We start from the raw sequence: 72089 nt of genomic DNA, 5'->3' as shown, positions 1-72089 counted from the left end.
AAAGCCTTATTATCATTGACCAACTATATAAAGAGTTTATGTGCTCATCACATCATGGCACAGATGCAAATCAACATTTCAAAGAGCCAGAGTCATTGTTCTCTGACGTTGCCCAGTTCAGACCATCATTCAAGCAAAAGAAATGAGACAGCTTAAGGGGTTCGACAATTTTCAACATCACAGTCGATTCCAAAGATGGTGTCTGCTCTAACAAAGATCTGGACGTCATTTTAGCCAGTGCATTGATTGTACTCAAAGAGCCACAGTGCTGCCCTCGGCTGTGGCTATGAGATAAGAATTCTGGTTAATAAGAACAGTTCTAGGACAGGCACAAATGAGATTACAAGACAGAGGCCCAAGTTGTGCCAAAACTCAAGCTGACGGTTTTGTCTTCAGCTGTCACAGATGGGATGGCTTAAAACATGCATACCACATCATCTTTAAAAAATTGTGAGAAAAAAAAAGGTTTTCAAGGACAAAATGTTTTAAAATGACAGAGAATTTGGACTTAGAGAAAAAGACCAGAGAACTAAACCTATTACAAAACTGGCACATTACAGTGCAGGATTTTGGCAGGACATATTTATAACAGATTTCATGCAGGGGATGGAATCCAAAAACTACTCCTCCCCTAATTATGAACTGAATTTGCCCCTCTTTAAAAAAAAAAACAGAAGAAGAAATAAAAAATAACTTTATTTTTGGATTACATGGAAATTTGAGAGAAATCAGCCCAGCAGGATAGATTACCAACTGGAAAATTTGGAAGGAATGTATGGTCTGGGATTTCGGGCTCCAAGCTGGTGGACTCTGAATTTGTCACAGAGGTTAGTTCTGTCTCCAAAGGGGAGCCAGGCATACTGTACAAGAGTACCCCCTGTTGGTTGATTGGCCAGAGAACATTGGCAGTGCCTGCTGTGGCAGCTGCTCATTTAAACTTCTACCCTGAAATTTGCTGAAAGAAAAGCAAGAAAGATTTGAAAGAAGGAGCAGGGAGGAAGGAAGCAGGAAGGATGCTGTAACAAGGGAAGGCAAGGATGCGGTTTTCCTTTCATTCTTTTGTTAAGGTCAAAAAATAACGGAGATTATGAAAGATAAGGGACAACACTGTGAATAAATCGCACCGAAAGGCATTAAATCATTGCGAATGCCAATGTGTTCAAATTGTGGCTTTTGTTACCATAATTGTAACTTTGAATTATTACAGTGCAAGTCAAATTATCGCCCTTCTCCAAAAACAGTTTTGCCAAGTGATTCAGAGGTCATGGAATATATTTTTATGCACAAAGACAATAATATTATTTTATATTTCTCAGCGATTCAGGGAGGGTCGGAAAAATTCCTCACCCTTTTCAACACTCAATGAATGTTAAAAAGCAAGCTGAAAATTAACAGAATTCTAAGAGAAGTACAGCTACCCATGAAAAACATGACTGTGACCACAAGATAATTCTATATTGGACCTTGCACTTTTGGTCAGTCTGAAGCTGAATCAGATATAAAAGGAGACCTCGAAAGAAACAAACAAAAACAAAATAACTCCATGGTGAGTGCTTACTGATACCCTCTGGAGTCTAGTCCTGCTGTTTTAATTTCAGCAGTAACGTGCAATTGTAATGAAAATAATTCTACCATAAGAAATCTAAACAGTTCTGTGCTGAGATGGAGCATTAGCAAATGCTGGTAGAGTCTGAGTCAGATTTGCTGTAATCTTTACAGAGAGGATACACTGGGGTTCTAAAAGGTTAATGAACCACTTGTGGTAGACCTTTCCTTCACATTTTAACTCTGTTTTATTCCTGATAGAACCATTAACTTCTACACTAACCTTTCTACTTGTTACTATTACACACATTCTAGCCACTAAAGCTTTCTATTGATTTGTGCCAGTGAGGTTTTGTAAAATGTAGCTTTAAATACATGGTTTCTGCAATTGTGTTAGCATCAGCCAGTGTGTGTGAAGACGAAGATTAATTCTCTGGTTTTAATTATTTTCTATATTGTCATTCAAGTACTTACTCTTTTTTCATCATTGTTTTGCATGAGGAATTTTCTGCAAAGCTTTCACATTGATGCTTTTTAAATTTTCTGGAAAACACAATTTTATTTCTTATTTTAAATAATATGTTTAACCTGAATATGTTAGAAGGTACATAACTTTATTTTCCTATTGTTCGATAGAAGTTTCCTAACATTTCAGTTACTGTGTGTGTGTGTGTGTGTGTGTGTGTGTGTGTGTGTGTGTTTTGGAGTGGGAGATTAGAAACAGATGAAAACAATGTATATAAGTAGACATACAAATAATTATGTCATGCTAATTTTTGTTTTGAAGCCCACATAATTTGCTAAAATAAATGCATCAGATTCTTAAATAAAAATATTCAAGGCTGAATTTGGATATGTGAAAATCATGTCAAAAGTACAAATTTAGTATACCTCAAATAAGAATACTGCCAAGAAGAGTTAGCTTTGTTATTTTAGTATATGTTTTCTCCTCTATTTTGATAATGTTTTCTTGGTTTTGTTATTTTTCTTATTTTAAATATCATCTTCCAAAAATAATATACTTCTTCTAAAATACTTTCCATCAATTATTTGTTCAGTAAAGATATTATCTTCTAATTTAAAGGAAGTAGCATATTAAAGTAGCAGGTAACAACAAAAAATTATTAATCCACATATAGTATTATCTTATCCCTGAATCAAAGAACAAGCATTGTTTCAAACATTTCACTAATTCAAACTAATTTAAAAAAAATTATCCTATAATAAAATATCCCATGGTTAAACTTCAGGGCAGAGAAGTACTCGATAAATAAATACTAGCATAATGGCTACTAAAAGAGATTAAGAGGTCTATGTAGACATAGAAAATTACTAATGTCAATTTTGAAATTAAGGTAAATCAAGTAAGAAAACTAAATTCTTAAATATATAGAAGGGGATGGCCTGGTAATTAGACATTTAGATTATTTGGAATAATCTCATTTTTTAAAGAAAATTTGTTTAGTTTTAACACTTGCTATTAAAAAACTTTCAAAATATTATCCGAAGACTTCGCTGATTCTGAACATAAAGGTTACAGTATCATTTAGCATAATTATTTTAAGATGACTGAGAATATTTTAGTTTCTCAAACTGATAATAATGTATATCAGTTGTCTTTTTTACAACTTATTATGAGTTTGAACATTTGAGAGTTTGAATTAACCAGAATATAGCATGTATATTTCTCTTACTAAATATATTAATATATTTTGTATTTTGTCTTTCCCTTAAAATTCTATTAATCATAATAGAATTATATCTAACATATATACTCAATATATAAATATGTATGTAATTTTACAAATATAAGAGTATTATGAACATTATAAATAAGTAGATATACAATATACACCAAGATCCCCAGACATAGTAAGAGGCTGATCACATTGATAGAACCCATTTCCTGTGATATTTTCTCAGTCTCTCCTTATATTCTGATATGTATGTGTTTGCATAACTATAAATAATTCTGTGTGAATCCTCTCAAAGCACCTCAAATACAATCTGTGTGTGTTTGACTGCAAAGTAGAGGCATCGGTTTTCCTCTCAAATATACCCCTTTCTTCTGTTTTCACCGTATCATACACCATTTCCTCACAAAAATTACCTTAAGTATAATTCTATATTCATTTATTTGATGACATAGTAAATGCATTGTTCCCATTTTATAGTATAAGCTCAAAAGACAGCTGGAATCATGCATGTGTAATTTATCATTATAGCTAATATAAATGAAACACTAATTATATAATTTTTAAAGGTTAGATTAATTTAGTTTAAAGCTAACACCACCAAAACTTGGGGGAGGTGCTCAATACTACGTAATTTGAGGTGATAATGTGTTCAATAAAATACACTATTTTATTATCTTGAGCTATTTTGTTAAGTCAAATCTTCAGTGCTTAGTGTTTTGTGTGTTTGTTTTTTGTTTATTTTTCCAAATCTTATTTTAGATTCTATATTTATTTAAATATGTAGGGCTGATTTAATATAATGTTTATCCTCAGACAGCTATTCCAACTTTTGGTATCTAAGTATAGATCCTGTAGTACTAAAAAAAATATAGAGGAGGAAACAAAATGTATCAACATAATGTTGCAAACTAAATTATTAAGAACATTTTAAGTAGAAAATTCATATATGTGCATATATACATGTGTAAATATGTTTATACAAAACAAACAGATATCCAGAGAGAGAGAGGAAAGGGAAGAGGGGGGAGGAAAGGAAGAAAGGAAGGAAAGAGAGAGAAAGAGCCTAAGAATATACATCCTAGTAAGACAGTAATTTGGAATCCGTAGACATCACAACTAACAACTTAATTCAAATAAGAATAACTGAAGACACCCAATAAGAGGAAAAATATTTATCATATTAATTCTTTTATTTTTATTTGCATATGTAACACTTAGAATCAGATTAGATCATTGAAGATCCTCCTGACAAGATTATAAATCTGAACACTTGGGTTTATCCTCACTCCTTTTAAAACATGATATCCTTGCTCAAAACTTTAATATTTTATCTTTTTATACAAAATATTAGAACTCTTGCCTGATGTCCAAAACTGTTAAATCAATCATGAAAATAGACATGACTAAAAAGGTGTTTTCATTTGTGAAAACAAATTTGTGGTCTAGATTTTTAATAGAGTTCTTAGTATGGTTAAATAATTAAATAACTGTGTGTGTGTGTGTGTGCGCGCATGTTTGTTTTGCAATAAATAATTATTAAAGACTAGCACTGCTCAGCCGGGTGTGGTGGCTCACGCCTGTAATCCTAGCACTTTGGGAGGCCAAGTTGGGTGGATCGATCACAAGATTGGGAGATGGAGACCATCCTGGCCAAAATAGTGAATCCCGTCTCTGCTAAAAACACAAAAATTATCTTTTCTGGCCAGGCCCTGTGGCTCACACCTGTAATCCCAGCAGTTTGGGAGACTGAGGTGGGCTGATCACCTGAGGTTGGGAGTTTGAGACCAGCCTGACCAACATAGAGAAACCCCGTCTCTACTAAAAATACAAAATTACCCGGGCATGGTGGCATGTGCCTGTAATCCCAGCTACTTGGGATGCTGAGGCAGGAGAATCACTTGAACCAGGGAGTCGGAGGTTGCAGTGGGCCAAGATCACACCACTGCACTCCAGCCTGGAGACAGAGTGAGACTCTGTCTAAATAAATAAATAAATAAAGACTAGCCCTGCTCATTTAGTTTTCAGTTAGCCATGATACATGGAAAGCCTATTTTTTAAAGAACGTTGAATGAATTTTATTACAGCACTTTACAGGCAATTCCAACCATAACACAGCATGACACTGTCAGGTGTGCCGTCAGTCCAGCATACACACAGCAGCAAAGATGACCAAGGTGTAGGACCGAAGCCTTCCTTGACTATTGGTTATTCTACTGAAAGACATGAGGCCAAAGTATAAGAAATTCATGTTAACCTTAGTGGAGACCTGCATAGAAATAGGGATATGCACTCTCAGTTAATCACTCTTGCCTCTCTGCCTTTCTTTTCTGTTCCATTCTTGTCACTCGAGTTGAGGCTCTAATCCCTAAATATGTGAACTACCACTGTTGCCTTTAATTTCTTATTAACTTTCAGAAAATAAAAAGCCAGTTTCTTAACCATAACCTGAAAGACCTCATATGATCTGGCCTGCTGTTATTGTCTGGCCTCATCTCCTCCTAGTCCATCTCACTCCCCACACTGCCCCCCGCCAGACACTCCTCAACATCCTGACTTCCTCACGCCTCTGGGATTTCCTCTGGATGTGCCTTTGCCTAGAATGCTTTTCCACCAGATATCTACATGGTGAACTCTCATTTCCTTTAGGTTTTTGCCAAAATATATCTTCTCAGTGAAACCTTTCCTGGCCAACCTATCTACAACTTCAACTTTCCCCTACCCTTGATATGTCCTATCTCCCTTTCTCTCTTTAGTATTTATTTCTATCAATTTGTTATATATTATATATATCTACCTTGGTAAAATCTAAATGTTTTAAGCAGGAGGTGATAATGGACCTATTGCCAACAAGGTATCTTGGATCATCTGAAGATGAAGTACATAAAAATATTTAGTTTGTTGGAAGTTGTTCTTAATATTCTAACCTACAAAGTAATAAAACCAGATACGTTTCCATTTTGAAATGCTGACACCATGCAGGTGCTAACACATTCTCTTTAAAGGAATAACTTTTCACCATAGGACTTTGGATTCTAAGTGAACAGCAATGGTTTCACTTCTAGGTTATTTAAAAAGATACGGCAGCTGGACATTGCTAATCATTAGATGCCATTTTCTTCAGAGAGCTAACTAGCAGTAAAATTTCAGTGTTTTGAAATTTAAAATGACAGCTATGATCAAGTCATTTATATCAGGCTTCTGATCATGATATCAGAATCATATGAGATAATGACAAAAGTCCTTAGGTGAAGAGAAAGATGGTTCCAGTAGACCAACTGCCTTTAAGTGGAGAATCCAGAAAGTGGGTAGGTACCAGCAAGCATGAGATCTAGTAAAAGGAGCATGAATATTGTTATGCATTGAGCGTCTATGTCCCTCCAAAATTTGTGTGTTGAAGCCCTAGTAAATGGGGTTTTGGGGAGTGATTAGGTCAAGAGGATAAAGCCCCCATGATGGGATTAGTGTCCTTACAAGAGAAAGAGACACCAGAGCTTCCTCTCTTTACCACATGAAGATACAGGGAGAAGCTGGCCATCTGCAAGCCAGGAACAGGACCCTCACGAAGAACTGAACCTGACCATACCTTGACCTTGGCTTTCCAGCCTCCAGAACTGTGAGAAATAATGTCTGTTGTTTAAACTACCCAGCCTATGGTATGTTATTATCATAGCCCAAGCTGACTAAGACAAATATCAAACCAGTTTTCTGTATATCTTTGTTTTAAAAAGAAGTACATTGAAAAATCATCTGGAAACTGCATTGTACTTGAGTCCATTAACCTTCTCATTCTAATATGTGAAAAAATGAATAACATCCCTATATAAGATCATAAAGAAATTATAGTTTTCAGAGGAAAGCTAATACTTAGGTAGGGCAAGGAGGAGGAGGAAAAATTGAGACAGGTACTTCTGAGGCCTATGACCACTTTTATCGCAGAATGCTCTATAGAACTATGTGGACAGAAGGGAACTGAAGGGGCCGGGCGCGGTGGCTCACGCCTGTAATCCCAGCACTTTGGGAGGCCAAGGTGGGCAGATCACGAGGTCAGGAGATCGAGAACATCCTGGCTAACAGAGTGAAACCCCGTCTGTACTAAAAAAAATTAGCCAGGCATGGTGGCGGGTGCCTGTAGTCCCAGCTACTCAGGAGGCTGAGGCAGGAGAATGACTTGAACCCGGGAGGCAGAGCTTGCAGTGAACTGAGATTGCACCACTGCACTCCAGCCTGGGGCGACAGAGTGAGACTCCGTCTCAAAAAAAAAAAAAAAAAAAAAAAGGAAGGGAACTGAAGGAAATAAGTAAAGCCAAAGATCAAAGATAAATTTCAGAACTTTGAGTGGCATTGTGTAAAATAAGACCTGTTTTCAGGCCCTTGAGTTGACCTAACATATTTCAGACGCTACCTGAAAGTTGGTCCAATTTTAAAGATATGTGGATATAATTTATTTTAAAAAAAAAGTCACAGATACTGTCAGCTGCAGAAGATGTTCCTATGGAGAAGGAGGTGGACCTTAACATGACTGAGGGAAAGGGATGGGCAGTCCTCCTAAGCACAGCATTTAATCTCCGTACATTGGTGCTTGCTTGCTTAGGGAGCCCTTGTTGTGACAGCTCTCATGACCTGATACAGTCAGGAGGCTGACATCCTTGGGTAGCTTATGTGTGATTTGTAATGGTGTTTGGGCAGGCAGCTGCAGTTTCACTTGCATTGCTGCTGAGCTTCCAAATCCTCTTGCTCAGTAACATATGTATCAGTTCTCTTTCAGCTGATAAAAGTGAATCTTTGAGATTTACTTTGAGCAGTCTATTTTTCACATGTGACCAGGTCATAGCGTGGATCAGTTGAACTAGGTCCTTCAAATGGTCATAGGGACCCTATGTGTGACTCATTCATTAGCTCCATATAATACTGATGACAACTAAATTTTATTAAAATTTTACCTGTAATTGATAGAAAAAGGTATACCTGTCTTTGGAAGTGAAAAAATATGTCTACACTGTCATTTCCATTATCCCAGGCTACGTGTCAAGAATTTGGTAAGAAGAAGTAAATAAAACATAACAAATGATAAAGTGTGTCCCTTCCAAGAATTTACTATCTAGTTGGGATGACAGAGAATTGTAATCCAAAATACATGTTCTATATGTAAAAGTACAGATAGAGCAATAGAGGGACTTATTTTGGACTTGAATAAGTCAAGAAGGCTTATTAATAAATTATTAATTCAAAATGTGAGGGGTGAGTAGACAGGAGTGCAGCAAAATGTGCTAATCCCTCAAGGTTAGAAAGCAGTGTTGGCAACATTCTCTCTAGAGATAACAGGAAACTTGACGTATTAACATAGAGACAATGGGGGCAAAGCACCCACTGAGTGAATGGGATTCAACAATATGACCTAATTTTTCATGACTTTGACTTCCATTATTACTATTACTACTACTAATAATGATTATTCTAGATGCAAGTCTCCAGTATTTAACTCAGAATAGATAGGTAGTTTTGAGCATAATATGGTCAAATGTAAATTGGTAACATCTACATCACTTAGTATTACATGCTCATGGGTGAGAAGATGCCTTTCTCAAAGCAGGAAAATTAGAAAGTGACTACTTCAGATGAGAAGATTATGAGCAGTTTCCATATGTGATCTATTATTGTTGGCTGGAATAGTTGTTTTAAAGGTATACATTGCAGCTTTTCTCAAGCAGAGATACATGACGATTAAAGAGCCTCCCACTCCTCATCATTATGACTCTGCCACTACACAAGCCCTCCCAGAACAGAGTTGAATTCCGGAAAAGGAGGAGGAAGTCCCAGCCCAAACCAGGCCAAACTGCCACAAAGTTGCCACCATGTTGGTAGAATGGGGTTTCACTATAACCACATTTAAACAAATAAAATTAAAGTTCCTCTAGCTGAGTTCATGAGGACATACACACACATATAATAAAATAATTGCTATTGTACAAATTTTTGTTATTATTGTATCCACTACACAAGTGGGCTCTCCTATGAGGATACGTGTTCTTTGAGAGCTGTTAGGTGAAGCTGCATCTTTATTTTAATGTTCCTTACCTTGAGTAAAGTGCTTTAGACACAGAAGGGGCTCAAGAAAGTTTGCACAAATAAATAAACAATTTTGTAATTATGTAATCTTCAAGAACCTGAAACTCTAAAAGACAGGTGGCAGATATTTTAGAGTCTAATTTATTCCAAAGATAAGATTAAATGTTTGACACTGTGTAGGTAGAGTGAGTAGTTGTATATTAGAACATGGTGCTTGCAACTACTATGCCCAGAGAGTTGAAATTAGAAATATGAGAGAATTGGGTCGCAGTATTTAAATCTGTGCCATACAGAAAAAAGTGCAGTTTGAATAATAGCTTTCAAAAACTCATTTACCACGACAACAGGCCATAAACTATGCATTTCTCTTTCTTTATTTTAACTGTGAAGCTATGAAAGCAAATATGTTTCTTAAACTCACCTTCTCCTGAAGATGATTTGTCAAGTCATTGCCCTTAGCTTTTGACAACTTAATGAATCCATGAAAATAGAACTGGTCCACATGCCCAAGTCATAAAAGAAATTAGTTATAGGTCCAATGGAAATCAGGCAGAGTGTGAAAAAGAAACATCAGTCCCTTTACTTGGTTTTCATGACAAGCTATGTCTATGACCAAAATCTGAGAATATTTGCTAAAGGTTGTTTTCCTTTCTTCAGTAAAATGAAACATAATAAAGATGGTGGGGGTTAAGAAGATGGTTAAGTTGATTCTAGTGATTGCATAACATTAGTTATTATGTTTACTATATGACATTTTTTATAGATGAAAAACTTAAAAATATTTAGCCAAGTGGCTTGGAAAATTGCCCAGGACCTATGCCACAATGCCTTCAAAGAAACACTATGTTATTTGTTGAGAAAGGAACAACAATGTCTAAGCTCTTAAACATTATCCAGGGAAAGAATCATCCATAACAGTGATGGAATAGCAATGCCCAAATATTCAACTCCTATAAAAATAAAATTTAAAGGGTGAGAAGTGGGAAATAAGGGTCAATACAAATCTCATTATGAGAATGTTACAGATAAAGACTATTCAAAATATAATCCAAAGCAATTATATCCACAAACATTTATTAAGAAGCACCAACTATGTGTCAGATACTTTGTTAGCTATTGATGATCTATATAATTTCTGCTTGGACAGATATTGACAGTCATAAGAAAAATATTCTATAAAGAAAGCACATAAAAGAACATAACTGTAAGTGAAATTATAAAAATATAACACAAGATATTATTGAATTTCCATTGTTATGGAGAAAGTGATTGCAATAGGAGGTAAGGAAAGAAACTTAATTCTATGATTGTATAGAATTGAGAAAATTTGATAGTTACAGAGTAAGAAGACACAGTTACAAAATATGTATGAAACCTTTGGAATAATTCATAATTACATCGTTGTCTCTATCAATAAAAAGAAAAAGAAGAGCAATAGAATATAAGCCAAACAGAATTTTCTGAATAAACTCTTCAAAGTTTTCTCATGAGGTGCTAGCAGTTTTAAAAGTAGTTATAGTATACTTAAAGTCTATTACCTTTTCATAAGGAATCATCTGTATGCTAGTAATTGTCAGTGAGAGTGCTGTACAATTCTTGTCATCTTGAATATATTTTAAGTAAAATACCTTGGAGAAATACTTTATTGTCATTTCCTGAAACTATTCTGCCTGAGTACATATGGGAAAGTGATCAAATTGAGCAAATGTTTAATGTAACTCTGACCTCAAAGTCTCATGACTGAGCATTATAGCCTTTTCAAGGGATAATTTTGCTTATTGGTGGTTCTCACTGACATAGTTGTTCAATTTTTTCCTCCTTATTTCACCAAGATGGATAGTCAAAAATATTGCAGTCATATTTTCTTTGATAAAAGTGTCTATCTGTAAGGTGCCACAATGAAACTACTGGGTTATTTTGTTGGGAATGCTGGTACTAGATAAATAAGTACTTGAAGAAATGTAAGGTAAAGCAACTTTTGCCACACCATTTTCCTTCATCCCTTGGCCATCTGAAAGCAGGAATCTGCAGAAATGGTTTTAACACCATACATCAAAGTCCATCAAAGTCCACATTGACTAGAATAGGACAGCATCATGCCACAAGAACCTCATGTTTACCTACTGAATGACATGGGAAACAATTGAGGATTTCTTCTCTAATCAACCTCAACTACTAAGAAATATCACTCATGTAAGTCTGAAACATGGATCCTGTCTTAGTCCATTCTCACACTGCTATAAAGAAGTACCCGAAACTGAGTAATTTATAAAGAAAAGAGGTTTAATTGGCCCACATTTCCACAGGCTATACAGGAAGCATGGCTGAGGAGGCCTCAGGAAGCTTACAATTGTTGCAGGATCCTTGGGGTGTTGCTTTTCTTGCCGGAAACCTGTGGTCAGTGGCACCTTTGCCTGAGTTTTGATCAGGCCCACTGGGCTCATTCTGCCAACTCAGCCTGGCAGGCTGTGCTCAGCTCATGCTACCGTTCCTGATCTCATGCCTCCAAGGAAGACTGGAGTCAGGTGTAGAGTGGCAAGGGGTGTGACAGTGAGTGTGGGGTCCAGCCACTGTGCAGTCAGACATGCCACCTGCTGCCATGGGGTTGACAGCTCCAGGTGGCAGCATGGATGCCAGCTCTCTGTGAGGCTGTGGCTGGACCAGGTAAACAGCATGCAGCTCCGGCAGCTGGCAACAGGGAATGCAGTGGCACCTGGAAGCTTGGAGACACCAGGAACTGCAGGACCCCAAAGAAGGAGCCTCAGCTCTGGCTTAGGGAACTACCAGGTCTGGGCTCCCCAAAGGGCCACAGTGCTTTCCTTCATCTGCAACGTGGCTAGCAAGGGGCATGTTTCAGCCCTGTTTGTATTACAGCTCCTTTAGCCCCACCATAAGAGGGGTCCCAAGTTGTCCTGTCACCAGGAAGAATGAGGTACACAGACAGGTGGAGGGTGAGAAAGATGAAGAGGAGCTTTATTGAGCAATAGAACAGCTCAATCTCCTGCAGGGGGCAGCTCTTTTCCACAACCAGGATGTCCCAGTGAGTGTTCAGCTCCTAGCAGAGAAGAGACCCTGGAGTGGGAAGCTCCTGTTAGCAAGTAGGTTATCTTGTCATCTTCCCAGCACTCAGCAGAGAGGAGGCCCTGGAGCAGGTAGCCCCTCTGTAGCTGGTCATCCCAATATCTACTCAGCTATGGCTGAGCCCAGGACTTTTATGGGCCTCAGAGAGGAGGAAGTACACACCAGTTGGTCCATGGGCAGGCCCAGAAAAGGCACCACAAGTTCCCACTCCTGTCCATGGGACTGGCAGCCCAGCCCCCAGACTTCAGGCCCTCCCTGGCCTGAAGGTTGAGCCTCACCAGAGACCTGCCCCCTTCCACCCAGGAGCCTCTCTGCCTTCTCTTCATGGTGCCTAGGCTGTTCTTGCCAAGGGGCATCCTCAGGCCGATGCCAAGCTGCTCTCAGCAACCCCTTGGCTTCTCTCTCATGCTTGTCAGAACCCAATATCCAGAGGGGACCAAAGCAGCAGGGGGCTTGCATGTCAGCACTGCCCTGAGCATGTTCACACCCAGTTGGGCTATGACAGTGCCTGGGTGCAGCCTCGACCTTGCCACAAGATTGGAGCACACACCAACAGCAAGGAGAAGCCAGGCAGTGGGAGCAGGCACTTCTGAGCCTGAGAGGTCAAGGGGCCTTCCTGGGCCCCCAAGAGGGCAGGGATGCCTGGGCCTGTAGCCACGGTTTGGATTGCTGCAGCTGCACAGAGCAAGGGGGATGGGGGGGGGGGTCACAGGGCTACCACCTGCTCCATGGAGCAGGAGGCTTGAGTATGCAGCCATGGTTTGGGCAGCAGCAACTGTGCCCGGGAGGGCAGGGCTCCCACCAGCTCCATGGAGCACGTGGTCCCAGCCACACCTCCCTGCTGCAGCCAGTGAGATGGCATCCTCTGCTGATCGTCCACCATTTCCATCACAGTCATGGCGGAAGGTGAAGGGGAAGCAGGCATATTTTATGTAGCAGGATCAAGAGAAAGAGAGAGAAGGTGGAGGTGCTACAAACATTTAAACAACCAGATCTTGTGAAAACTCACTCACAATCATGAAAACAGCAAGGGGGAAATCCATTCCCTTGATCCAATCACCTCCTACCACATCCATCCTCCAACAATGAGGATTATAGTTGCACATGAGATTTAGGCAGGGACACAAATTCAAAGCATATAAAATACAAACAAAATGTGTGAGTAAGAGTATAGATTAAATGTAAAAGGGAAATGACCATAGTACAAGAATGTTTAACAGAAGGCAGCTGAAAAGGATTGGTCATAGGTGACTGAATTCTGGTTCTAATTATCTCTTTTTAGACCAGTGATAATTGTAAAATTTTTACTTTAAAGAAAAAAACTACTGGATAAGCACATGATGTAGGAAGATATGGAGAAACAGAAAATTATGTATAGGAGTACTCGGTGGTTTAGTTTCCCCACACTCAATATAAACCCACAGTGTTATAGCTGCCTAAAAAGTTTCAGCCTGAATGGATAACTATGGAGGGGAATGAGATCAGAATTAGTGTACTTCCAGTTAGGAAAGGTCACACTCCGTGAGGAATTACATGTCATGGGTCTCATTTGCTCCGCCATATGCAGTGGGATGGGATCACTTCCATGAGCATAACCCCTACCTCCAGCTGAAACTATCCACTAGCAGTGCTCCTCCATATGAATTCAGTCTTGGATTAGGTATTTGCATCCAATATACTATGATTCGATCCTCAAAGCTACCAATTATGCTGTCTCTAATAACCTCAATCTGAGAGTAAGATCCAACCAATCACAGTCCCATTTAGTGAGTAAAAGAGTAGAAACCATTAGGTGTCCTTATTTCAGTGAATGTTTCATCCAATAAATGTAAGTAAGAGGCATCAATATAAATCCCAAAAGGTATAAGCTTCTCAGCATCCTCTATTTGGGGCTAGGTCATGAGCTCAGAAAAGCTTTTAGAAAGTCAGAAATTCCAGGGACACATATGTTTATTATGTAAGATACCTTTGAAGACTTCTTGAAGCAAAAATATAGACCTCAGTCATTCTATTGTTGTTCCTGTATGGGCCAAAAAACACTACCCTCTTTCATATCCTGAGTATAGTATGTGTATTCATCTCACATCGATAAGGGTCACAGAAAAGGTCTCAATGTGGATAGGATGAATGTTCCAATAATCAAGCAACAGCCTGGCCTACTTAAAGATGAGGCATTGTCCACTCAGGAAGTTGGCTCAAATTGGTTTCTTAGAAGTTTAATTTATTACATCGTAGTATATCATCACATAAGAGAGAAGGAAGATCATCAACATTGGTGAATTTTCCTAGGTCTAGCAGCTAGTGACTTGAGCATTCTCACCACTTTGAACCCTGCTCTAAATAAGTTCTCCTGTCTCTAAGGGGCACTTTTTGACACAGGAACTTTGCAGAAACCTGAAATTGAACCTTTTTTTTTTTTTAACATGGAATCTTGCTCTTTCGCCAAGCTGGAGTGCAGTGGCGCTATCTCCGCCCACTGCAACCTTCACCTCCGGGGTTCAAGTGATTCTCCTTCCTGCCTCAGCCTCCTAAGTAGCTGGGATTACAGGCACGTGCCACCATGTCCAGCTAATTTTTGTATTTTTAATAGAGATGGGGTTTCACCATGTTGGCCCAGATGGTCTCAATCTCCTGACCTCATGATCTTCCCACCTCAGCCTCCCAAAGTGCTGGGATTACAGGCATGAGCCACCGTACCTAGACAAAATTGAACCTTTTTAATGGGAAATCTTTTGTGAGAAGCCAGAGTGGGAGTCTAATGAGACTCTCAATGGGAAATCAGAAGAGATACACACACCAGCTAAGCAGGAAGCCCTCTCCACTTTTCTTGAATTTGCTAGACCTGTGGCATACCTAGGCCACTAACCTATTCAGGTCCAGAGACTGGGACAAAGTGAAGCGCCTGGGATATGGAACCCATGGACTAAATATGCATAAGTCTTTCTGAGAAAGCTAGAATGTTTGAGCTCTGACTTAAGTCAGATTCCTTGAACCAGGCTGGCATGTAATTGGGTGAGGGGGGCTGTCCTGCGACTATGGAAATGGGTGGAAGACTGCGGAAAGACAAACCCAAAACAGTGTGTAGAGATGAAGTTGAACCCAAGAAGGAAAGAAGTAGGACAAATAGAGATTCCAATCCAATGAAGTCCAAGCCCAAAAAAAAAAAAAAAACATGTCTAGGTCCAAATAACTTTAAGGGGTTAAGGAGGTAGGGGAGGAGAGCACAAGAAGAGCCAAAAAAGAAAAGCATAGGCGATATCTGGAAGCACTGATAGATTACATGGTGAAAAAAGATCAAATGGCAAGTTTTCAACTTACAGAAACTAATAGGGTATAAGCTCTGATAATTAATTCCTACCAGAATACAAGAGACAATGTAAAAATAGATTAAAATACGTGAGAGCTTTGGAAATATAGGAGAATAAATTAAACAAATGGATTCAAACACTGTAAAAGTGGACAAGGTATGGTAAAGTGGTTGTGATTGCTTTAGAAAATAAAATTCTACCCATTGCTTAGATCAAGAGAGGCTTCCCATCACACCTCCTCATAAATGGATCAGTTTCTCTCATGTTATAAGGAATTTTCCACTCTTAAAATTGTTCAGAGCCAAGAGAGCTACGTCTCATTGTTCTTACAGATTTTTTTCAAGCCACAAGCTATATGTTCTATAAAGCTCTAAAAAATCAGCAGCATAAAAAATTACCAAACCAATATGACAATTAATCACTTGATTTTTAAGTTCCTAGAGTTCAATAAATCTCTTTTTAAAGCACCAAGCACAGCGCAGTAATGAGTAAGCACTTTGCAATTGTTTTTTTCTGATTGAGATCATTATTGGACATCTTAAAAAATACTGTGGTTTATTCATTAGTCTGCTCTCATGAATGTTTTAAAAAAATCATGACATGAGAAAGTTTAGCACTCATTACAATATTCATTGTAAGTATAGATAGACGTTCCCATCAAAATTTTTCTCTAGTTAGTGCATTTAGAATATGTCCTAAGTGAACTAAGGCAAGAAGAGAAAGCCAAATATCACATGTTCTCACTTATAAGTGGGAGCTAAACATTGAGCACACATGCACATAAACATGGGAACAACAGACATGGCAGACTATTGGATGGAGGATGGTGGGCGGCATGGGTTGAAAAACTACCTGTTAGGTTATATGCCAGCTGCCTGGATGCTATAGACCTATGTAATAAACCTGCACATCTCCCCCCGTATCTGAAATAAAACTTGAAATAAAAAAGGCTATATCCAAAAATTAAATATTTTAAAAATTATAAAATGTAAGGAGCTTGAAAGTTTAATGAATAAAGTCATTCTACATTTATCATTCATTATTGTCAGTATACTTTCGTAGTGGTAGACAAAGACAAAATTATTTTAGAATGGCTTCAGTGGCTATAAACTTTGAACTCAGGAATAGACAGTTAAGTAAATTTGACTATGTCTTTTCAATACTTTTATTATCAAATATTGAGAATATTTTTCTACTCAGATTTCATAGTCACTATATTTGAATTTAAAAACTTTCAGCAATATCACCCATATTTTTCCTTTGTTCCTAATTATTTTCTTTAACTTTATTTATATGATTTTGAAATTTCCATTTCATTTTGTTTACCCACACATTGCATCAACATTCAAATTTGTAAAAAACAATTACTGGTATACAAACATCATTGCTATGTAAAGGGTAAGGAAAGGAGTTGTTAGCTATATTTTCTTAAGCATTGCAGGAAGTGATTTGCTGTTTTAGGGCAATACACACAAACACTTTCTTACAGAGTTCTTCTATTATGTTGAGAAGCTCACAGGGAGATTACAAAATAACCTTAAATTGGTAAATGAGTCAAGTGGGTGGCATTATCAGTTAGTGCACATTGTCAAATTGCAATGTGTTGGACTTTTACAATTGCGCTTTATTTCTACTTAAAGGAATTGTTATTTTCTTCCAATTTGTAAACCCATGATCTCCTTGAAAAATAAAACTCTGCTCTTGACATTTTCGGATTCCCCTTATCCCATTTCCATTAAAGACAAGTCTGACTTTGGGAGCACTAAGAATTTCAGAGAATTGAATTCCAGAGAGAAACTCCTATCAGAATAAGTCTGCCTATCCAGGAACACAGAGGACAGCTTTTTCTCACCCCTGCTGATGAAGAGCTAGACTAATGTCCCCTCTTGGGGTCTGCAGTAATACTCTCATGGAACATTCATTTGCCAAAGCTGCTGAGTTAACTCTGAAGTCCCCCTTTCCCAGAGCAAGTTGTCTATAAAGACAGTAAATTTAAGGGGTCAGGAAAATGGCGTCTCCCAAGACACTGAGTAAAATGTTGCAAGTTCTCACAGCCCATTTCAAACTCTCCTATGGATTGGTGATGACAAGATGTGCGTATCTTGACGAGGTCACCTCCAAGAAGTCTCTACACAGCAGTTACTACACAGACTAGATAACTGTGGAAATAAAGGCACTTTTGTAAGACTTTCCTTTCTGGTGCAATTAAAGTAGAGGTACTGTATACTGCAATACAATTAAGGGTGTAAGACCTTATGTTAAAGGTAAAGGCTAATAAATGAAACCATTAGTAAAAAGCTCTTTAAGGAAAAATATTTAGCTTTCTCTAATACATTCCACAGTTTGAGGGAAGGCCTTTCATAAAGAGAAAGAAAAAGAAAAAGGAAAGAAGGAAGGAAGGAAGGGAGGAAGGGAGGGAGGGAATAGAAAAGCTTATAGCCATTAGGGCAAATAAGTTATAAAAAATGTTTTGTGGCCATGGATGCTAGAATTTATTTCCAGTTATTCGATAATGTTCCTGAATTTTATTCTAATAAATGTATTATGGAGTTAAAACATGAATTCAGATCCTGTATAACAGAAGAAATTGAACTGAAGCAATCTCTATTGTTGGCTATGAAGGGTTTCTTTGTTGTTTTTTTGTTGTTGTTGTTGTTGTTGGTTTTTTTTTTCACCTGACTGAGTACTCTGTCATGAGCAGGAGGTCAATTTATGGTCCTTTAAGGTGGATAAATCCGATAGTTTTTCTTTCTTTTCTGTTGTATTTTTTAAACCTACCTTAGAATACTGAGAATTCACTTAATATACGGACTTCAAGAATGATTTTCTCTAAAGAGGAAGCTTTATGCCTAAGAAGTGGATCTCTCACTGATACTCATTTTCTGGGGACTGGTTTGTGACTCCATATAACACTAGCTCTTTTAATAGCCACAGGAAGAATTAGTTAAAAATTGACTTTGAATGTAATTCATTTGCTACAAAGTGGGTTTTCACCCCCTGCTCTTCTCTTTCACTCACATCCACATTTTCGTTTCTAGTCCTTTGTTAAAAAATGAACTGCACAGCAAAAGCATGTGAGGATAAGGATGTCTGAATACCATCACGCACCATGGTGTTCCCAGCATTTAGCCATTAATGCCTGGCTGCTGTCCTGTGCTAGAGGAGGGATGAGAGGGAGTTAAGAGGAGCAGCTGTCTAAGGAAAGCCCCAGGGATGAGCTCCCAGAGACACTTACCTGGAAAGAAGAAAACAGTAACTTTCATGGTGTCTAGTCTCCTCTTGGCTCTCTGCACCCAACTCCCAGGGATATGGCTAGTTACCAGCCATGCCACTAACTTTTGTGTCACTGCATGCAAACTCAGCACAGAAAAAACTGACAGAAAAATGCTGCTTTATTGATCTACCTGAACTTAAATTAGTAAGAGTTTGGTATAGATACCTTACAGAGCTAATTATGGGCAAACATTTGAATTGAGTATAGTTTGCTTCAGCCCAGTTTTTTTCCTCACTCCCTTTTGTAAACAGTCAATGTTCACTTATTGACTTTGTTCTCTAAAATTCCACCGTAAATACCAATCAAGGGGATTGTGGTATGTTTTAATGTACATTTAAGTCAGTGATAAGACCCTTTAAACTTCTGCTTAACTTGGAAATTAAAAAGGTCTTTGCTACTGGTAAAAGGAACTGCAGGTACCACTGAAGAATGGGGGAGTAATCTTTTGGATCACTATAATATTGACTCATAAATGAGCTAAGAAAGAGTTTTACTCTACATCTACTATAACCAAACCATTTGGATCAAGAAGAAACTTGGATTGGTCAAACAAAATATACTTTTAACTCATATCAAAATGTTTCCCAGGGCTTATAGAAATAAAAATGATGTGGGTAATCATCCTCTACTTTAGACAACTAGATAATTTCCACTGGTAGAGATGGTCGTTCATAATCTTTAATAAGGGGTCGCCATTGCCTATTTCATCTATATAGGATTCTTGGTCCTGATGACTAATCTATAATGTAAGGTGAAAATAATGCCACTATTTAACTGTTTTTGTAAGACAAATGAAATTAACACAAAAGGCAAGTGCGGCATCTAAGATTATTTTGCAGTTGGATATTGGTTTTATTCAGAAAGCAACTGAAGCATTAATTCCACAATAGTAAATAAACATCTTTAGATCTTTTTTTCTACTGGCTTTTTCATTCTTAGGAGAGTCTAGTACAGTAAGATTTCATTACTTTTGGAATCCACATCTTTTGAGTAAAAGATACATACTCATTTTTATCCTATTGTAGAGAGGTATTTATAAATAAATACATAGTTTTAATACAAATCCAACAGTTTATGTAGAGAAATAAATGTTACCTTGGATAATACATTTGATTGTACCTCAGAAAGTATAACATAGAAAGTTAAACTCCAGTTATACATAGCAGTGAGCCCCAACCTTTCTGGCACCAGGGACTGGATTCATAGAAGACAATTTTTCCATGGACCAGGGGTGACGGGGATGGTTTTGGGATGATTCAAATGCATAACATGCATTGTGCATTTTATTTCTATTATTATCACATTGTAATATATAATGAAATAATTATTCAACTCACTATAATGTAGAGTCAGTGGGAGCTCTGAGCTCGTTTTCCTACAACTAGATGGTCCCATTGTGATGGGAGACAGTGACAGATCATCAGGCATTAGATTCTCATAAGGAACAACTAACCTACAACCCTCGCATGTGTAGTTCACCATAGGGCTCGTACTCCTATGAGGATCTAATGCAGCCACCGATCTGACAGGAGGCCAACCTCAGGAGGTAATGCAAGCGATGGGGAGCAGCTATAAATACAGATGAAGCTTCAATCGCTTGCCCACCACTGACCTCGTCCTGGACCAGTCCATGGCCCACAGGTTGGAGATCCCTGATATAAAGAATCTAAGTCCCTTAAGAATAATCTTAAGGAACAGAAAACAAAAAAAAACAAACAAAACAAAACAAAAACAGTAATTTGGAGACTGAGCCTTGTAATATAAACGTTAGTGTCTTAGTCCCTTTGTGCTTCTATAACAGAATACCACAAGTGAGGCAATTTATAAAAAACAGAAATTTCTCACAGTTTTAGAGGCTGGGGTGTCCATGAGCAAGGTGTGAGCAGTTTTGGTGTCTAAGAAGCACTGCCCTTTGCTACTGAAATGGTGTCTTATTACTGCATCCTTTGGAGAGAAGGAACAGTGTGTCTTCACATGATGGAGGGTGAAAGAGCAAGCTAGCCAAACACTTAGTGGGACCTCTTTTATAAGGGTTTTTATCTCATTCAGGAGAAAGGAGCCCTCCTGGCCTAATTACCTCTTAAAGATTCCATCGCTTAATACTATCACATCGGCAACACCTGAATTTGGGAGGGGAAACATTCAAATCATAGCACTCTGATCTTGACCCTCTCAAATTTATGTCCTTCTTACACACAAAATACATTCATTCCATCTCAGTAGCCCCCAGAAGCCTTAACTCATTTCAGCATCAACCTTGAAGTTTAAGTCCAAAGTCTCATCTAAGCATCATATGAGTGAGACTCAAGGTACAAATCATCCTGTGGCAGATTCCCCTCCAACTAAAAGACTGTGATATCAAACAAGTTGTGTGCTTCCAAAATACAATAATGGGACAGGAGTAGGACAGACATTCTCACTCCAAGAGGAAGCAACAGGAAAGAAGAAAAGAGTAATAGGTCCAAAGCAAGTGCAAAACCTAACTAAACAAATCACACCAAATCTTGAGGCCTAAGAACAATCCTCCCTGACTCTCCATTCCACCTTTTGGATGTTCTGGAGCAGGAGTTGGTCCCCAAACCCTCAGGGGACCCTGTCTCATGGCTTTGCTGGGTGCAGATCATGTGCCACAACTCTCAGAGTTTGGACTTGGGTTTCTGTGACTCCCCCAGGCTGGCATTGCACGCTGGTGGTTCTACAAGTCTGGTGTCTTAGGGCCAGACCTACCTCCAATGGCATCACTAAGAATTGTCCAAACTGGGGCTCTTTGAGGTAGCCACAACTCCAGTTTTCCTGCACATTTTCCTAGTGGGTTCTTTGTGTGGCAGCCTCACCCCTATCTCAAAGTCTCTGCCTAGGCCCAGAAGCTCTCTGCAACAACCTTGAAATCTAGATAGAGACAGACATGTCTCCCTCCACAGACTTTTCACTCTCTGCACCTACAGAATTAGTAGCATGTAGGAGTCACCAGGATTTATGGCTGTACCTTCCAGATCACAGTCCAAGCAGCACCTGGGCCCACCTGAGCCACAGCTAGAGCGCTAAGGAGCATTGTGCCAGCATGTAAGGAGCAGACTTGAGATGGTTTTAGGCAGTGAGCCCCATGGTCTCACAGACACCCTAGGTCCCTCCCTCAAAACCATCCTTCCATTGAGGCACCGGTATTCTGGGCCTGACGGATATGGTAGCCTCCGAGATCTCTAAAATCCCTTTGGAGTCATTCTCCCATTGTGAATAGCACCTGACTTCTCTGTATTCATGGTAATCTTCTTATCAAATAGTCGGTTAGGTTGCTGGAACATACACCCTTGGTTCTCTCCCCTATACATACTTTTTTATTTTCTAAATGGTCTGGCTGAGAATTTACAAATCGTAATGTTCTGCTTCACTTTTAAACTAAAAATTCTACCTTTGAATCATTTTCCTCTTCTCATATTTTACTCTAAGCAGTTAAGAGAAGGCACGCAGCCTTCTGAACACTTTGCTTCTTAGAGATTTATTCTGGCAAGTATTCAGGTTCAATCATATCATCTGGCAGTTCCAACACCGGATATTTATCTAAAGGAAAGGATTTCAGTATACCAAGGAGATATTTGCAACTCCATGTTTACTGAAGCACCATTCACCATGGCCAAAATACAAAGTCAACCTAAATGACCATTAATAATTGAATAAAAAATATATGGTGTGTATATATATAAATTATATTCAAATAGGATATAATTTTTATTTGTTTACATATGTATATATATAATGACATACTATTTATCCTTTAAAAAAATAATGAAGTTATGTCATTTGCAGCAACATTGATGAACCTGAAGGACATTATATTTAGTGAAATAACTAGGACACAGAAAAATAGATAATACCATGTGTTCTCACTCATTTGTGAGACTTAAACATAAATTAAGCTTTTAGAATTAGTGAGTTAAATTGTGGTTATTAGAGGCTGGGAAGCACAGGGGATGTGTGGGATAGAGAGAGGTGAGCGAATGGATACAAAACAGCAGCTAGATAGGAGGAGTATCTTCTAGTCTTCTATAGCACTGTAGCATAAATATGCTTAACAATAATTTATCATGTTTTTAAAATAGCTAGAAAAGAGGATTTTGAATGTTCCCAATGGATAAAAATGATAAATGTTTGAGGTGAAGAATATGCTAATTACTCTGATTTGACTACTACACATTGTATATATGTATTGAAATATTGAAAATAAAATATGTACAATTGTGCATATCTATGTGGTACAGCGTAATTATGTGTGTGTGTGTGTGTGTGTGTGTGTGTGTGTGTGTGTGTCTCCTGGTTCTCCACTTTTAAGTTCTGCCTTCTACAAAATCCTAAATACATGAACACAATTCAGCCAAGTTCTTTGCCATCTTATAACAAGGATTGCCTTTCCTCTAATTTCCAATGCCTTGTTCCTCATTTCTATCTGAGACCTCACCAGAATGATCTTCACTGTCCATATTTCTACCAACATTCAGTTCATGAACACTTATATAATTTCTGAGAAAAATGTAGCTTTCTCTACAGCTCACCTCTTCTGAGCCCTCACTGGAATAGCTTCATTTATAGTAATCTTGGCTTTTTCTAGCCTGCCTCTCCAACTCTTCCAGCCTCTGCCCATTACCCAGTTCCAAAGCTGCTCCCACATTTTTAAGTATTTTTTATAGTAACACTTCCACTTTCTATCAATTACTGTCTTTAGTGCATTTATGCTGCTATAACAGAATACTACAGACTGGGTAATTTACAAAGAACAGAAATTTATATCTCACAGTTCTGAAGGCTGGAAAGTACAGATTAAGAGGCCAAAAGGTTTGTTGTGTGGTGAGGGCTGCTGTCTGCTTCCAAGATGGCATTTTATTGCTGCATCCTCCAGAAGGGAGGAACTCTGTGTCCTTAAATGGCAGAAGCTGGAAAAGCAAGCTAGTGAATACTGCATGAAACCTTTTTTGTAAAGGCCTTAATCCCATTCATGAAAGAATAGCCCTCCTGGCCTAATTAGCTCTTAAAGACTCCACCTCTTAATACTATCACGTTGGCTTCCCCTGAATTTTGGAGAGATCACATTCAAATCATTGCACTCAATGAAGGAGTTGTTATTTGAAAAAAAAAAAGTACTTAAATATAAAAAAAAAGTATAAAGCTTCATTCAGTTAAATGAATGCAAAATTTTAGCTGTAATCAATTAAAAACGTAATTATTCTATGTGATCTTATTTTTAGATTTACAGAAACCTAAATTCTATGTATAACTAAATGAAGTAGCAGATATGATTAGCATAATGTTTGGTACAAAATAATGCCAAATATAATCAACCATCAGGTATTCATTATTTTAATATCTCTTAGCCAATTATAGAAACTCAAAATGACAATTAGGGTGTCAGCAAAGGAAGTGTATCTTCAAGAACAAGGAAAACTTTTCAATGCAGAAGCTTAAAGTTTACCAGCAAGTAGAACAATCCAAACGGTTATTTACAGCTTCAGTCTTTTCATGATGCTCCAGACACACACTTTCAATTTCCTTCTGTTATTCCCAAGTCAAAATTCACATTATTAATAACCAAGCAATGCATTAAAAAGCAAACTTAACATTTTTCAATGTATCCTTTTGGCTATTGTGGTATGTTAAAAGATGCAATATTATATGTATGTGTGTGTGTGGGGATGTGTGTGTTTATAAACAGAAAGAGAGAAAAGGAGAAATTTTAATTTACACATTACAATTACACATGTAGCTTCTCTACATGATTCTACTACAGGTTTCAATTATTTTTAATTTTATAGATCTTAAGGTTGATGAAATCCAAAATGCTGAATTGCTGGTGAATATTCAAAGTGTAATTATTAGGATGGAAGAGATAGAGAAGCTAAAATCAGTTGTTAGTTGTGTCCATAATGTAGACTTTTTGGTCTCCAAATATGATGACTAGAGAGAGGATGAGAAAACATCCTTATGCAAGGTTTTTAATTCATCAAAGGAAAAAGAAAGCAATAAATATACAGTGAGAATAGTTACTTATAGTACATGTAAAGGGCTTAATATAAAATAAATAAAGGAACTCTTAACAAATGTTCATTATTATAATTTGTTTCATTATGCAAATAAATGGAATTTTTAAAAAGAGAAGTTACTTCAACATATTAATACTTTCAAACATATATTCTAAGCAATGAAAATTGGGGATGTGAATTATAGTGAATAACCAAAGTATGAGGAAGTTACTGTATGACAGAACTTGCATACTCAAACTTGTTACAAATTTCCTAAAGAAAATCACCACTTAAAGAAATCACACTTGACATAATTGGTCACATCAAGAATTACTTTAAGAATGTCAATTTTAAAACAGCATTTGGACGACATTTTTTTAAAAAGGAATTTTGTTATACATTGATGTTTCTCATTATAGCAATGCTGTGATTAGAGAAAGGAATTTCCTCCAGAAAAATGTTCTCGAAGGCAAGATTCACTGTCTACTTTAGAAATATTACAAAATGTGAATGGATAAACCCTAATAATTATGACAATGTAAAAGACAGAGAAATATTATTTGAATTGTGAGTCCATTTCATTTTGGTATCTTTCCTTACTGTTCATGTTTTAATAGACATCTGCTACTGTTCAATAAAATAATTTAACAACCTTAATAAATAAAGGGCAAAGAAATGCTATGAATAGGTGAGGATATAGTTGAAAATGGTAAGAGCAAAATGAATAAGAATATCTATTTTTTTTAAAAAAAAAAAGGCAAAGGTAAACTGGAGCTGTGTTAGCACATAACGATGAACACAAAAGAGTAAGCTAAATACTTGGTGGAAATAATGAACAGAAACAAAGTAAAAACTACTATTTATTTCAGACTTTAGTGTTTTACTAGATATAAAAATTGTGGTAATATAAGAGAAGTATGGAATTTTTATATTTTGTGTGAGAAAGGAAAAATGAAGATTAGTGGGCAAAATTTATAAGAATATAAATTTATGTTAACCTAGAAAATATGAGTGGAAACATTTAGAGGTTCCACTTTCAGCCATAATGAAGTAACAAATACTGAACTTGCCATGTAGCTGAAATCAGCTATAAAACTGAAAAAAAAAAATATGAGACAACTCTTTCCATTCATTGGAAAGTAGACACCAAAGAATTGTGAACCATTATAGAGGGAAAATAACAACAATGGATGAGTCATATGGATGCCTTGGCTTTCTGCATGGAGTTAATTACTGGGCCCTGGCCCAAGGAGAAGTAACATAAAAATGTTTTTGTAATATTGCTGAATTGAGCAGCCAGGAATTAGATATCAGCAAGATTTAGAGAACCAGTATTTGGTAGACAGAGTACTGACAAAGGAAAAGCTACTCAAAGAGAGTTTTAAAGATCTGCATAAGGGCCATCTTGATGCTTGGCTGAATGATATGTTGCACAAGACCAGGCAAAGAATAACATTAAGAAAATACAACTATCGGCTGGGCATGGTGGCTCATGCCTATAATCCCAGGTCTTTGGGAGGACGAGGTGGGCGGATCACAAGGTCAGAAGTTTGAGACCAGTATGGCCAGCATGGTGAAACCCATCTCTACTAAAAATACAAAAATATTTAGCCAGATATTGTGGCATGCGCCTGTAATCCCAGCTACTTGGGAGGCTGAGGTAGAAGAATTGCTTGACCCTGGGAGGCAGAGGTTGCAGTGAGGCAAGATCATGCCACTGCACTCCAGCCTGGGCAACGGAGTGAGACTCCAATTCAAAAAAAAAGAAAATACAGCTATCATAGACATAGAGCCATAAAATAAAAATCCTTCAGAACTCCCATGGGGTTGGAGTTTGAATTTAACAAATCAGAGTGAAGAGACCTCATGGAACATATCAAACATTTTGTGGAGTTGCCAGATGGTTTACGCATTAAAATTACAACTAAACTAATTATAATGTAAGTCTACTCTAGACCTTAACAGGGATGTTTAGAGTCATTTTATGATGACAAGTAGGCAGTTGTTTAAGAGGATAAAACAATATTGAATGTATGTGCACTTAATAACACAGGCTCATTTTATTAGTCTTTTCTCACACCAGTATAACTAACTATCTGAGACTGGGTATTTTATGAAGAAAAGAAGTTTAATGTACTCACAGTTCAACAGACTGTAAAGGAAGCATGGCTATGAGTCCTCAGGGAACTTACACAAGGTGAAGGAAAATCAAGCATATCTTACTAGAGTGGAGCAAGAGAGAGACAGAGACAGAAGGGGGAAGCAGTATACACCACGCCCGGCTAATTTTTGTTGTATTTTTTAGTAGAGACAGGGTTTCACCATGCTAGCAAGGATGGTCTCGATCTCCTGACCTCATGATCCGCCTGCCTCGGCCTCCCAAAGTGCTGGGATTACAGGCATGAGCCACCGCTCTCGGCCAGCAGTATGCACTTTTAAACAACTAGGTATTGTGATAACTCATTCACTATCATAAGAACAAGAGGGAAGTACATGCCAATGATTCAATCACCTCCCACTGGGCCCTTCCTACAACACATGGGGATTACAATTCAATATAAGACATTAAAATGTGTAGAAGCAAATGAACTGTGCTTATAGAAAACTCTTACACCTTTAAACTATTATATTAGAAAAGAAGAATGTTCTAAAACATAAATTTTCACCTTAAGAAATTAGAATAAGAACAATAAATTAAACTCATAGTTGTAAAAGGAAAGAAAATAAACATATCATTGGAAATCAGTAAAATAGAAAACAAGCACAATATACAGAAACACTGATGAAACTAGAAGTATTTTCTTTAAAAGGATCACTAAAACTCATAAAACTCTAGAGTAATGAAGCAAAAAAGTAGAAAAAAACTGTAAATTAATAACAAAATTAAAAAAGAATATCACTAAGAACCTACAGATATTGAAATGATAATGGGACTTATGAACAAAATATGTTCATTAATTCAATAACTTAGATGAAATATTACAATTTTTGAGATAAACTAAAAAAAACTGACATAAGAAGATATAGAAAACTTACATTACCCTGTATGGATTAAACTATATGTATTTTGTTTTGTCTCTATCTTTCCCTCTCTCACACACACACACACGAATAGATAGATAGATAGATAGATAGATAGATAGATAGATACATAGATAGATAGGTAGATAGATAAACACAGACTCTCCAGGACCAAGTTCCTTTACTAGTGAGTTTTTGATTATTTAATAAGGACATATTTCAAGTCTCACATAAACCTTTCAGAACATTCAGGGGTAGAGAATATTTCCAAATTTAGACAAATATATCACGGAAAAAAATACCAATGTATTTCATGAATACCGATAAGCTTTAACAAAATATTAATAAATCTAACTACAATCACATACAAGGAAGACATCCGGGACAAGTTTTGTCCCAGAAATGTAAGGTTGTTTTGATATTCAAAAATCCATCAGTATAATGCACTACAGAATGAATGAACTTATATTTAACATTGTACTGGACATCCTAGTCAGTATAATTAATAAGAAATAAAAAGCAGTACAGGTGTATAAAAATTAAAATAATCTTTATTTTCAGACAATATGATTGTGTGCATGGAAAATCCTAAAATCTACCAAAAAATAAAAATAAGGAATTAATAAGTGAAATTAATGAGGTCAAATGACACAAGGCCAGTATATGCAAACAAATTTTACTTCCAAGCAAAATCATTTTGAAAATGAAAGAAATTTTAAAATCATCATAAGAGTATCAAGAAACATAAAATACTTAGGTATAAATTTAGCGAATATGTGCAAGGTTTATACAGATAAAACCACAAATTACTGCTGAAAGGTATAAAAGAGAGCTTAAATAGTTGAAATTATTTGCAGTGTTTATGCATAGAAGGACTCAAAATTTGTAAGGTATCAATTCTCTGTTAGTTAATCTGTAGATGCAATAAAATCCCAAATAAATTTCTATTTGACTTTTATAGAATAATTGATAAATTGATTCTTCAATTTTATGTTGATGCTAACAATCTAGTCTAGCCAAACTAATCTTGAAAAAAATATGTAGAGGACTTACATTTTCTGATTTCAAAACTCAATATAAAGTTACAGTACTTAAGACAGTGTGCTTTTAGCATAGGATATATAGAGATAAATGGAATAAAATAAAATGTCCAGACATAATCATGCACAGATATGGCCTTTGTATTTCAACCAAAAAACCACAGAAATTCAGTAGAGAAATAATAATCTTTTCAACAAATGATGCTGGGATATTCTGCATTTCTGATTGAAGAAAAGTAAAACTATACCATTCATAAAAATTAACTGATAAAATGGATGATTGCTCAGAATATAAGAGCTAAAGCTATGACGAACATAGAAAAAAACATAAGAGAAAAATCTATGAAACTTTGGGGTAGAGAAGCATTTCCTAGCTAGAACAGAGAAAGCACTAACCGAAAAAGAAAATAATAATCAATTGGATTTCTTCAATATTACAAACTTCTGTTTGTCAAAAAACGCCATTAAGAAAATAGAAAAGCAAGCCAGCGAGTAAGAGAAAACATTCTTAATGAACATATCTGTCAAAAAATTTACATCCGTAATACTTACAGAAATTGTACCTCAATAATAATAAATCAAATAGCTTCATAAAAATTAATATACAAAACATTTAAATACTTTATAAAAGAAGAAAGTGAAAAGTTGGTTAATATCATAGGTTGCTAGGAAAACGTAAATTAAAACCACAATGTAGTACTACTGCACATATACTAAAATGGCTGAACTTTAAAAAATTTATACCAGTTGTTGGTGAGGATGTAGAGCAAGTGATACTCTCACATGTAGCTGGTGGGAGTGTAATAAGGTAAAACAATTATTGAAAACCGTTTGTGGCTTCTAATAATGTTAAATATGCTGTTATGCAATTCTAAGCAATTCCTCTAGTATTTGACTCAAAGATGAAAACGTGTCTTTATAAAAAAGACTTCATATGCAAATGTTTATAGTTGATCTATTCATAATCACCTAAAACTGGAAACAGTTTAAAAATTAATCAATATGTAGTATAGTCACACAGAGGAATAAAAAGGAACAGAACAATGGAAAAGGAAGAAATAACTGATAAACACAAGAACATAGATAATCTAGAAAATATTTAGCTCAGTGCAAAATTCAGGCCTCAAACTGAATATTGTCTGACTCCTATTATATAAAGTTCTCACAAGTGTTACTAATCTAGAGTGAGAGAAATAGTATGGTTGACTGAGATGTGAAGTAGCAGGGACTGACTGCAACTCATGAGGAAATGTTTGGGGGTTATGAAATGTTCTATATCTTAATTGGAGTTGTGGTTACCTAGGTTCATAGACTGGTCAAAACTCAAGCCATTTTTTCCCTTAAAAAGTGACTGCATTTCCTGGTATGCAAATTGCATCTCAGTAAAGTTAAAAAGGAACACAAAGCAAATGATGTCTAAACTTATTTTTTCATCTAAAATAAAAATGGAACAGGTTCTCTTTCAAGCTGTTTACTTTTTATCACTGATATTTTCATGACGCCTCAGTGAGGTATGGGTATCTCTGCCACTCAAATCTAACGTATCCAACATGCTCTTTTCACTAACTAAAAAACTGCTTTGCCTTTTGTATTATCTATCTTGATTTGATACCATCCCTCACAGAAATTTGTTGTATGGATATTTTGCATGATATATTGAAGCAAAGGGCCAGGGCAAGATCACTAATAACTTCTCAATGTTGGCAAAAGTATTCTTGCATTGGATATGAGGCTTAACCTAGCCATTTCTATTTCTGCAGTAATATCAATAGTGGTTGCCTTTCTAGACAGTTACCAGAAAACTGTTGTGTATTATCTGTGGGATTGTTTCTGAGCCCTCTAGTATTCTCTGTAGCATCAGTGGGACAGCAGCCGCCTTTCGCTTCTTCAGGTCATCAGCTGCAATAGATTGAGCCCATTCTACACCCAGCTGTCCTCTATTATCACAGATTTTCTTTGAGAAAGAGGACTATCTGGTGTATTAGGTTTTCTGTTGCTGACATAACAAATTGCCACCAATTTAGCTGTTTAAAATAACACAACTTTATTATCTGTCAGTTCTGTAGGTTAGGAGTCCAGGTACATAGCTCAACTATTTTCCCTGCGAAGAATTTCACAAGGCAGAAATCTAGGTGGTTTCAGGGCTGTGTTCCTATCTGGAGGCTCTAAGGAAGAATCCATTTCCAAGTTCGTTCAGGTTGCTGGCAGAATTTATTTCCATGTGGTTGTAGGACTAAGAACACCTTTTCTGTGGGCTGGCAGCTGGGTTTGTTCTCAGCTTCTAGAGAAGTTGTGTTGATCCCTACTTTGTAGATTTCCTCAAAGTCAGGAGTTTCAAGTTGTGTTCTTCTCATTTAATTCACCGACTCCACCTTCTGCCTCATCTTTTCTGCTACAGACTGACAGACTCTTCCGACTTTTGCTTCTAAGGGCTCATGTGAATTCACTGGGTACACCCAGATAATACAAGACAATCTCACTCTTTCAAAATTAGGTGATTGATAACCTTAATTTCATCTATAAATTCCTTCACAGCAGTACCTACACCAGGGTTAGTTACACTGAATAATCAGGAGACAGGAATCTTACGGAGTGAATCAACTTTAAAATTTTACCTACCATATGTGAGTTCATAATTCTTTAAATCAATTTCATCAAGTGTTCTCTGATCAGTACTCATCAACATTTGCCAAAGTTATCTTCTCTCACCATTACTGCTGCTACTTTGATCTCAATTTTTTTATCTTAAGTTTTTTAGTAAACAATAAATTGCTGATATAGTATATAAAATTACTGCATATGAGTTCATAGTGCAAACACTTAGGTCCATGCATAGGGAACGGAAATTGAGGCTATGAGTCCATTTTCACAGTGTCAGAAAGAAATACCTGAGACTGGGTAATTTATAAAGGAAAGAGGTTTAGTTGACTCACAGTTCCACAGGGCTGGGGAGGCCTCAGGAAACTCACAATCAGGGCGGAAGGCAAAGGGGAAGCAAGTACCTTCTTCAGACGGTGGCAGGAGAGAGCGTGTGTCAGCACAGGAAAAACTGCCATTTATAAAACCATCAGATCTTGTGAGAATTCACTCATTATAACGAGAACAGCATGGGGGAAACCACACCCTATCATCCAATCATGTCCCATCAGGTCTCTCCCTAAACACCTGGGGATTACGATTCAAGATGAGATTTGAGTGTGGAGACAAAGCCCAGCCATATCACAAAGTACATTATTATTTCAATCTTGACTACTCTCCTCTCCCACAGGCACACACCTTTACTCATCTTCCTCATGTTGTAAAATTAACTCTATGTATGAAAGAGAGAAGTAAGTAACTGTTTATGTTTGACTAATTAATGTTATGAGGGTTACAGTTATGGGAATAAGTTACATTTATTGTTCTATATTAAGATAGTATGACTTTTTGCCACCTCACCTTCCAATTTTTTTGTTATTTTATAGAAAAAGATAATTCCAGAGGATGTGAAGAAAATCAAGTTTAAAGTTATGAAGGCAAAAGTTTAAGTATTATCTGAGGACCACAAGATGCCAAGGGGGAGATTTCTATCTGGAAATGGTGACACAGATGGACTAAGTTGGGTCAGGACCATTATGAGAGGTCTTTCCCCATAATATCCAGATGTCAAAAGCACCTGACCCAATTCAAAGGTGACAATCTCAAAGAAGTGTCTAATTTTTTTATGTCCCTGTTTCTAAGTCCTGCCAATATTAACATTTAAACTATCCAGACATGGAAAGAGAGAATTAAAGACATAGATGCATAAAAGGAAGAAAGAGAAGTCACTTTACTAGGACATCTCAGTACAAATGAAACTGGGAACGTTTCATTTATATATATCCTAGTGATTCAAATATTGCTTTTTATGTGGCTTTATGTACTGTTTCTTCTCTACTGTCCTGATGAGACTACTCAGCGTGTAGCATGTTCAAGATCATACCAATTATAACATACTCCATAAAAGTTTTCATGACTGATCTTGTTGAAATAGCTTTAATGTTTTCCTCAAACTACTAGATACAAACATGAAATGCAAAGAAATCAGTATTCATTTATCTCTAAAATGCACTCATAATTTATTTGTTAAAATCTTAATAAACATATTTTAATGTTTTCTAGTTATCTGACTAGATTGTATCTAGTCCAGCATATACATTTTCTTATATTATGAATTCATAAAGCATATAGGCTCTCTCTGTACAGTACCCAGTGTCAAATAGCTAATACAGCACCATGCTCAAAGAGGTATTTAATAAAGTTATAAATAATTTCTTATGATCATGACATTCAAAATCCTTAAACCAAGAAAAATTTGGTATAACAAACTAATAAACTGAATTTTAAAGTTAGACCATCCTAGACCTAATTTTATTACTCTTTGACTTTAAGCAAGTTTCTTTTTAATCTGCAAAAATGGGCAGTAGAGTAATTTTGCAAGGACCTATTAATAAAACATTAATTAGTTTCAATTTAACATATCATGCAAAGCAGATATGTATGACCAGATTGAGGATAACAGAGAGATGTCCTTTGAAAATGATCCTTAAATGTTATTTGTTCATTCCAGCATCAATTTTTCCAAAAATAACAGGAGAAAAATATATCAGAATTGAGCAACACGATACATGAAACAAAAATGGAAGTGTCTGGAGTGAGTCTAGGTGAGTATGAAACGTCTGCATGATTTGCATTTAGACTTGAAATACTATTGTGTAAGTATTACTCTTTAAAAATAAAATGTAAATTAAACTTAATTCAGAAATCTCATTTCCTTCCAATGTTATTTCAGTAGTTATGAAGCTTAACTCACTCAGGAACTGTATGTAGCTAAGAAACTGTGCTTGTTCTAAAAAAGCCCTTTGGAATAAAACTGCTTCACAACTTGTAAAATATTATCATTCATTTTGCCATTTTGCTTGGGATTTTCCCATATCTTTGGATTGTCTTTCTTGCTTCCCAAGACATCTCTGCTCTGACAGTAAGAAAAAGGGATCTCCTGGGTAAAATTCAGACAGACCACGTGGCTTGACAATTTGAACTTACTTTTTGCCTTTCAACTTCTCCTTCCGCCTCTCTTTTCCCCCAAATACCCAGGGAGGCACAAATTTTACCTTCACTATGTGAAGATGTGTTTTGGGAAAAGAGGAAAAAGTGTTTTTCACATACAGTTGAACATGACCAAATTATACCAGTGAAACCTGATGAGAAATGTTAAAAAAAAAAAAAAAAAGTTAAAAGATAAATCTTACTTTGCTTTATCCGGAAGAAAATTTATATGGCTACTATATAAAACTCCCAACTACTTATCTAAGATTATTTTAGCAGCCTTAGAAATTAGCGTAGTTGTTGCAGAGGCTGAAAAATCACTGTGAGAGAAAATAGTTCTCATCATCACTTTACTAGTATTCATTCTCTTTCATTGGAAGCAAAACATAGTTGGGGTATCAGGCTCAACATTTTTTTCTAGGTCAAAATAAGAGTCAGAGATTATTTATCACATGTGGTAGATAATGGATGAATTTTCTAAGGTCTAGTTTTGGACTTGAACCTAATGCAGTGTCTGTAAACTAGAAAAACTATGACAAAGTCCAGCTTATATTATTTGTCATCATTATCATTGTCATATCATCATAATCATTATTTAGTATATTCTATATACTGACCATTATTTAGTATATTCTATATATCAGGTGCTGTTTCCAGTGCTCCGCATCTATTAATTTATTTAAACTTGAGAACACAGTCTTCTATGTGTGCACCTACAGTTCCAACTTTTGTCCTCATTTGGCTTTACTTTATTGTAACGTTCCTTTGCATGCCCCAATTCAAATCCATGGCCTCCCTAGTCATTCAGACATAATGCATTTTTGTGTTCTAGTCCAGACAATGTCTCTGAACTGGATATTTTCTAACAAACATCTAAAAAACCCTCTGTGTTTCTAAGTTTTCCAAAAAAACTTCTCCATTTGGATGGCACACTGGCACCTCCAGCTCAAAATATTTTCTCTCCCTCTGTGTTTGTTGTCCTGATTACTTGGACAGCAAGCCTCAAGTCACCCAAACAAGAATTATTTCAGTCATCCCACATGCTTTTCTCTTTTACTTTTAACATGTTCAGTAAAGTAAAACTAAAAAATAATACTTTCACTTTACTAATCATTCTCTAATTAATTCAAGTTAATACTGTAGCTTTTGTTTATCTTTGAGTCTGCACCCCCATGGCAAATGTTTTAAGCAAATTCTGTGCTCCTACTCCCTAGGAGCAATATTATCTCACCATTAGGAGTACAAACACTGGATTCAAGTATACATGGGTCCAAATCCCATTTTCACTGCTTTCCAGCTGTGTGAACTTGGACCCATTTCTTAATCTTTGCAACAGGAGTATAGAAAATAAATATCTTTATCCATATAACAAGATGAAGGAAGAGTAAAAAAAGTTATACAAATTACTTGGTAATAAACAAGAGACCTCAAATGAGATGTTAAAGTAAGTCCAAATAAGTCAGAAAATAAAACAAATGTAGAGAAGTAAATTTAGTTTTGAAAATTCAGAGATTATGAGACTGCATTTTAAAAAATCAATTTTGTGTTACTTACAATAAAAACACCTAAAACAAAATGAAACATTAAAGGATGCAAAAATAAGATATATCATGAAATATCAACCATAGGAATGTCAACGTGTCTACATAAATCCCATTATAGAATTATAAATCATAAGTGGAATGTAAAGCTTTGTCTCTCTCTGCTTTTATTAGTAGGTAATTTATGTAGCAATTCATAGATACCTAACTGAAAATACCTTATATAAAACAGAAATCATTGGTTTACATACTAGAAAGTTTAGTCCTGGATTTGGCTTAGACATGGCTGTACTCAGGAGATTAAATGTGCGGTTTATTTTCTCCGTCTTTTGGCTCTACTATCCTCTTCATGTTGCTTTAATTCAGCAAATAAATTATCTGCACATGGCAGGAAAGATATCCACTGTGAGCCCCATTCACAACCTTCCAGCTTACCAATCCTAGCAGGTATAAAGGGAAAGAGACCTCTCTCTTCCCATGCCCATATAGCAACCTTGGGACAAACTCTGTTTGGACCTGCCAGGGGGATGTCTATGGATTATTTCTGACTGGGACACATGCCCAGCAGATTGACCGTAAGTGAGATGAGAGACGGTGATTGACAGAACTACTTGGATTATATGCACATGTAGGATGGAATAGCACTTTAAAAGTAATCAGTACTGAACAAGAAAAAATGTACACTAAACCTCTTTTATTGACTATTGTTTAGAGTAAGGCAATACATACCAAGACCATAGTGAGAGACAATGAAAAAGATCCATGAAGGCCTATTTTTAAGACATATGCTGGGCTGGGAGACAAAAGAATACTCCTGTGGCTTACATATGGTTCAGCCCAATTCACTATGACTTATTTAAATGTAAAATATTTATTTAACTTTTGAACTCCATGATAATTTTCTCAGATCCTCTGACAACAGGGAGCTGACTTCTAGCTTATATCTGTCTTCTCCTTAGATTAATGACTAAACCACATTTATTTGGAAATACAGGAAGAATATAAATGACATTTTAAATTGTTCTTTCTGACTATAGGCATTCATCAGTATCACAGTATAAATCTTAATACAGTATAATAACAGTGTAAAAGTTTTTTAAATGATTTTGTGTAGCTTTGTGCTTTGCTTTCTTCCTTTTACATGTTTTTCTCCACATATTGCAGATTTCCAGGGGCAAATGAAATTAGCCTTCAATGGCTTAGGTTCTAGTGACCAGATCACAGGGTATTTACTGATGCTTCATTTTTGATTCAGATAAAGCCTTTAGGCAAACATCACAAACCTCTGTAACTGACTATAACAAAGGGAGTTAAAGGATACCTATACATTGAAGTGAAAGATAGTAGTATTAAGGGAAAGAAAAGTCAATATAAGGGGAAAATTGGAAGCATATAAGAGAAAGCATAAAAGTTTATAATAGTTGTTCCGAATGAATAAAAAGCTTCTCTGGACAAAATAATAGAATAAATACGATTTCAATGGCATCTTAACGTCCTTGGTAGAACAACAGGTTTTTTTTTATTATTATACTTTAAGTTTTAGGGTACATGCGCACATTGTGCAGGTTAGTAACATATGTATACATGTGCCTTGCTGGTGCGCTGCACCCACTAACTCGTCATCTAGCATTAGGTATTTCTTCCAATGCTATCCCTCCCCGCTCCCCCCACCCCACAACAGTCCCCAGAGTGTGATATTCCCCTTCCTGTGTCCATGTGATCTCATTGTTCAATTCCCACCTATGAGTGAGAATATGCGGTGTTTGGGTTTTTGTTCTTGCGATAGTTTACTGAGAATGATGATTTCCAATTTCATCCATGTCCCTACAAAGAACATGAACTCATCATTTTTTATGGCTGCATAGTATTCCATGGTGTATAGGTGCCACATTTTCTTAATCCAGTCTATCATTGTTGGACATTTGGGTTGGTTCCAAGTCTTTGCTATTGTGAATAATGCCACAATAAACATATGTGTGCATGTGTCTTTATAGCAGCATGATTTATAGTCCTTTGGGTATATACCCAGTAATGGGATGGCTGGGTCAAATGGTATTTCCAGTTCTAGATCCCTGAGGAATCGCCACACTGACTTCCACAATGGTTGAACTAGTTTACAGTCCCACCAACAGTGTAAAAGTGTTCCTATTTCTCCACATCCTCTCCAGCACCTGTTGTTTCCTGACTTTTTAATGATTGCCATTCTAACTGGTGTGAGATGGTATCTCATTGTGGTTTTGATTTGTATTTCTCTGATGGCCAGTGATGATGAGCATTTTTTCATGTGTTTTTTGGCTGCATAAGTGTCTTCTTCTGAGAAGTGTCTGTTCATATCCTTCGCCCACTTTTTGATGGGGTTGTTTGTTTTTTTCTTGTAAATTTGTTTGAGTTCATTGTAGATTCTGGATATTAGCCCTTTGTCAGATGAGTAGGTTGCAAAAATTTTCTCCCATTTTGTAGGTTGCCTGTTCACTCTGATGGTAGTTTCTTTTGCTGTGCAGAAGCTCTTTAGTTTAATTAGATCCCATTTGTCAATTTTGGCTTTTGTTGCCATTGCTTTTGGTGTTTTAGACATGAAGTCCTTGCCCATGCCTATGTCCTGAATGGTAATGCCTAGGTTTTCTTCTAGGGTTTTTATGGTTTTAGGTCTAACATGTAAGTCTTTAATCCATCTTGAATTGATTTTTGTATAAGGTGTAAGGAAGGGATCCAGTTTCAGCTTTCTACATATGGCTAGCCAGTTTTCCCAGCACCATTTATTAAATAGGGAATCCTTTCCCCATTTCGTGTTTTTCTCAGGTTTGTCAAAGATCAGATAGTTGTAGATATGCAGCATTATTTCTGAGGGCTCTGTTCTGTTCCATTGATCTACATCTCTGTTTTGGTACCAGTACCATGCTGTTTTGGTTACTGTAGCCTTGTAGTATAGTTTGAAGTCAGGTAGTGTGATGCCTCCAGCTTTGTTCTTTTGGCTTAGGATTGACTTGGCGATGTGGGCTCTTTTTTGGTTCCATATGAACTTTAAAGTAGTTTTTTCCAATTCTGTGAAGAAAGGCATTGGTAGCTTGATGGGGATGGCATTGAATCTGTAAATTACCTTGGGCAGTATGGCCATTTTCACGATATTGATTCTTCCTACCCATGAGCATGGAATGTTCATGGCAGTGGTTTGCAGTTCTTCTTGAAGAGGTCCTTCACATCCCTTGTAAGTTGGATTCCTAGGTATTTTATTCTCTTTGAAGCAATTGTGAATGGGAGTTCACTCATGATTTGGCTCTCTGTTTGTCTGTTGTTGGTGTATAAGAAGGCTTGTGATTTTTGTACATTGATTTTGTATCCTGAGACTTTGCTGAAGTTGCTTATCAGCTTAAGGAGATTTTGGGCTGAGACAATGGGGTTTTCTAGATATACAATCATGTCGTCTGCAAACAGGGACAATTTGACTTCCTCTTTTCCTAATTGAATACCCTTTATTTCCTTCTCCTGCCTAATTGCCCTGGCCAGAACTTCCAACACTATGTTGAATAGGAGTGGCGAGAGAGGGCATCCCTGTCTTGTGCCAGTTTTCAAAGGGAATGCTTCCAGTTTTTGCCCATTCAGTATGATATTGGCTGTGGGTTTGTCATAGATAGCTCTTATTATTTTGAAATACGTCCCATCAATACCTAATTTATTGAGAGTTTTTAGCATGAAGGGTTGTTGAATTTTGTCAAAGGCTTTTTCTGCATCTATTGAGATAATCATGTGGTTTTTGTCTTTGGCTCTGTTTATATGCTGGATTACATTTATTGATTTGCATATATTGAACCAGCCTTGCATCCCAGGGATGAAGCCCACTTGATCATGGTGGATAAGCTTTTTGATGTGCTGCTGGATTCAGTTTGCCAGTATTTTATTGAGGATTTTTGCATCAATGTTCATCAAGGATATTGGTCTAAAATTCTCTTTTTTTGGTTGTGTCTCTGCCCGGCTTTGGAATCAGAATGATGCTGGCCTCATAAAATGAGTTAGAGAGGATTCCCTCTTTTTCTATTGATTGGAATAGTTTCAGAAGGAATGGTACCAGTTCCTCCTTGTACCTGTGGTAGAATTCGGCTGTGAATCCATCTGGTCCTGGACTCTTTTTGGTTGGTAAGCTATTGATTATTGCCACAATTTCAGATCCTGTTATTGGACTATTCAGAGATTCAACTTATTCCTGGTTTAGTCTTGGGAGAGTGTATGTGTCAAGGAATTTATCCATTTCTTCTAGATTTTCTAGTTTATTTGCGTAGAGGTGTTTTTAGTATTCTCTGATGGTAGTTTGTATTTCTGTGGGATCGGTGGTGATTTCCCCTTTATCATTTTTTATTGCATCTATTTGATTCTTCTCCCTTTTTTTCTTTATTAGTCTTGCTAGAGGTCTATCAATTTTGTTGATCCTTTCAAAAAACCAGCTCCTGGATTCATTGATTTTTTGAAGGGTTTTTTGTGTCTCTATTTCCTTCAATTCTGCTCTGATTTTAGTTATTTCTTGCCGTCTGCTAGCTTTTGAATGTGTTTGCTCTTGCTTTTCTAGTTCTTTTAATTGTGATGTTAGGGTGTCAATTTTGGATCTTTCCTGCTTTCTCTTGTGGGCATTTAGTGCTATAAATTTCCCTCTACACACTGCTTTGAATGCATCCCAGAGATTCTCGTATGTTGTGTCTTTGTTCTCGTTGGTTTCAAAGAACATCTTTATTTCTGCCTTCATTTCGTTATGTACCCAGTAGTCATTCAGGAGCAGGTTGTTCAGTTTCCATGTAGTTGAGTCGTTTTGAGTGAGTTTCTTAATCCTGAGTTCTAATTTGATTGCACTGTGGTCTGAGAGATAGTTTGTTATAATCTCTGTTCTTTTACATTTGCTGAGGAGAGCTTTACTTCCAAGTATGTGGTCAATTTTGGAATAGGTGTGGTGTGGTGCTGAAAAAAATGTATATTCTGTGGATTTGGGGTGGAGAGTTCTGGAAATGTCTATTAGGTCCGCTTGGTGCAGAGCTGAGTTCAATTCCTGGGTATCCTTGTTGACTTTCTGTCTCATTGATCTGTCTAATGTTGACAGTGGGGTGTTAAAGTCTCCCATTATTAATGTGTGGGAGTCTAAGTCTCTTTGTAGGTCACTCAGGACTTGCTTTATGAATCTGGGTGCTCCTGTATTGGGTGCATATATATTTAGGATAGTTAGCTCTTCTTGTTGAATTGATCCCTTTACCATTATGTAATGGCCTTCTTTGTCTCTTTTGATCTTTGTTGGTTTAAAGTCTGTTTTATCAGAGACTAGGATTGCAACCCCTGCCTTTTTTTGTTTTCCATTTGCTTGGTAGATCTTCCTCCATCCCTTTATTTTGAGCCTATGTGTGTCTCTGCACGTGGGATGGGTTTCCTGAATACAGCACACCGATGGGTCTTGACTCTATCCAATTTGCCAGTCAGAACGATAGGTTTTAATCACTCTTAAATATCTTAACGCAATTGCTATACTAATTTCTTCTATTTTTACTGTTTTTTTGAAAACAGATTGCATATGTAATAGAAACCTCCAAAAAAAGTGGAAAGTAAATGATACTAACTTCTAAAAGATTTTTTATTTGAGACTTTCCATCCATTCTAATCAGTCCTAAGGCATGAAAATTGACAACGGTGACCTTTGCTTTTGAAACAGTGGTCCCCAATCTTTGTTCTCAAGAACCCTGAGTCTAGAGAGAGGCATACAGGAGCTCTGTCACATACTTCTTTGGAAAGTGTCACAATATAAAGCTATCAACAGTTATACCAAGTAAACAACCATAAGAATTTTCATAGTAAAGAAAGTGAAAAGAAAGTTGATATCACATTAATAAAACAGTTTAAAAGTAATAAGAACTGCTGGCCAAGGTTGAAAAACTGATATTAAATTAGTCCTCTTGCCATTAATGCAAAACAAAGCAAACAAACAACAACAACAAAGCCCTAGAAAATTAGAAAAGCAATACGAAAAGAAATTCTTCACATATTTTGGACAACAGACATAACAGACCTAGGATCCCTGAAAGAAGAAAAAAACATATCTAATACACCCTACAATTGCCAGGCTTTCTTGCTAGAATCATTTGCAGAACAATGCACAGGGAAAGGAAATCCAAGCGGAACAAGAAAGTCTTCCTGAGGTTAAAAAGGCTGAGATGATTAGAATTTGTAGAGCATGTTACTATAGAGGAGATAGCTACAGAGAGGAAGATATATCCAGAAATTTTAAAACAGCCTCACTTAAAGCTCTGACTAAATATTAAGATTAATATGCCAAGTGTGCCACTCTACGAAGCCAGGCAAATAACTCTAGGAGTAAAGACTTACGAGGGAGCTATAAACCAAACTAGTGCCTGAGCTTGCAAGTTCACATCCACTGAGATACATTTGAGGTCCCACAGTTTCAAAGACATCTCATCCAACATCCAGAAAATTCAGAGGATGCTTCAGAAATGCCATACCTTAAAATACGGACTAAACTAAGAGGAGATGAAAGACTACACTGGATGGGCACTAACAAAGTGTGAAAACAAGCTTAAAAAGACTAAGGTGATTGGCAAGTAAATTAATGGTTTGCAGAACAAAACCAAACACTAAAGAAAGGCAACAATATTCATACACCCAACGATGTTCAAACTCTCCAGCAGCCAATCAATGATTGCTAAATAGGCAAAAAAGCTAAAAAATGTGACACATAATCAGGAGAAAATTAGTCAATAGAAACAGAATAAAAAATGACAGGGATAATTGAATTAGCACATTAAAACTTTAAAAGAGCTAAGTAAATACGTACAAGTACTTAAGAAAAGCATAATGTGATCATGAGAAATATAGAAGGTTAAAGAGCTGAATGGAACTTATATACCTGACTATATATCTGACACGGATGGACTTAATAGGAAATTAGTTTTTCTCAAGTAAGACTTAAGTAGATTTGAAAATATGACATTAGAAATTATCCAAACTAAAACATAAGAACAAAAAATAAAACACTGAAAAAATTTAAAATTTTGATGATTTTTGGACAAAATTAAGTAACATAACACATATGTGATTCAAGTATCCTAAAGATGGGTGGTTAGGTAAATGTTTGAGAAAATAATATGTGAAAATTTTTCAAATTTGATTTTTAAAAATTAATCCAGAAATCCAGGAAATTTAATGAACCCCAAGTAGCATTACACTAAGAGACATGATAATCAAATTGCAGAAAACCATTGACAAAGAAAATAATATTGTAAAAGTAGCAAAGCAAAAAGACACATTACATCTAGGGGAAAAAATTTAAATGTCTACTGAATACTCATCAGACAGAATTTAGCCAGAGGCAATAAAATAAAATTATTAATCTATTGGAAATTGGTTAGTCATGCCAGAATTCTGTACACAGTGAATATATCTTTCAAAAGGTATGGCAAAATAATGCCATTTACAACAGAAAAAAGTTAAAAATATATAGCAGTAGCCAACCTGTACTACTTGAACTTCTTTGGGATAAAGGAAAATGTTATCAGATTCAGATAAGTCAGAATCATATTTGTCCATTGTATAAACATATATAAACAATTTTTATGTTTTCCAAACTTTCTAAAATACAATTGTTTGTTTTGATAAAAAGTAGTACTTTTTACCACTCAAAAAATATATACCACTGTAAAAGCAGTATTTTGAGTGGTATATATCATTGTGGGAGTACATTATATGATAGAAATAACACAAAAGACAAGTAGTGTAGAAATACACTGTTGTATAGGTAAGTGACATAATATTATTTGTAAATAGATTATAGTAAGGTCTAAATATATATTGCAAACACTGGAACAACTAACATATTGTGCAACAAAGTTATATAACAAAAACATCAGTAGAGAAGATAAAAAGGAATAAAGGAATACTAGAGGTATTCAAGTAATCTTGAAGGAAAAAGGGAAGATGAAAAACAGGAACAAAATAGATGGGGCAAACAGAAAAGAAATACTAAGATATAGACTGCAATACAATATCAATAATTACATTAAATATAAATGGATTAAACATACAAACCAAAAGACAGCAATTGTCAGACTGCCTAAAAAAACAAGATCTAATTATATTCTATTCACAAAAAATACTTTAAATATCAAAACACATTTGGGAATGAAAAGGAACAATCTACTGACACATCCAACAACTTGCATGAGGCTCAGATATATATTTTTAATAAAAGCATTCAGGCACTATTAAATGCATACTGTATGTTTTCATTGAAATGAAATTCTGGAATAGAAAAAAATAGATCAGTAGTTGGCTGTGTCAGGTATGAAAATTATAATTTACTGTAAAGGAGCAGGAGGAAACATTTTAGCATGATGAAATGTACTATATCTTAATTGGGATGATGATTACAGACAGACATATAAAGACATCAAAATGTACTCTTAAAATTGATGTGTTTCATTTAATATTAACTATACTTCAATGAAGTTTACAAATAAAAAGAAAAATATGACAACTGGAAAGATTAGCCTCGAGTAAGAAATCAATTTAAATATTTAATTTCCTCTCTAATCTGTCAATACAGTTAGTTGGAAAACAAAATAATTTCTATAGTCATTTGTGGCAATTGACTTAATATCCAATTTGTTGAGGTCTGAATTAATGAACATTTTAAATATTTTAATAACAATAGAACTAAAGAGTTTATTTTGCTGCATGATTCTCTAATATCTCAGAAGCTGTAACTTCTACATATCATGAAGCACATTGATTTATACTGTGGATATTTGCATATGACAAAGCAAAAGGCTCAGTTGATTTTATATACTTGGAGGCCAAAAAGATTTGAGTATGATAGGTGATTTAAAGCTGTAAAAACTACAATTGCTGAACTTCCAAGGTCTTTTGTCATTAAAGGTGTTTTTTAAAACAGAAAATAAAATTTAGTTTTTGTCTCCTATTTCAAGTAATAAAATTATAACTGAGAATAAATTGTCATATTTATATCAGCACATATTTCCCCTGAAAGGAAGCAAAGGAGTTAAAACTTAAAAACCTGATTGAAGACAGCTGATATTCTTCCACACAGAATCAATTTAAGGAGTTAGAAAGTAATATCATAAAGGAAAAGAGATAATCAACTTTTTGTAGGATATTTAAAATCTTATTATAAAAATGAAAATTATTAACAAGTAGAAAAGAAATAATATAACACCTATGAATTAGAAAAGGATCTTGGAGAAAATCCACAATGAAACCAAGACTACCGAGAAGTACAAGTATAAATACAAAAATGTAGCAAAGAAGTTAGAACTTAAATTTTATTTTAAAGTTCAGATTGAATTAAAATAAAACCTATGCAGATTTTTAGAAGAAAACCTACCAGCATGGCAAATATGAGAGATAATGACAGAATTGTCTGAGTATTGGCTACTGGGGAAAAAGAAAACCATAGTTTATAAATTTACTGATTCACATATTGATAATTAAATATTTTACAATTATACTCAGTGGAGATCTTCACATTATATGATCTAGAGCAGGGGTTGCAAACTTGTTTTCGTACATAAAGTTATCTGGGAAAACATCTATGCTCATCCATTTATGTATTGTGTATGGCTACTTTTGTGCTACGAGGAAAGATTCGGTGTAGTTATAGCAGTGATATGGCCTGCAATACCTAAAATATTTATTATCTGGCTGTTTAAAGAAAAGTTTTGCTAACCCATGGTACAGAAAACAAAAGTAGATTTAAAAGGAAATATTTTTTCAACAGCGATAATATTAGATAGCTGCATTCAGGAGTTGTGGGGCTTTTCATGATAAAATCAACTGGTGTTAATTCCTTATGTTAGTGAAAGGAACAATGAACAAGGCTATTAAGAGATATTTTTTGTTGTTGTTGAGGGGAGGGAGGAGAGAGAGACAGACACAGAAAGAGAGCTCCACAGAGAGGATTGTTATTAATGAAATAAAACATCCACAAAGTGGCTTTTTGTCTTTTTCTTTAGTCTCTTACTTCAATTAATAAAATTATAAAATTTGTGAGTATAACTTTTCATAAAATTTGGAGAGATGTTTGTATATTTCTAGAATGCCCTTTGATTACTGGTTTTACTGGATTTTTTTTAATTGAAGGCCTTTTGACTATTTAATGACATCTCTTGGCCCTTTCTCTGAAAAAATGCACATAATCATATACCAAATTTTTTTCCTATTTGATTCAGTATATGAAACCTTTAATACTTACTCATTAATCCCTGTATTGATTTCATATCAAGAATTCTTGCTCTGGATTAAACATATTCATACTTTTAGTTCATCATGAACTTAAATATCTTTTATTTTAGTCTTGATTCTTCTTTATCTTATGTTTGGCACATTGTAAATAAAGACATAAGTCATTTTTGAAAGCCATAAGAAATTGGATGCTGCTTTTTGAAATTAAAAGAGAAGAGGCAATAAATAGATTTTAAAAATTAATATTAGCAAAATTAAAATATTCTAAAATTAAATTATTCTAAATAATTATTTTTAAATAATTAGCATATTACTTTATAAATGAAAACAAAACTCTTGCACAACATTCATAGCTGAGATGGTAAAAATCCTTTGCTTTTAACTCAGAACCTTAACTCAAAATCTCTCCACTAAGGTTTTCCAGGAAACTAAACAAATAGCTACGTGTATGTCTCTCTCTAACCAAAGTTTTATGACAAAATACTTTATAGACTTAAAGTTGTTAAAATGTGCTTTGATACAGGCTCATGAGGGAACATATTTCATTTATATATTTCACCAGTAAATCTTTATTCTTACAGAATGTATTAATGCTTAGAGAACAGATGTTTCTTGAAGTAGATTGGGATCTGCTGCTGTAGTCGAGCAGTCTCATTTACCAAAGAGAAAATGAAAGGTCGAGGAGGTTAAGTCCTTGCCCAAAGTCTCACATCTTAATAGCAGAACTCAATCCGAGACTTGGGTTTTCTTTCCTTGTCTAATGCTCTTTTCTTTCTTCTCTATGAAATAACTTAATATTATTCCTCTTTACTCTCCATTTAAGTTCTACCTGGGTCCAGATTACTGCAATCAGAATCATTGTAAATTTAGTTGGGGAATTCTTCATTGCTATGATGGGTACAGAGAGTTTACTTCAAATGCACTGTGACAGGGAATAATTTATCTCTCATAACCATTTAAAACACCACTTTAGATGACTGAATGTCGGCTTTCTAGTCAATGTTGACTGCTGAGGCTCTGACAGAATGACAGTCCTTAACTGGTTAATCAGAGGATGTAAGTGATGTAAAGGTGACAGTCACTACTCTATTAGTGTTCCCAAACGGAAGATCAGAACTTCTACTCATGATGCTTGAGAAAAGTTTTATAAGCACTAAGGCAATCTTTATCATGATTTTTAAAACAAAAGGTTTTAAGTATCAGAGGATGATACTTTGTGGCCCAAACTTTCTCCCCATTGCTGGTTAAACATAACAATTCTTATCTGACATGTGACACCATCATAGCATGTTGTCATTCATTATAGGGTATTTTTGTTTGTTTTTAGTTAGTTTGTTTGTTTGAGACAGGGTCTCACTCTATCACCCAGGCTGCAGTGTAGTAGTGCAAATTCAGCTCACTGCAACCTCTACCTCCTGGGCTTAAGCAATCCTCCCACCTCAGGATCCCAAGTAGCTGGGACTACAGACACACATATCGCCATGTCCAGCTAATTATTTTGGTATTTTTCATAAAGACGGTTTCACCATGTCGCTCACACAGGTCTCAAACTCCTGGGCTCAAGAAATCTGCCCGCCTTGGCCTCCCAAATTGCTGAGATTACAGGCGTGAGCCATAGTGCTCAGCCCAAAGTAAGTTTCTAATAACATTTTCATTGCCACATTTTTCAAATAAACTACTTGAGAATTATTTATACATTTATACTACATGAGAATTATACATTTATACTACATGAGAATTGTTTACACATGTGATTGTCATTCTTACATGTGCAGCTGGCAATAAATAGAGAACTGTTGCACAAAGAAAGTTCTGACAAGCTTTCTTTCAGGATATATTTATTTCAAGTTACTTACTTGTGGAGTTTTACACACACATACACATGCACACACACATCACAGAATCTAAAACTATGGATTGCCATCAGCATCTCCCCATCTCCAAAATGTTTCATTGTAGGCTTTGAAATTCTAACCCCTCAAAATTCTATCTGGTGCACAAAGAAAGCTCTGACAAGTTTTCTTTCAGGATGTATTTATTTCAAGTTACTTACTTGTGGAGTTTTACACACATACACATGCACACACACATCACAGAATCTAAAACTATGGATTGCCATCAGCATCTCCCCATCTCCAAAATGTTTCACTGTAGGCTTTGAAATTCTATCCCCTCAAAATTCTATCTCTCGTAATGTGTAGATGTTTTTCTCAATGTTGAATAACTCCACCAAGGAATTGAGATGACCAAGAAATAAGGAAGGGTAAAATCAATGCACTCTCTTTTTCAGAATAGAGCAGACATATATGTGAGTCTAAGATATGTATACGATGCTGTTTATTTGGATTCTTCAATGCCTTTTAATGAGCTAGACACATTCAGAATGCTTCAACCACCTGCTACTTCAGTAACAATGTATGTATTTCCAGATATTTTCACTGAGTAGCAAAGAGTTACAGGGCACCAGGGTGAAAAAATTGGAAATTGATGTTCCATATTCTAGTCTGGGAACAGGACGGCTGTTATACAAAAATTTTAAGCTATATGTGTGTGTGTGAGTGTGTGTGTGTGTGTACACACCTTATATATACCTCTTGCTATATATATACATTATATACATTATGTATATTATATATAATCTGCGTAATATGTATCTGTATTATACATATATCTATTCTTTAATATTAGATCATGGGAAATTAAGATATGAGCAAGCTACTCTGAATATCACAATATCAACAAGCCTCATCACATGATTTTAAAAGGAACTAAACTTAGTGTAACTATATGAGGAATATTTTACCTCCTAAGAAGCTTCATCTTTTATGTTGTTGAAGCCAGAAGCATTATATTCACAGTTTCAGAGTCAACCTGTGCCTGGATAGATATTGATCTAAATCAGTTTGGTCTGGTAATATTATCTCTCTTGTGATATGGTTTAACTTTTTACCATAAGAGATTTCCTCCAACCTGGAATGCATCCAGTGTTCAGATAGCTAAAGGGAAAAAATACTGAAGCAGCTACTTGCACCTACAGGCTACACCTACACACTAAACTCACTACACAGTCAGCTTGGGTGAAATTAGAGAGAAAACTGCCCAAGCGTGTCAAATGTCTAAGCTTTAAGACCCGGGGTGGAATGAAACAAAAGAGGAAGGAGTCCAGGGGTGTTTTAGCGTAATCATGCTGGCTCATGCCGCTGAAGGAACAGCTGGGATTGAGAACTCACTGCTGTGAGGAAACTTGCAATTGTATTCCCATCCCACAGTCACCAGTGGACAGGTAGGATGTGTGTGTGTGTGTGTGTGTGTGTGTGTGTGTGTGTGTGTGTGTGTGAAATGTTCCTGGTAAGAAAGCAAAAAGAGAGAAAAAAATTCAATACCACAGAAAGTAATATGTTTCTCATTCCTTTATTATAAATGTATGGTATCTTAAATATCTCTCAGCTCTCTACCCCTTAAGTTTCACTTTTGACAGCTTGCTAAATGAGACTGTGTGGTGCATAGCATTCGAATACCCTTTTATTCAATGTGAAATTCTATTAGAGTATTCCAGAAAGTACTAGTACGATACATGGAATCTGTTTTTTTTTACATGCAATATACATATGGAGGATAAATTGTTTTTGGTAAATACAGGTAAATTCATGAGAATTTTTTATACAGGTGAGTGTCACTCTTTATACCAATGTATGTTATTGTTGTTGTTTATGTTTAGTGTTTTTAGTGCTAGGAGGAGGTGGCATCTGGTAATTCAAAGCACTGGATGTAAGCCCAGGTATCAAGGCAACATTGTACTTTGTTTCCTTACATTTCCATGGCCCCATTTTGATGGCTTTTCGATCCATCTCTATCTCCATTTGCAGATTTAGCCATTTGGTAAAACTGACTGACAGCAAAGTCAGGCACATGAGAGAAGACATCAATGGTACTTTTTGGAAATAAAACATGTTAATAGGACCTAAAACCCTATAAATGACACATCATGTATCTGTTTACCAGATACATTTATATCTATTGCAGAGACTGGAGTTAGAACTGGATAGGTGGAGAGGGCATAAAGCTATACACCTCAATGGAAGGAAAATAACATTATCTGAACCGCTTTCCAAAATGAGAAAAAAAAATCTACAAACAAGACTCACATGAGATATTCCTGCAGAATATTACCATGATATTTGGCCTTCTGTAATGTAACTTATAACAAAACAGTAAGTGGTTTCTAACATTGGTGACAGATGGTTACTTGAACTACCAAAGTTGGTTATGTTATACATTAATTACTGTAAAAGATGTATGACTAAATGGTACAACTCAGACATTCCACACTTCCATACACATATTCATATTTTGACCCTTAGCCCAAAGTCAAATCAGATCATTAAGAGATTTGTATAATTTCTAGTGTACTAGGAGTTATTTTCTTCCTTTCAATTAGCAGAGCTACCCATGACATTCTGGATGAAAACCTCTGTACTAGAGAAGTAAGTATAACATAAGTAGCTAAATTGGTTTGCATAAGGATGCTGCATCTCTAGAAGTGAATTTCATTCTAGAAGTTTTAGTATTACTAGGCAGATATGAGTTAAAAATCTGATTCTAATCGAGACCATCCTGGCTAACACAGTGAAAACCCTTCTCTACTAAAAATACAAAAAATTAGCCTGGAGTGGTGGTGGGTGCCTGTAGTCCCAGCTACTCTGGAGGCTGAGGGAGGAGAATGGCGTGAACCCGGGAGGTGGAGCTTGCAGTGAGCCGAGATCGCGCCACTGCACTCCAGCCTGGGCGACAGAGCGAGACTCTGTCTCCAAAAAAAAAAAAAAAAAAAAATTTCATTCTAGGCCAAGCAGCTAAGAGGAGTTGGGTATTTTATTTTGTCTAACATTTCATTTTGCACATTGGTGTATACTACCTACTTCATAGAGTTATGAGTAAGTGAACAAATGCCTGCCAGTCATGGAAAGTATAGCTGCTGGCACACAGTGAGAATTTAGTCGATATAAGTCATTTTTTATTCTTTGTCATTATAACATAATTATAGTTATTCAGAGATACCTACACATTTAATACACATTTAATTGGCTTATTTGTCCTCTATTATATAATCTATTTAATATCTATAAAATACCCAAGACCTGGTAGACACACCAAAATACAGAAGTATTAATGTAATACATGTAAATTCTCAACTTTCTCTCCCTTTAAAAAAATAGAATCTCAAGAAATTCTTAGAAGTTGTGGATTAGATTGAATGAGCTAGCAGTTGAATTATTTCAAACCCTTATGCATATTTAAAACCAATGGACCAGTTAATTATTGTATTGCAGCCAAATTTACTAAGTTTCTTTTCAAATGACTGATTTAATGTGTGAATTTTTTAATTAAAAAATAATTAGGGAAAATTCAGTTAAAATAGAAATCTCTCAAATGCATTCAGATATCCAAACCAAAGCAGTAAAGCCTATAGATTATGCACACTGATTTTGATATCAGACAGACCTGGTTTGAATCACAATTTCATCACAAATGAACTGGTGGTTTTGGAAAAGGAAAATTTATGTTGATTTCTTCTGCTGTAAAACAGGGATAATACTGGGACAACCTCTTGTCCCCGTATTGCTTAGCATATCTCAGCTCATATTAAGTGTTCAATAAATATTATTTATTGTTGTTGCTATTGCTATTGTTATGTGTGTGATACATTAATCTACCTAAAAAGAAGATTGATTGCGTTAATATATCAGAACTATATTTAAATTAAATTTAAATCAACTTAAAATATTTCTTATCTGCTTTCAGTTATTCCTTGATATCTATTTATGGAGAATTGCTTGTGGGACACCTGTGGATACCAAAATTAGTGGATGCTCAAGTCCAGTAGAAGAAATGGAGTACTATTTCCATATAATCTATGCATATCCTCCCTTACACTTTAAATCATGTCTTGATTATTTATAATAGCAAATATAATGTAAATGTGCTATAAATAGTTATTATTCTGTACTTTTTGTGTGTACTTTTAAAATTGACTTATTTTTAATTTTCTTTAAATACTTTTGATTTGCGGTTGGTTGAATCTGAGGCTATGAAAGCTACAGACGTACTCAGAAATACACTATCTTTATGATGTCTTTTAATTTTCATAGTGTACTTTGAATACACCATTACATCTGCTTTGAATATATTTTTATAGAATTATGACCTTTGAACTGTTGGACATTTCTTATTTTCTTGATTTGACAAGTTCAGTGTTAACAGAATGCCTGATCAGGTTTCAGTTTTAAAAGCCATCTCTTCAGGTAAGTTTTCTCAGACTATTACATTCAAAATAACAACTTATTTTGCACTTATTTATTGTCAACTCCAACAGATTATAAACCCCATAAAGAAAGGGACACATTTTGTTCACTAATATGTTTACAGAACTTAGTTACCTGGCATTCAGTATAAAAAATACTTTTTTGTGGAATGAATAAATGAGGTAATCATATATAATAGACTTGCAGTTAATAGAAAAGGGGCTCACAAAAGACAGAATTTTTATCTATACACATTTTTTTTGGGTTATGCTGCTACCTTGACTTTTAAGAAGATACACATTTTATTCTGATGAAACTTATGAAAAAGAGCTAGTCAAAATTTTGTTATGAAAATATCTCATATACATTTAAAAGGGAGAAAAATATTCACAATGCCATACCACCATCTAGGGATAATAATAGCTAATAACATTTATTGTGCACTTGCTTAGTGCCAAGTCCTGTGCTAAGCATATCATTCACATAGTTATTCTATTTTATGTTCCATAAAACTGTAAAGTACAGGCTATTATCATCATCTTTTAGATGAGAAAACTGGGATACAAATGGAGTAAGTAAATTTTCAAAGCTACATAATTAAAGTGGTAAGACAAGATTTCAAACTTAGAATATTTACAAACCTTAGCCTTTAACCCTATATTATGATGTTAAAATATTTTTGCCTATTTCATACATTTGCAGACTTCCTTGCAGTTTATTTTCGAAGCTATGTGGTTCCTTATAATAACAATTCTGAGCATTCCCTTCTGAATTATGTATCCTTCAACATTGCATTTTTAAATTGATACTTTTTAACAATTCCTCTTTTTGCAGGACACTGAGATTATTTCCTCTTTTGAGAACTGTAGTGAGGCATTGGTTAGTTTATCAGGGTAGTATGATTGAAGCAAAGCCATTCGCTATATTAAAAGAGTATGAGCATTTTTAAAAATCTCGGTTTTTGTTGCCAAATGTTTTTGAAATGTATACGTTTTACCTCTGGGATCATTGTTTAAAGTACCTATTTTATATGCCTTTGGTAGTCTTTTGGCATAAATATTTTTCATAAATCATAGTTTCAAAAGTGAAAAATAGTGTCTCAATATTTTAGTTTTTATGTTTAGCATGGTTTTTATACCTTTACTGTTTTTCAAATTGTTCTTTTTTAAATTGCCTGTTTCAATCCTTTCCCAACAGTTTTTCTTTCACAGTTACTTGTTTTCAATTTTATTTATGACAGTAGTATTTCTCCATCATACAGATTAAATTTTTTAAATTCTAGCCCAATTGTGGATTTTACTTTTGTTTACTATATTTGGTGATATGCAGAAATTGTAGCTCATTTTTTTTATGTTATTTCGGTACTTAAAAGTTCTTCTCTAGGACAAAATCTATTCTACTTTTATTTATGTCTAATATATTTAATTATTCAAATATAAAATCTAGTACAAATGTATAATTATTGCAATTAATTATTTGTTACATCATCATGTATTGACATATATATATTCCCTAAGAGATTTTAATGATATCATTTTTATTTGGACAGTTTTATGTATGTGGTTTCCTGCTTCTGGGCTGCCTATTTTGTTCTTTTGATCTTTATGTCAATTCTTTATTAATAGTCCCTTCTTATTATCACTACAGTTTTATATAATCTACTATCTAGTAGGCAGTGTCTTTTATTTGTACTTTTTTTCCAGAATGCTAATAGCCTCATTAATTTTCCAGATGTGCTCTAGAATTATTTTGCCAAGGTCCAAATAATCTCTACTAGGGTTTTAATTAGAATTGTATTCAATATGTTCTTCAATGAAGAATAATTGACACCTCTGAAATATTCAGAATTCTTTGGTGTCTTTTTGTCAGATTATATAGCTTTATTCATATTGCTTTTAATCATATCTTACCATATTGGTTCTATGTATCTTATGCTGACTTGTATTTTTAAGACATAAACTGGAACCAAACATAAGCAGTGGTAAAACTCATAAAATTTCATAACTATAGATATTACATCTTAATCATGGAAATGATGCCACCCAGAATTTAATTAAATGTCAGTTTATCTATATGGTAGATCACACATAAACACTTTTGCCTCCACCAACACCAATCCCACCCACATACATTGGATTGAACCCAAGTTTATACAACAACTCATCTGCTTCTTCACTATTTCAAATCCCCATGGAAACAGGCAGGGTATCAATTTTAAACAATAACCCATAAGTGTGAGTTTTGTCACGCCAAAGTGTGGCATAAGATATGAAAAGTGGTTTGAATCCTAGCCTTGTATTTACTAGACTGCCCTTCATAAAGTTATTTAATATCTGTAATTTAATTTTGCTCATCAGTCAAAGCAGAAAAGTAATAAATCTTAAGTCATAGGATTGTGGTAAAGATTAAATGAGGTAATATTTGATTAAAAAAATGTCTGGAGTATAGTAAATGTTTGATGCAGATTGGATGTCATTACCTAAATGCGGGTACTTAGGTGAGGAGAAAGGGACACAAAGCGTATGATACCTTTCTTTTAAATCAAAATTCTAAAGGCTAGGCTAACCGAACATGCAAATCGCTGTCAAAAAAAAAAAAAAGACACCCAGTATATAGCATCCTTTTGCAATAAGTTCTTTTAAGAACATAACAAATAGTGCTATCAACATGAAAAGATAATATGGAGAATTTTGCACTGAGGACTATTTCCTAGCTGTCTCCTCCTGTTTGATTAACTATTAACTTTAAGTCAGTGAGAAGAACCTTTGACTATCAAAGATCCATAGGCATGGAAATACTCAAGTCGAAGAGAAAATTATAACTCAAAGTAGTCATATAGTTTTTCCAGCCCTTGTCTAATTTTATAGATAAGGAGTGGAATCTTGGAATAGAATTCTCTGAACTTCTTGGATATCTATCATATTTAGGAAAAGACTTAAATTTAAACTTAAAAATTCAGCATATGCCTGCTATGTATGTAGATATATATATATACACATATTTATATTTGCAAGTAGTATATATGTATAACTGTACTAATAAAATATCCATATTATAAAACATAAGCATAATGCTGTTTAAAAAACAAATAAAATAATATTTTTACATGACTTTCAAATCCTAATGCTTCACAGGTATTGTTAGTTGATAACTCATATTAAATATATTCTTAGAGTGAGGTTGACTGTTACTGATATTGGATTCAAATGCATATTTCAAATAGACTCCCTGTTATGTATAAAAGAATTTATTTAAGTTTTTTGATTACATCATTTTTTTTCTTCTGGTTTTTCCTTTTAATCTCTTAATGTAGAAGATAGGGAACTCATATTCAAAGTAGAGGCATGTTCGTTCTGCATTCTGCATTTTTTTATTATTCTCTTTTGCATACATATTTAGTATTACCTCATTTGTATATTGTCTTGGTAAAGATTTTCTCCAGGCATGTTTGTATTTTGTGAAATTTTATTAATTAAAACTAGGTGCTATAAACCACAAATTTAAATCGGCACAAACAAACTGTGATTAGTTGAAATATGTGAAAAGTGAACTGAAGAATGAAGGCCCCTGATAACCTCTGCCTCCAAATGTGGAGTACCCCCACTCTTCCCTCAAGTACTCTACACCGTGTCTGACATCCTAGCCAAATGTGGTTTCCAGTGCCATTCCTTATGCTGAATATTAGGAATGCTAAATGTTTTTCTTATTTAATTAGTTAAAAATCAATTTGAGCTGATAAGAGAAGTTTTCCTATTTCCTATCCAAATCCTAATAAATCCTTGCATATCCCACAATGCTAAAAATCGATTGTCTATTTACATTAGGCCATTCTCCATAACATTAAAGTTTTCCAGTTTTATAATTTGTATTAAGATTTAGAAGTTAAGAAATTCTAGCTACTAGGGACATACCTCCACTCAAGACCTCTGTGTGTCTGACTAGCGAAGGAAACGTGTGGCAGATGGGTGCAGAGATCCCACATTCTGCCCTTCTTCCAGAAGCTTTTCTCACCTCCAAATCTTTTTCTCCATTAAAATATATTCAAATATAATTAGTGTAACATTAACATGGAGGAAATTTTGTAATTGCCAGTTGTTCTGTAGCCATGGTTACATCAAAGATTTATAGCAAGTAACTCCCGGCTGGGCACGAACAAGCAGTTAGCAGGAGCAGCAGTAAGAAAATGTTTGTGTGCACGTGCAGGTGTGCTGACGTGAATGTTTGCCAAAAAAAAAAAAAAGAAAAGAAAAAAAGAAAGAGAATATTCAGTGACATTTAAGGTGCTAATATCTGGAAGTCAACCTTTAATTTGACAGCTTTTAGTGCTAGTTAATTTCATTCATCCAGGCGAGGTGTAGAAAATTTGCAGCACCTTTAAATTATCACGTTTTTCCACACTGCCTCGGGCCTATGTGGAATACCTGAACCATACTTTTTTTTTACCTTTTTTTTTTCAGGTCAGTTGAAGTAAAACTTTCATTCCCTTTCTCAGACAATTAATCTTTAGCTAATTGAAGCAGGGATGCTGCAGGATGGGTTTCAGTGGGGCCTGTAAATCTCATTTAGCAAAGTGAATTCAAGGCACATGCTGCACCTAATGATGTGACAGGTGGACTGCACCGCAAGACAGCAGCCTCGGAAAAGTTGATTCTTATTAGACCCGCAGAGTCCTGCAGTCAGTTTTCTGATGGCTGAAGAACACTAATCGCATCTGTTTGCTACTGGGGTGGGTGGGGGGAAGCAGGGAAGTTGAAAGGGGGAATGTGAAGGGAAGAAAATAAGAGGAAGGGGCAAAATTATCTTCTATTCTTTCACGAGTTAATATCCTTGACTCCTGCCCAAACACCAGCAGGTCTACCTCCCACCAAGCGATCAGCCTCCGTTCTGCTGACTCCAACAGGGTGCACCCTTTCTCTAATTAACTAAAATGGCTATGGAAAGCAAAGGAGGCCTTGTGTTGGGTGAACCAATTATTTTGAAGGGTATTAAGTCATCAGATTTACTTTTATCTTGATTGCATTGTGGAAATCGTGCATAATTAATGGTGGGAGCTTATTAGGAAAATGATTAGGCAAATTACACAGGTGTCGGATGCATTTTTTATGATAAATTTGCTAGAACAATCCTGCAATTCCATCTGTTCAGCTCACATCAGAATGTCACTCTGAAGAAATTAATGGTGCAGAGTTATACAAAGTTACTACAAGCTTTGGTTGCAGATTTAGGTAAGCTATGTATAAATATATAAATATATAAAAATATATATAATTATATAGCAATTACTAACAAGTTTTTGATGGTACAGCTCAATAAATTTCTTATTTAATCCTGAAAGTAAATGATATTCAGATGGAAACAGAGAAGTAGAGCAAATGTAAACCTCATCTCATCATTTTGATGTGTATGTAAATAAAAATAATCACAAGCTATAATAGCTCTTTGCTTTATGTAATGACTGCAGATGAGACACCAGCTCACTAGCAGCATGAATACTTGTTTTGTCCCAAAATGTCCAATCTTACCTGCAGCTGTTCTCATTTTCAATTTTCTTTCAGTTTTAAATGTAATCACCTTAAGAGTCGCAGTTTATCTGAAGCCTTTTTATAAGCAGTGTATATAGTATATCCATATAAACCAATTATTTACTGTCTGAGAAACCAACTTCCTTTTTGAATGCCAGAAGAAAGTCAGATAGGAGACTTGATAGGAGCTTCCATTCTACCTGATCATTTATCAACTGGGATCAAATCATGCTTATTCTCTCTATTTGTGTATGATCAAGTTATGTCATGTGTTAATATTCTCCAAAAACTTTCTGATATCACAAGCTGATGTAAATCTCTGATCTGAAATATCTGCTCTTACATATCAGAGCAATATACTTCACAGTGTCTTTTAAAAAATGTCAGACCTAGTTCTGTTGTCTTATCACAAAAAAAGTAGTTAATTCTTAGTAGCATTCAAAATATCTTCATACATCAAAGCCATCAGAAAATGTTTACAGTTTAAATTATTAGAGTACTGCTCTAAAATAGCAAATCACCCTTCCTTTTGTATAGCATCCTGGAAAGAACCATTATCATCATATGGTCTTTGGGCTCTTCAAATTCCAAAGCAAATTAGAACATTAATGAGCATTGACATAGTAGATATACTCACCGTGACATTCACCAAAGCAGCATTTTTGACTAAAGCATTTTACAAAGAGAAGATATGAGGTAATCCAGGCCAAGAAAAAGATCCAACTTCCATACTTCATATGTATTTTATTTAAGCTGCATATTCTCAACCAACTGAAGCCCAGTTGTCTGTTTTTCCTACAAAACTCTCAAACTCAACAAGATAAAAACTGAATTCATTATGACTACTTCCAAAATAGTTCCCATATGAATATATGCAAAACTTTAGCAAATGCTATTATATCCCCCACCTTATTAATCAGGCTTGAAATTTTAAAAACATATCTTTCCTCGGTCTCAATTCCAATGTCCAATTTACCACGAAGTCCAGTCATTTCTACCTCTAGAATATCTTCCCCTATCATCGATACTACCTCAGTTTGGAATTCATTGTTTCCCTCTCGTGTTAATTTGATGCCTTCAAAATTGTCTTTTTATTACTTAGCACTTTATACCACTACTGAAATTATTTTCTAATACTCTACCATTCAATATTTCCACATTGCTTATAAGATAAAAATTCATCTTTCTTGGAATAAAGGCCTTTCATAATCTGATGCTTTGCCTAGTTATTTTTTGCCACTCCCCTACAATCATCTTGAACTACCTGTGGTTCACTGAGTATGCCATGCATTTTAATGCTTCTTTGCTTGTGCAAGTGTTACTGCCTCTGCAAGGAGAGCTCATTCTTAATGTTCTGTTGTCTTAATATTCTTCCTCAAGTCTCTGAATAGTGCCACATCTTCTGTGAAATCTTCCTGAATCCCACAAATGCATTTTTTACCTTTTCCTCTGTGCAAATGTAGTACATTGTATTTAACTCAATATTACTATTTTTCTTAGCAAGTTCATCTCTTCCATTGAGGTGTGAGATCTTTGAATGGAGGGATTGTGTCTCAAGCTCCACTCTATAACTGCTGCCCAGTATATTTTCTAGCACATAATATATAATAATGATTATTAAGTAAATAAACAAATGAAAGTATATGTGTAGCCAGACATGTCTGAATAGTAACACCCCAACCAGCTTCAGCCACGGGAGATCTTGATTCATAGATAACTAAATTATTGATTAATGAAAGCAAGACGTTTTATGCTAGCACTTACCTTGGAAGCCAAACCTGGAATAAATCATAATTTTCTCTTACTTGCATCCTTACACACATACACAAATGCACACACATACACATATTTGTTCACCTACCACAGGTAGCACAGAGAAAGGTATTCTCTAGTAGCAGCAGCAGAGAGCTGTGTTGAGTGTACATATTGTCTTGCTACTCAAAATGTATACCAGGTCCAGCAGGGTTGGACTTAACCTGTAAGAAATGCAGGCTCTTAAAATATTACCAGGTGATGTATGGCACATAATGTTTTTGAGAGGCACAGCATTAGAAGACATATCTTTCACAAACTTCAAGGATTTATGTAGTAATAAATAGAAATACAAATGTAATAGAGGTATAAATTGAAATAGTGAAAAATTTGAATTTCAACTTTGATCAATATCAAGCAGATACTGAGAATTTTCTGTATTAATAATAGGACCTCTTATATAGGGAGTAACTTCTCCTCTTTATATTCCTACAGAGTGTGGATCAGCATTAGGGTGAGAAGTATTAGGTTGGTGCAAACATAACTGCGTTTTTTGCCATTACTACGGAATCGAGGAGAATAGAAAATAAAGATCTTCACAGAATCATGACATGACTATTATCTATCTTTTAAGTTACTTTATTCAGGTATGATTTATGTGCATATTTAAGATATACAACTTAGTGACTTTGGAAATAAATTATACCCATAATACCATCACCACAATCAATGTCATAAACACATCCATCACCTCAAGCAGTTTTTGCTTTATTATTATTTTATGTGTAATAAGAACACAAGTATTACCCTCTGTGAAACTTGAAGTCTACAATACAGTATTGTTAACTATAGGCATTATAATGTACAGTAGATCTCTAGAAATTATTCATCTCATATAACTAAAGCTTTGCACTATTTGACCAACACTCCTCATCCTCCTCACCCTAGTCCCTGGAAACCACATCCACACCAACATCTATTATTTTTTGATTTTTTGATTATGTCCATTCTTGCAGGAAAAAGGTAGTATTCCATTGTGGTTTTGATATTTTCATTTCCCTGATAATTACTGATGTTGAGCATTTTTTCATATGCTTGTTGGCCATTTGTATATCTTCTTATGAGAACTGTCTATTCATGTCCTTAGCCCACTTTTTGAAGGGATTTTTTTTTCTTGCTGATTTGTTTGAGTTCTTTGTAGATTCTTCATATTAGTTCTTTGTTGGATGTACAGATTGTGATGATTTTCTTCCACTCTGTGGGTTGTCTGTTAACTCTGCTGATTATTATTATTATTATTTGTTGTGCAGAAGCTTTTTAGTTTAATTAAGTCCCATCTATTTATCTTTGTTTTTATTGCATTTGCTTTTCAGTTCTTGGTCATGAAGTCTTTGCTTCAGCCAATGTCTAGAAGGGTTTTTCCAATATTATCTTCTAGAATCTTTATGGTTTCAGGTCTTAGATTTAAATCCTTGATCCATCTTGAGTTGATTTTTGTGTAAGGTGAGAGACGAGAATCCAGTTTCATCCTTCTACACATGGCTTGCCAATTATCCCATCACCATTTGTTAAATAGGGTGTCCTTTCTTCACTTTATGCTTTTGTTGGCTTTGTTGAAGATCAGTTGGCTGAAAGTATTTGGGTTTATTTTTGGGTTCTCTATTCTGTTCCATTGATCTATGAGCCTATTTTTATACCAATACCACGCTGTTTTGGTGACTATGGCCTTGTAGTGTAGTTTGAAGTCGGGTAACGTGATGTTTCCAGATTTGTTCTTTTTGCTTAGTCTTGATTTGGCTATGTGGGCTCTTTTTCGGTTCCATATGAATTTTAGGATTGTTTTTTCTAGTTCTGTGAAGAATGATGGTAGTATTTTGATAGAAATTGCATTGAATTTGTAGATTGCTTTTGGCAGTATGGTCATTTTCGTGATATTGATCCTACTCATCCATGAGTATGGAATGTGTTTCCATTTGTTTCTGTCATCTATGATTTCTTTCAGCAGTGTTTTCTAGTTTTCCTTGTTTCCTTATAGAGGTTTTTTACCTCCTTGGTTAGGTATATTCCAAGTATTTTATTTTATTATTATTTTTGCATCTATTGTGAAAGGGGTTGAGTTCTTGATTTGATTCTCAGCTTGGTTGCTGTTGGTGTACAGCAGTGCTACTGATTTCTGTACATTGATTTTATGTCCTGAAACTTTGATGAATTCTTTGTCAGTTTTTTGAGCTTTTTGGAGGACTTTTTAGGGTTTTCTAGGTATATGATCATATTATCAGCAAACAGCAACAGGTTGACTTCCTCTTTATTGATTTCGATGCCCTTTATTTCCTTCCCTTGTCTGATTGCTCTGGCTAGGACTTCCAGTACCATGGTGAATAGCAGTGATGAGAGTGAGCATCCTTGTCTTCTTCCAGTTCTCTGGGAAAATGCTTTAAACTTTTCACCATTCGGTACAATGTTGGCTGTGGGTTTTTCACAGATGGCTTTTATTAGATTAAGGTATGTCCTTTTTATGACAATTTTGCTGAGAGTTTTAATCATAAAGAGATGCTGAATTTTGTCGAACGCTTTTTCGGTGTCATTTGATATGAACATGTGATTTTTGTTTTTAATTCTGTTTATGTGGTATATCATATTTATTGACTTGTATATGTTAAACTGTTGCTGCATCCCTGGTGTGAAACCCACTTGATTATGCTGGATTATCTTCTTGATACGCTGTTGGATTTGGTTAACTAGTATTTTGTTAAGGATTTTTGCATCTATATTCATCAAGGATATTTGTGTGTATTTTTTGTTTTTGTTATGTCCTTTCCTGGTTTTGGTATTAGGGTGTTGCTGTCTTCATAGAATGATTTAGGGAGGATTTCCTCTTTCTCTATGTTGTGAAATAGTGTCAATAGGATTGGTACCAATTCTTATTTGAATGTCTGATCAAATTCAACTGTGAATCCATCTGGTCCTGGGCTTTTTTCTGTTGGCAATTTTTTTTCTTACTATTTATTGGTCTTTTCAGAGTTTCTGTATCTTCCTGGTATAATTAGGATGGTTGTATATTTCCAAGAATTTATCCATCTCCTCTAGGTTTTCTAGTTTATATGGGTAAATGTGTTCATAGCGGCCTTGAATGATCTTTTGTATTTCTGTGGTATCAGTTATAATATCTTCTGATATGGTTTGTCTGTGTACCCACCCAAATCTCACCTGAAATTGTAGTAATTCTTACATGTCAAGTGTGAGGGCCAGGTAGAGATCACTGAAACATGGGTGTGGTTTCCCCCATACAGTTCTCATAGTACTGAATAAGTCTCATGAGATCTGATGGTTTCATAAATGGGAATTTCCTTGCACAAGCTCTTTTTTTTTTTTTTTTTTTTTTTTTTTTTTGAGATGGAGTCTCGCTCTGTCGCCCAGGCTGGAGTGCAGTGGCGGGATCTCGGCTCACTGCAAGCTCCGCCTCCCGGGTTCATGCCATTCTCCTGCCTCAGCCTCCCAAGTAGCTGGGACTACAGGCGCCCGCCACTACGCCCGGCTAATTTTTTGTATTTTTAGTAGAGACGGGGTTTCACCGTTTTAGCCAGGATGGTCTCGATCTCCTGACCTCATGATCCGCCCGCCTCGGCCTCCCAAAGCACAAGCTCTTTTTCCTGCTGCCATGTAAGAGGTTACTTTACTCCTTATTCACATTCCACCATGACTGTGAGGGCTCCCCTGCCATGTGGAAATGGGAGTCAATTAAACCTCTTTCCTTCATAAATTATCCAGTTTTGGGTATGTCTTTATTAGTGGCATGAGAACTGACTAATACAGTACATTGGTACTGGTAGAGTGGGGTGCTGCTGTAAAAATATGTGATTATGAGGAAGCAACTTTGGCACTGCATAACAGGCAAACATTGGAACAGTTTGGAGGGCTCAGAAGAAGACAGGAAGATGTCGGGAAGTATGAAACTTCCTAGAGGCTTGTTGAATGGTTTTGATGAAAATGCTGTTAGGGATATGGACAATTAAGCTCAGGTTGAGGTGGTCTCAGATGGAGATGAGAACTTGTTGGGAACTAGAGCAAAGGTGACTTGTTATGCTTTAGCAAAGAGACTGGTGGCATTTTGCCCCTGCCCTGGAGATTTGCAGGATCTTGAACTTGAGAAAAATGATTTAAGGCATCTGGCAGAAGAAATTTATAAGCAATAAAGCATTCACGATGTGGCTTGGGTGCTGTTAAAAGCATTCAGTTTTATGTATTCACAAAGATACGGTTTGGAATTGGAATTTATGTTTAAAAGGGAAGCAGAGCATAAAAGTTCAAAAAATTTGCAGTCTGATTATACAGTAGAAAAGAAAAACCTATTTTCTGAGGAGAAATTCAAGCCAGCTGCAGAAATTTGCATAAGTAACAAGGAGCTGAATGTTAATTACCAAGACAATGGGGAAAATGTCTCCAGGGCAAGTCAGAAGTCTTCACGGCAGCCCCTCCCATCACAGACTCAGAGACTTAGGAGGAAAAAACGGTTTCACGGGCCAGGCCCAGGTTCCTGTGCTGTGTGTAGCCTAGGGACTTGGTGCCCTGCTTCTCAGCCACTCCAGCCATAGCTAAAAGGAGCCACGGTACATTCAGGAAGTGGCTTCAGAGTGGTGTTGAGCCTGCAGGTGCACAAAAGTTAAGAACTGAGGTTTGGGAAGCTCCATCTAGATTTTAGAGGCTCTATAGAAATACCTGGATGTCCAGGAAGAAGTTTGCTGCAGGAGTGGGGCCCTCATGGAGAATCTCTGCTATGGCAGTGTGGAAGAGAAATGTGGGGTGGGAGCCCACACACAGAGTCCCGACAGGGGCATTGCCTAGTGGAGCTGTGAGAAGAGAGCAACCATCCTCCAGACCCCAGGATGGTAGTTCAACTGACAGCTTGCACCATGTGCCTGGAAAAGCCATGGATATGCAATACCAGCCAATGAAAGCAGCTTGGAGGGAGGCTATACCCTGCAAAGTCACAGGGTTGGAGCTGCTTACCTCTTGCATGAGCATGACCTATATTGAGATATGGAGTCAAACGAGATCATTTTATAGCTTTAAGATTTAGCTTCCCTGCTAAATTTTCAACTAGCATGGGGCCTGTAGTCCCTTCATTTTGGCTAATTTATCCCATTTGGAATGTGTGTATTTGCCCACACATTGTATGTAGGGAGTAACTAATGTGCTTTTGATTTTACTGGCTCATAGGTGGAAGGGACTTGCCTTATCTCAGAGGAGACTTTGGACTATGGACTTTTCAGTTAATGCTGAAATGAGTTAACATTTCAGGGAACTGTTGGGAAGGCATGATTGCTTTTGAAATGTGAGGACATCAGATTTGGGAGGGGCTAGGGTGAAATGATATGGTTTGTCTGTGTCCTCACTCAAATCTCGCCTTGAATTGTAATAATGCCCACGTGTCCAGGACAGGGCTAGGTGGAGATAATTAAATCATGGGGGTGGTTATCCCATACTGTTCTCATTGTAGTGAATAAGTTTCACAAGATCTGATGGTATTACAATGAGAGTACCCCTGCACAAGCTCTCTTGCCTTCCACCATGTAAGACGTGACTTTGCTCCTCATTTGTCTTCTACCATTACTGTGAGGTCTTTCCAGCCATGTGCAACTGTGAGTCAATTAAATCTTTTTCCTTTATAAATTACCTGGTCTCAGGTTTGCCTTTATTAGCAGCATGAAAATGGATTAATACATTTTCCATTTCTTTTTTAATTGAGCTTATTTGAATCTTCTCTCTTCTTTTCTTGGTTAATCTCACTAATGATCTATCAGCTTTATTTATCTTTTCAAAGAATCAGCTTTTGTTTATTTATCTTTTGTATTTTTTGTTTGTTTACTTCAATTTCATTTAGTTCTAATCTGATCTTGGTTATTTCTTTTCTTCTGCTGGGTTTGGGTTTGGTTTGTTCTTTTTCTCTAGTACCTTGAGGTATAACCTTAGATTATGTTTTGTGCTCTTTCAGAATTTTTGATGTAGGCATTTAAGGCTTTGAACTTTCCTCTTAGCACCACCTTTGTTGTATCCCAGACGTTTTGGTAACTTGTGTCACCATTATCATTCAGTTCAAACAATTTTTTAATTTTTATCTGGATTTAATTATTGACCCAATGATCATTCAGGAGCTGGTTATTTAATTTCCATGTATTTGCATGGTTTTGAGGGTTCGTTTTGGAGTTGATTTGCAATTTTATTCCACTGCAGTCTAAGAGAGTACTTGATATAATTTAGATTTTCTTAAATTTACTGAGACTTGTTTTGTGCCCTATGATATAGTCTGTCTTGGAGAATGTTCCATGTGCTGATGAATAGAATGTATATTTTGCAGTTGTTGGTTAGAATGTCCTATAAATATCTGTTAAGTCCATTTGTTCTAGGGTATAGTTTAAGTTCATTGTTTCTTTGTTAACTTTCTGTGTTGATGACTTGTCTAATGCTGTCAGTTAAGTATTGAAGTCCCCAACTATTATTGTATTGCCATCTAATCTCATTGCTTCTGTCTAGAAGTAATTGCTTTATAAATTTGGGGGCTGCAGTGTTAGGTGCATATTTATAATTGTGATATTTTCCTTTGGGAAAAGTCCTTTTATCATTATATAATGTTCCCCTTGGCCTTTTTAAACTACTGTTGCTTTAAAGTTTGTTTTGTCTTATATAAGAATAGTTACTCTGGCTCACTTTTGGTGTCCATCTGTATGAAATATTCTTTCCACCCCTAAACCTTAAGTTTATGTGAGTAGTTATATGTCAGGTGAATCTTCTGAAGACAGCAGATACTTGGTTGGTGAATTCTTATCCATTCTGCCATTCTGTATCTTTTAAATGGAGCATTTAGGTATTTACATTAAATGTTCACATTGAGATGTGAGGTAGTATCATATTCATCATAATCTCTGTTGCCTGAATACCTTGTTTTTTAATTGTGTTTTTGTTTTATAAGTCCTGCGTGCTTTAAGGAAGTTCTATTTTGCTGTATTATTATTTTGAGAATTTGTTTCAAGATTTAGAGCTCCTTTTAGAAGTTTTTGTAGTGCTGGCTCAGTAGTGGTGAATTCTCTCAGCATTTGTTTGTCTGAAAAAGATTATATCTTTCCTTCATTTATGAAACTCATTTTTCCTGGATACAAAATCCATGGCTGATAATTGTTTTAAGGAGATTGAAGATAGAGTCCCAATCCCTTCTAGCTTGTAAGATTTCTGCTGATAAATCGGCTGTTAATCTGATAGGTTTTCCTTTATAGGTTACCTGATGCTTTTGCCTCACAGATCTTAAAATTCTTTCCTTCATCTTGACTTTAGATAACCTGATGACTAAGTTCCTAGTTGATAATCTTTCTGTGATAAATTTCCCAGATGTTCTTTGAGCTTCTTGTATTTGGATATCTAGATCTCTAGCAAGGCCAGGGAAGTTTTCCTCAATTCTTCCCTTAAATATGTTTTCCAAACTTTTAGATTTATCTTCTTCCTCAGGAATACCAATTATTCTCAGGTTTGGTCATTTAACATAATCTCAAACTTCTTAAAGGCTTTGTTCATTTTTTAAAATATTCTTTTTTCTTTGTCTTTGTTGGGTTAGGTTAATTCACAAACCTTGTCTTCGAACTCTGAAGTTTTTCTTCTGCTTATTTGATTCTATTGTCAAGACTTTCCAGTGTGTCTTGCATTTCTCTAAGTTTATCCTTCATTTCCAGAAGTTGTGATTGTTTTTTTTTTATGCTATCTATTTCACTGTAGGTTTTTCCCTTCATATCTTATTTTTTTTAATTTCATTAAGTTGAACTTCACCTTTCTCTGGTGCCTCCTTGATTAGCTTAATAATCGACCTGAATTCTTTTTCTAGATATTCAGGGATTACTTCTTGGTTTGGATCCATTACTGCTGAGCTAGTGTGATTTTGGTGGGTGTTAAAGAACCTTGTTTTGTCATATTACCAGAATTGTTTTTCTGATTCTTTCTTTTTGGGGTAGGCTATGTCAGAGGGAAGATCTGGGGCTCACAGGCTGCTTTTCAGATGCTTTTGTCCCACAGGGTGCTCCCTTGATGTAGCACTCTCCTTCTTCCCCTACGGATGTGACTTCCTAAGAACCTAGCTGCAGTGATTGCTTTTGCCTTCTGGATCTAGAGCTACCAGGCTTTCTGCAGGTACTGGGGGGTGTCTGCACAGAGTCCTGTGATGTGAACTGTCTTCAGGTCTCTCAACCATGGGTACCAGCACCAGCTGTAGTGGAGGTGGCAGGGGAGTGAAATACACTCTGTGAGGGCTCTTAATTGTAGTTTTGTTTATTGCTATTTTTTTGTTGGTTGGCCTCCAGCCAGGAGGTGGCACTTTCAAGAGAGCATAGGGAGAATCAGCTGGTGGGCAGGCTCCTAGAGCTCCTAAGAGACTATGTCCTTTGTCTTTGGCTACCAGGGAGGGTAGAGAAAGGCCATCGGGTGGGGGCAGTGTTAGGCATATCTGAGCTCAGACTCTTCTTGGGTGGAGCTTGCTGCAGCTGCTGTGGGGAATGGAGGTGTTGTTTTCAGGCCAATTGAGTTATGTTCCCAGGAGAATTATGGCTGCCTGTGCTGTATTATGCAGTTCACAGGGAAGTGGGGGAAAGTCGACAGTTGCGGGCCTCACCCAGCTCCCATACAACCCAAAGGAGCAGTCTCACTCTCATCATGCCCCCCGCAATAGCACTGAGTTTATTTCCAGGCAGTGGGTGAGCAGGGCTGAGAACCTGACCCAGGCTACCTGCCTCCCAGCTGAGAAAGCAAGCAGGGCTTTCAGGTTTTACACTGCCTGCTGTAGCTTCTATGCTGTGTCTGCACTCCCACTTCATCCCCTTCCCTGAGTTCTGGCCAGGAAACTTCACTTTCAGTCAAAATTGTAACAAAGTTCAGCTGGAAGTTTCCTTCTCCCTGTGGTCTTTTCCATTTCCTCTGGCAGCCCTCCCCAAAGACCTCTGAGAGACAAAGTCAGAAATGGCTTTCCTGGGAACCAAGAGAGCCCACAGGGCTCTTCCCACTGCTTCTTCTACCCCCATATTTCACTCGGGTCACTAAATTTGTCTCAGCTCTAGGTAAGGTCAATTCTTCTCCTGTGACCTGGACCTTCAGGCTCCCCAGTGTGAGTCTGTGACTTGGGGCTGACAATCCTCCTTTCCCACTTTGGGAACTCACAGTTTTTCAGTTGTCTCCTGGAGCCTGCAGGAGCAATCCACTTTCTTCAAAGGGTCTGTGGACTCTCTTGGCTTCCTCGGTATGTTCCTGTGGGAGTTCTTGGAGCAAAAGTCACAATGTCAGTCTCCATGCGCTGCTCTGTCCATCTGAATGGAAGCTGCAATTTGGTTCTGCCTCCTATCTGCTGTTTTTCCCAGATGAATTAATCCATTTACATTTAAACTACTTATTGTTAGGTGAGAACTTATTATTGATACTTTATTTGTGGTTTTATCTATTTAATAGTTATTTTATTTCTCTCTTCCTCTCTTGCTGTTTTTCTTTGTGATTTGATTATTTTTGTAGGGATATACTTTTATTTTTCTTGTATTTATTGTAGGTTTTTTCTTTGCAGTTGCCATGAAGTTTGCATTAAATTTTTTATAGTTGTGACAATATATTTCAGGCTAATACCAGCTTAACTTCAACCACATAGAAAAACTATACTTTTATATCACCCACACACATGCTCTATTTTAATGTCAAACTTTATACCTTTTTATATTGTATATCCATTAATGCACTTTGGTGCTTATTGTTATTTTTAATATTTTGTCTTTTAACTTTTATAACAGGATTAAAATAGGTTACACACCATCATGATAGTATTGAAATATTATGTATTTGTTTATATATTCACCTATACCAATGAGATTTAGACTTTTGTATGCTCTCATATTGCTGTTTAAAATCCATTTACTACAATTTTAAATCTCTGTTTAGCACCTCTTGTGAGGCAGTTTTATCAATGACAAATTCTCTCAATTTTGCCTGTCTGGACGGTCTTTATGTCTCTATTTTTTAAAGATAGGATCGCCCAATGTAAAATTTTTGTTTGGCAGTTTTATTCTTTCAGCCCTGTGAATATATCATTTCATTTTCCTCTGGCCTGCAAGGTTTAAATTTTGTTCATGTATTGCTTTCCTATTTTTGTTTAATTGTTGACTTGTGTTCTCTTGTAGCTCCTGAGCTTAGAAAAAAATATTTTGAATTTTTTGTCAGGCAGGTTGTAGATTTCTCTATCTTTAGGATTACTTACTGGAGCTTTATTTTATTCCTTGTAGTGTCAAGTTTTGTATTCTTCATGATCTTTGTATCCTTGCATTGGCTTATGTGCATTTAAAGACGTAATCATTTCTTTCAATCTTTAGGGGATGGCTTTGCCAGGAAAAGCCCTTCAATAGCAGCCTGGCCAAAGATTCTGGGCAAATAAGTTGGCTGGGTCCATGGGCAATCAAGATTCTGGGACCTGCAATCAAACTTGCTGCTGGCGTTTGTAAGTGTGCCTTCTACCAGGGGCTATGGGCTGGCTGTGAGATACACAGGTAGGTTGTTGAGAGACCTCTTCCCCTTTTCTTAGTTGTCCTACCTTCAATCAATCTAGCCATGCAAATTCCCATAGTGATTTGCGTGAAGCACACCAGAAGTAGCCCCCTTGGGCCTCATTCTTAAATTTGGGGTAAGTTGGATCCTCACTTTGCACTTTTTTTTTTCTCCATGGAAGAAATTGTGGGCCAGTGGGATCCCTCTTGGCACTGTGCTTTTGTCAGCTTGTGGGAGAGATGGTTTCGGTAAAGTGGAACTGGTGTTCTTACCCTTTTTAATAAATCTTTTATCCTTTCTGTGCCCCACCTGGGTGTTTTAACCTCTAATCTGAATTCTAGAGACCTCATGAAGGTATTTTTCCCATGAATAGTTGTTAAATAAGTCTTTCTGTGAGTGATAAAGGCTGAGGCCGCCTATCCTACCATCTTTATGACCTCTTTCCCATTTTTTAAATCAAAGCTTATGCCGATTTCTTAACAACAAAGATTGGAAGTTAATACTCTTTTCCTGTGTATGTGTGTGGGATGTACATAAACAACTAATAATGCTTCACTAAATTTTTTAGATTGCTGCAGATTTTTTTTACTACAAAATATTCAGAACAGTCTAAAATGCTGTAAATTTGAAAGTGGATGAATCCATTTTTAAATGATATTTCTATTTTCTTTCTAAAATTTCAAAAAATAATATCTTCCAATATTAGTACGGTGTACTTAAACAAGATAGAACTAAATTGTGTAGGATAAATTTACCAACTGAGGAGCACCTTTGACAAAATAGTGCCTGAACAAGCTATGTATTGATCTGGAGGTGTCCCAGTGCCATAGCTGAAAGTCAGGCTTACCAATCGACGGAAAATGGGAAATCTGGAAAGCATCTAATTCATTGTGCAACTTTTTCTCAGTTAACCATATATCCAAGGCAAACACTTGCTTCTATTTCCTCAAAATAGACAAGGCAATATGCCTGGTTGGGTTTAGTCTAAACTTAATACTACACTTAATTTAATGAATAAATTAAGCATGAAGAGAAGATGATCTCACAATTCAAAAGCTCTAGACATAACACTATTTTTTACATGTAAGAAGTGGATTTTTTATGTCATTGAGGTCTTTTTTAATATGAAACTTGTCTGCTTTCTTAAAGTAGGATATGAAAGGGGGGCACATTTTTATGGAAGTTTTTTTTTCCTTCCAGAGATCTGAAAGAAATTTTGATTATCCATTTTATTCAGCATATTATTATCAAAGTAGAGTACAAAATTAATGTTTCCTTATAATTTTGCTAGTATTTTATAGCATAATTGTAAAAATTTTATTACTTCTATATATTTTCCTAGCCATAGTGCCATGTTTTGGATCCAGTCAGCTTATCTTATTCAAAACTGATTATAACTATAATAATCATAATAAATTTGGGTCTTTCTAAGGTTTTAAAGATTCTTTACAAGCCATGAAAATATGTCATAAGTGCTAATAAAGTGAATCATAAGTACTTTATTGACTTTTTAAATATGTCAGAATGCATAAAATGCTAAACATATTTAAATGTAAACTTATTTGCAATGATTTTCTTTTTCTGCCAACAATGTAACTTTGGAAAATCAAACATTCTCCCTACTACAACAGTGATAATTCACAAAAAAGCCTGATATCATCTCCAATTCAAAGAACTCAACTGTGTTGTTTCATCACTGACGAAAACTACATATTTGCATATAAAAAAATGCTTCATGGAAAATATAATTTCTCTTGAGATTTCAGTGGGTACCTAATTATAAACAGTTATCTGATTTATTTAATTATGACAATAAAGAATAATCATTAAGATGGTTGTTTTCTAAATAATTGGTGTTTTCATAAGCATAACAAAAGCAAAAAATGGTCACCATAGGCTACATAGCCCATGAATACTACATTGAAGATCATCAAATCCCAAAAGAGACTGACACTAGGTGCAACTTTTTCTCAGTTAACAAGATATACAAGGTGAACATTTGCTCTTATCCCCTCAGAACAGACAGGGGAATATGCTTGGGTGGGTTTAGTCTAAAATTTATACTTCATTTAATGAAT

At 35.8% G+C, this 72089-nt stretch overlaps 7 annotated features.

Moving 5' to 3' along the window:
- Positions 41751 to 41895: an enhancer, noted in NCBI's record as "145 bp 12:17327941 sequence used in MPRA reporter constructs". NCBI's record gives its function as "activates a minimal TATA-containing promoter with rs11043352 allelic activity by MPRAs in C283T melanocytes {active_cell/tissue: C283T}" and the evidence as "EXISTENCE:reporter gene assay evidence [ECO:0000049][PMID:36423637]".
- Position 41823: a transcriptional cis regulatory region, noted in NCBI's record as "rs11043352 or 12:17327941 MPRA-significant variant associated with a GWAS melanoma risk locus at 12p12.3". NCBI's record gives its function as "allelic transcriptional activity by MPRAs in C283T melanocytes {active_cell/tissue: C283T}" and the evidence as "EXISTENCE:reporter gene assay evidence [ECO:0000049][PMID:36423637]".
- Positions 56005 to 57980: an enhancer, noted in NCBI's record as "VISTA enhancer hs993". NCBI's record gives its function as "enhancer in: hindbrain (rhombencephalon)[3/7]" and the evidence as "EXISTENCE:transgenic organism evidence [ECO:0001131][PMID:17130149]".
- Positions 58018 to 58162: an enhancer, noted in NCBI's record as "145 bp 12:17311674 sequence used in MPRA reporter constructs". NCBI's record gives its function as "activates a minimal TATA-containing promoter with rs10770196 allelic activity by MPRAs in C283T melanocytes {active_cell/tissue: C283T}" and the evidence as "EXISTENCE:reporter gene assay evidence [ECO:0000049][PMID:36423637]".
- Position 58090: a transcriptional cis regulatory region, noted in NCBI's record as "rs10770196 or 12:17311674 MPRA-significant variant associated with a GWAS melanoma risk locus at 12p12.3". NCBI's record gives its function as "allelic transcriptional activity by MPRAs in C283T melanocytes {active_cell/tissue: C283T}" and the evidence as "EXISTENCE:reporter gene assay evidence [ECO:0000049][PMID:36423637]".
- Positions 59382 to 59526: an enhancer, noted in NCBI's record as "145 bp 12:17310310 sequence used in MPRA reporter constructs". NCBI's record gives its function as "activates a minimal TATA-containing promoter with rs35270058 allelic activity by MPRAs in C283T melanocytes {active_cell/tissue: C283T}" and the evidence as "EXISTENCE:reporter gene assay evidence [ECO:0000049][PMID:36423637]".
- Position 59454: a transcriptional cis regulatory region, noted in NCBI's record as "rs35270058 or 12:17310310 MPRA-significant variant associated with a GWAS melanoma risk locus at 12p12.3". NCBI's record gives its function as "allelic transcriptional activity by MPRAs in C283T melanocytes {active_cell/tissue: C283T}" and the evidence as "EXISTENCE:reporter gene assay evidence [ECO:0000049][PMID:36423637]".

This window comes from Homo sapiens, chromosome 12 (assembly GCF_000001405.40).
Source record: "Homo sapiens chromosome 12, GRCh38.p14 Primary Assembly".
Taxonomy (NCBI): domain Eukaryota; kingdom Metazoa; phylum Chordata; class Mammalia; order Primates; family Hominidae; genus Homo; species Homo sapiens.
This window is presented reverse-complemented; position numbering and strand designations above follow the sequence as displayed.